The 72089-nt window shown below is 40.2% G+C and overlaps 2 protein-coding genes across 3 annotated transcripts; one reads left to right on the top strand and one right to left on the bottom strand.

Moving 5' to 3' along the window:
* The first annotated feature begins 2195 nt into the window (after positions 1-2195).
* MRPL42 (mitochondrial ribosomal protein L42) lies at positions 2196-30324 on the top strand. Of its 2 annotated transcripts, none has more exons than XM_043881238.1 (6): positions 2196-2333; positions 3768-3928; positions 8125-8188; positions 9707-9791; positions 16947-17110; positions 30149-30324. In XM_043881238.1, the coding sequence occupies exons 2-6, from the start codon at positions 3859-3861 to the stop codon at positions 30192-30194; spliced, it is 429 nt and encodes a 142-aa protein (XP_043737173.1). In that variant the 5' UTR covers positions 2196-2333; positions 3768-3858; the 3' UTR covers positions 30195-30324. The 2 variants fall into 2 exon arrangements, with proteins under 2 accessions (XP_043737173.1, XP_043737182.1); XM_043881247.1 differs by lacking the exon at positions 2196-2333 and adding an exon at positions 2400-2502.
* An 18928-nt stretch (positions 30325-49252) lies between these two features.
* LOC122680181 (60S ribosomal protein L5-like) lies at positions 49253-50280 on the bottom strand. The gene has a single exon (XM_043881272.1). It carries the CDS (start codon positions 50223-50225, stop codon positions 49332-49334), a length of 894 nt encoding a protein of 297 aa, XP_043737207.1. The 5' UTR covers positions 50226-50280; the 3' UTR covers positions 49253-49331.
* Positions 50281-72089: the final 21809 nt, after the last annotated feature.

Genomic DNA, 72089 nt, shown 5'->3' on the forward strand with positions numbered 1-72089 from the left:
TTAAGTTCAAATATATGTGTTCTCTTAGAAAGTTCTTTTTATATATTACCTGCCAAGAGTGAAATATTTCTTAAAAATATAAAATAGATCTACCTTTGTCACCAGCTTCACCCCTTTTGCTAACACTCTGTATTCTAGTCACATTGACCTTATTTTTGTTTCTTGAAAGGATCTTGTACTGCTCCCTACCTTATGGCCCTTAATCAAGGCCCTTACTCTCTTATATTCTTCATCTTCACGACTTCTACCCTTCCTTCACATTTCTGCTTACATTTATATCCACAGGGGAACCTTTTCTAACCCTAATAGACTAGTCAGACACCAATATGCTTATAACCAATAGTTACATGTTTCACGGCATTTTTTCCCTCTGAGGCACTCAAGACAATGATAATAAAATAAATTACTTATTCAATTATGCATATACTATCTGTGGTCCCCACTTGATGTGTAATCTCTAAAGACATAGACTGTTACTCAGGTGTTTGGTACATCTAAAAAGTGCTCAATAAATATTTGTAGAATGAATGAGTGCAGTAGAATAAATTTAATAAATTTAATAAATTTCGGAGTTGCATAACGGAGAAGGCAATGGCACCCCACTCCAGTACTCTTGCCTGGAAAATCCCATGGACAGAGGAGCCTGGTGGGTTGCAGTCCATGGGGTCACTAAGAGTCTGACATGACTGAGCGACTTCACTTTCACTTTTCACTTTCATGCATTGGAGAAGGAAATGGCAAGTCACTCCAGTGTTCTTGCCTGGAGAATCCCAGGGACAGCGGAGCCTGGTGGGCTGCCGTCTATGGGGTGGCACAGAGTTGGACACGACTGAAGTGACTTAGCAGCAGTAGCAGCAGGAGTTGCATAAAAGCACCTAATAATGAAAAAACTTTATACTATGAGAATCTTTGATCATTTAAATAAGTCCTGATGATCTCCAGGAGGCTTGCGGTTTGAAACTGACAATAATTAAGGTGTTTGTAGGAAAGATGTTCATGATACACAGTTAAGTGGAATAAAGGTATATTAGAAAAGATAGTCTATTGTGCATGTATGTGTTTATTGATATATGTATTAATATATTAACAGTAATAAAAGAAAACCTAAACATAAAAGTGTTTGTGTGAAAGAGAGGGAGGCTGAAGAAGAATCAGGCTGGCAGGTTCATATCTCAGCTCCATTACTGGCCACAGGACTTTAAAATAGTACACATAATGTGTCTAATAACTGTTAGCTACTATCATAGTACAGATATACAAAGAGACAAAAAGTGGCAGATTATACATCAAAATGTCAGCATGTTGGAAATTACGGTTTAAAAATTGCCGACACTGAACTCTACATTTATCAAACTCTTCCTGACACACTCTCTGAGGGCGCCTCTTGGTTTTCATACTGCTTGTCTGCTGCTGCTTCTGAGAGGCCCTTGCTGGCCCGCCTCCTCCACCGGACCGCTAAATGTTGGAATTTCCTGGCTAGGTTCGGGGTGCTTTTCTTTTCTTTTTCTACACTCACTCCTTATGTGCACAGGCCTATGGCTGGTTTCTTTTCTGGTCTCAGCTTTGTGAACCTTTCTTCGCCCCACTGAGCCTCCCTGTTGGTCAGTGGTTCCCACTCGGCTCACAGCCAACCAGACGTGGCCTGTGGCATCGTCTTTGATCCGTCTCTCTTCAGCTCTGCACAGTGAATGTTTGACGAGTCTATTGATAGCTCCTTCCAATCTGTCTCTCCCCGCTGTCTTCCCCTACAGCATAGTCCGGAAAGACATTATGGCGTGGCCTATTCTTCCCTCTAAGATACAAGACAAGGTTCAGGATTCTGCACATGTCTTCCTCCCATAATAAATAACCAGCACCGTTCTCAAAATACAATGCTGGGCTTTTAGGTTGAAGGGTTGCCCCGCTTCCCCATTTCAAACATCAAATCCAACGCCACTACTCCTTCAATGCTTCTCTGAAATGTCTCTTTCCGTAGGAAACCTAACTTATCCGAAGATGGATCTCAAGTTGCTCCGATTATTAGTATAAACTTAAAAAAAAAATACTGCTTGTTACTTTCTTAAGGATATGCGTGGGGAGCAGTGGATTTGTTTTTGGAGATAGTGCTAGTAAAGTTGCCGGCGAACTGCTGCAACTAATCCCGGGAGCAGGTTGAATGAATCCCTTCTCCGCAGCCCCCGCCGCCGCGAAACCCCTACCCCGGCACCTTCGGCTCCTTCCGGCGGAGACTACATTTCCCAGAGTGCCCCGCGGGCCAGGAAGGCGCGTGGGGTTGTGAGGCCTAGAGCCCGGACTGAGGCAAGATGGCGGGTTCGCGGTGAGCTGCAGTCCAGGTAACCGCTGCCCTCTCTTTTTCCCGTCTAGGAGTCCCTAGAAGCTCGGCGGGCCCAGAAGGCTTATTGGCAAGTGTTGAGGTCTCCTACTTCCTATCCTACCGCAGGATAAAGCCTCTGGGGTCACCAGACTCAACGCTTCCTGTGGGAGCTACGCTCCAGGTGAAAGGTGCTAGTTCTGTTAGCCTGTCCCTCAAACCTCCGTCCCTCTCAGGCTCCCTGCAACCCTGTATTTCTTCAGGGTTGAATTCCAGGCCAAGGGATATACCCTCTGAATTCTCTTTTTGAGATGAATAATCTGATCCCTGGGTTTCAGACAGAATGTCGTTTTAAATGTTCTGTTCCTCAGCTCGTAGTCAGAAGATACGGGTTTGCGTTTCATCCATACCACCTATTAAGCAGCGGTAAACCATTTGACTTCTCTGAGCCTAGGTTCTTAATTTTTCAATGGAGATGCCTACTTCTACACTTGTGAAAGAGCATATAATGTATAGGAAAATGGGTTATAAACTATAGAAAGGAACTCAGGGATGTCAGTGCTAATGTACTGACAGTGCAAGGAGTCAGCTGCGTAGTTTTAGCAACTAAGACTGATAAAATACGATTTTACCACTGTGCGGGGATGGGGGTGTGGGGAATAGTCATCGAATAGTCAGTTGAGAACGAGTGATGTATGTCATTTATTCACAGCAGCCTGGAGTTGTTTTCCCCCATTTTACCGTGGAAGGAACTGAGAGGATTGCTTAATGACTTGCCCAAACTTTCCCAGTTTGTTAATGATTGACTCTGAAGCTCTTGGAAGCAAGTTATTTAAATGTTGTACTTTAATTTCGTCATGAGTCAAAATAAAGATACTTCTCATGATTAATATGAGAGTAAAATGAATGGTAGTGAAAGCACCTTGAAAAGGTAGAAATCTCATACATATATAAGAGGGCAAAATTTTATTTGGGGCTTTGGGATAGGATGTTTATGTGTGTTTCTCGAAGTCAATATTTAATAAGCCATGGTTGGGTCTTCTTGTTTAATATTTCATTTAATCAGAAACAGAACACTATTTGAAGAGATGTATTAAGATCTTGTATATGGTACCTGGGAAGTTGTACACAGACACATTAGCTTTATGAAAGGAGAATGCTCTGTATAGCATGTGTGATAGACTGTTTCTAATAGTTACACATTGGCTGTGCACTCATTGAATGGAAATAACTATACCAGGTGTTGAGAAGTTTGCATTTAAGAGGAGTAGTAATGCACATAGTTCTGGGATTTCTGATGATGTTGCTCTTTGTCCTGTATTGCCTGGAAACAGTTGTTTAAAAAGTTTTGCGTTAGTGTCTATAGTTTTAGGTAGCGATCCTATTTTGTGGTGTTGAGTGTGTTGTGTCGCTTCAGTTTATCATAGGCAGCACTGATTCTTTATCTCTCATGCAGGGGTGAAGATTGTTATATCTAGAAGCCGATTTTAAAAAGCAGTTTCTCTTCAAATCATCTTTATACCACCTGATAAGTATTTTGATTCACCATGGCATTGGCAGCAGTAAAATGGGTAATATCAAGCAGAACTATCTTGAAACATTTATTTCCAATTCAAAGTAAGTTGGGTGTTTTTTTTTTTTAATGTTTAAGAGATGTTAAACTTTTTCAAATATTATAATATCATAATATGTGTCCACTGAAGAAAATGTACAGTGTTTAGTTATTGTATATGCTTGCTATTGTATAGGAGTCATATGTATGCCACATATTGCATGATGTGGAAAGATCCTTATATAGAAAGGGGTGTATGTCAGACAGTATCTATTTTATGATCTAATTTGTGCATTTGAAAGATGATTGACCCGTATATGTATATAGGCATTTATAAATGAAGAGTAAAAGATGTGGACCAAGTAAGTTATCTTTGTAGACCACAAGTGGGATTTAACTGAGGCCAAGTGAAGGACTAATAAGGAAAACCTTTTTCTGGTTTGAGTTACTTATGTTTTCACATACTGCTTTTTTAAAAAAAGTATTTACTTATTTATTTGGCTGTGCTGGGTCTTTGTTGCTCCTCAGGCTTTTTCTCTAGCTGCAGGGACTGGGTGCTACTCTTTGTCCAGTGCTGGGGCTTCTTACTGAGGCGGCTTTTCTTGTTTTGGAGCAGGGGCTCTAGGGCTCGGGTTTCAGTAGTTGAGACTGCTGGGCTCTAGAACACCGGCTCAGTAGTTGTGGCGCTAGGGTTTAGTTGCTCCCTGGCAGGTGGGATCTTCCCCGACTAGGGATTGAACTCATGTCTCCTGTATTGGCAGGCACATTCTTTATCACTGAGCCACCATGGAAGTCCTCACATACTACTTTTTCGGCAGTTCTTAAAATTAGCAAATAAGGGCCAGTTGTACAATTCCATCTTACAAGATGACTATTGTTAATATTTTGGTGTACTCTTTTTGTATTTTTTTCTATGTAACTTTTTAAAAAAATGTAATTACTTCCTTTTCCGAAGAAACATAGTGTAATATTTTCTTCAAAGCCTAGTAATACATGTTTGATAGTCAAAACATTGACCTATATAAATAAACAGGCAATTAAAATCTTATTTCCCGACCAAGTTTCTTTTCTCTTCCCCTTTCCCCTGTTTGTGAACTGCATCCTCCCATTTCTAAAGCAGACATGGTTAGAGCGCTACAATAGGTTTTCTTTTTCATGTTTAGCTAGTCAGCTAACTTTTTTACTCATCTCTGCCCAATCTTAATCTCTTTGTCCATGTTTCCTGTTGACTACCATTTGTAATTGAACATTTCTATTGAGTTAAGAGGAAAAGAGTTATTTGAAGACTAGTGGGTAAAAACTATATAAGTAAAAGTATAATTAAGTAAACACTAAAATCAGTGAAAACAAAACTGCAGTCAGCCCTTGATTACCTAGGAGCATTTTTTGTTCTTGTTGAGGACTTGGGGAGAGAGTGCTGCTGCAATTAGTCTCTCTTTTGCCCTGATAAGAACTCAGCCCCAAGGCTGATGGGAAATCAGGCCTAATCAATTTTTACCTAGTCCATGTCCTGAAACAACAGTTTGTCCTCACTCAGGTTAATCTGAAAACTAGTTAATCTGCCCCTGGAAAAGTTAAAAATGTCTATGTAGACTTCACCAGTTGGGCTATCCGAGAATATTACTCCATCATCACTCAGTCATCCTAATAATCACTGACTACCTAACCTCTTACATCCTTAAGCCCCCTATTCTACACAATTTGTATTATTACTAGTGAAGGTAAAATATTATTACTGTTGCTATTGATATTTTATACAAAAGGGAAGGATGTTGAAAGATTAGAGGCAAAGCAAACGGTTATTGGAAAATTCAATGAGCACAAATAAAAAGGTCTTCTTATACTCCAAAAGGAACATTTAAAACCTTCTGAAATACATAGTCAGTGTAGAAGTTTTACAACTTTTAAGCATCTTAAGTCTTTTGATGTTTACAACTTTGATTTTTACAATAATTTACTTATCATGTGGTGGTATTCTGTTTCTGAAGATGAAGGAACATGAGTTCTCTGGCCATCAGAAACTCAACCAAGTTGCATATCTGATAAATTAGAGCTAAGATCAAAACTGTGTCTTCTCAATATACTTTCTGCTAGACCATCTTTGTTGTAGTAATTTAAAATAATTCAGCATTTGAAAATGAATGGGACTCTCAGCTTTTACAGATCATATCATAATGCAATTAAACTGTGTGTGTGTGTATAAATATATACATAAAACAGGAAAAGTCCTTGAGTTGTGGAGAACTGACTCTCATGGGAAGTTCTTTTTGGCATATTGAGTTGCTTTGGATTGATTGATGTTAACTTTGGCGTCAGTCCTAATTATGCCTTTAGAACTTCTGATACTTAGCCGTATCTAGAATTTTTCTCTTGCTAAAATGTCAAATATGTTTTTTAAGTATTAATTATACAGAAATTACATTTCAGAGGCAGTTTAGCAATCTCTTCTTTTTTATTAAGCATGATAGGGGACACATTAATAAGCAGGATGTTCATTTAAGAATCTATTTAGACTCGTAGTTAAAATAGACAACTATGGAAACAATACCTGGAATAGAAGGTAGAATGTGTGTGTCATGAGGGTACAACAAATGTCTGTGTAAGTGCAGAGTAGAAATTTTGCAGTTTCTGTTGAACTGAAAGTCTTCTTGTCTTGAGTTTTCCTTCTTGCCTACCTAAAAATGGTAAATTCTCTCTGTCCTTCCTCTGCCATCCAACCCTGTTTCTTTCAGCAAGCATGTAGATCACTTAGCTGGTTTGTATTCAGAGAATACAAATGACTTTTAATACTAATCCATACATAGTTAAGAAAAGAAGATCCCCAACAGTGTCAAAGAAGAAAATAAAATATGTGTAAATGATTTTTACATTACCCTCTGATTTGTCTTAATGAATACACCTCTGTATTAGCACAGATAATGAAAATTGATAAATCTTTTGAAAGATGAAGTTATATTTTTAATTCTTTGTATTTTTGTTATCTTTACATCAATGGAATTGTGGGGTCAACATTTTGCTGAAGAATCTTTTACAGTCTAGTGAGTTTTGTTAAGGTACTTTTTAATGTATTGGAGTAAGGATTTATATTTAGAACTCTTAAGTATATACAATCCTTGGGAAAACGAGAGGTATACAAAGATGGAAAATACATCTTTGTTTAGACGTCTCTGATACATGTAAATAACTGGTGCATTGAAAAAAAGAAAAAAGACCACAAAGATGGTATATCAGTGTTGTATGGAGTGTTGGTTGTGGAGCATGCAAAATACACAGCTCTTCTGTGATGGGGGCTGTCGGGCAGGGAGAAGGGAAAAAGAATTTCATGGAAGAGTAGCATTTGGCTTTTGAAAGATGAGTGGTATTTGAACCAACTTGGGATGGCATTCCATACTGAGGAGCAAGAGACTAGTTGAGAGAAGTTGATCTTTCTCTACAGAAGATTTATTCAGAATTTTTTTTTAACCATACCGAACTATATTTTTCCTTTATATTTAAAAGAAGTATCATTTCTCTGAATGTAGAGAAACCTTTTACAAACCGTTAAAAAAAATATGGCTTTTGAATTTGCAGGTATTCTTAAAAAAGGAAATGTCAGCATTTTGATTAAGAAAAGTTGATTTTGAGGAGTTTATTTTGTATTTCATTACTTAAACACTCCCCTTTTATGGACTGTGCACTCCAGTTGCACTAAAGTTTCTATTTATTTGTTTGACTGTACTTCCTGGCTTGTAGGATACTTGATTCCCTGACTAGGGATCAAACCCAGACCCTGGCAGTGAATGCACCGAGTCCTAAACACTGGACTGCCAGTGAATTCCCAACACTAAAGTTTTATATTCTTTCCTTTGATCATTGGCACTTTTTATTACCTCTCAAAGGAACATTGTACTCATCCACTAATAACTCCCAAGTTACTGCTTCATCCTTCAGAACACCTTAAAGGTCGTCTCCACTGGAAAAGTGTTCCTGAACCTGTACTCCTGTTTTGTAACTTGCCAGTGTGCCCCTTCTCCTCCCAGTTCTTCTGTGCTGACAGGGCTCATCTTTGTACTGGAGTTGTTTGCTTATGTGTCCCTCTCTCACCGGATTTGAACCCTTTTTGAGGACAGGATCTCAACTTGCTGAATCCTTAGCTCAAGTACAGCCCTGTTCATGGTGAACATAGTAAATATTGGTTGAATGAGTAAAACTAACTTTACATTTGTGTGAGAACATATGCTCAAATGAACTAAATCCATTTTACTGTTTGGGGTTTTTGCAGACGGAGCCTTATATTGTGTTGGTCACAAATCTACGTATTCTTCTCTTCCAGATGACTATAATTGGTATGTATTGAAATCCAATTGAAAAAAAAAAGAGTCTCTTAGCTCTATCTGAAAAGATTGTTTTATTTCTTGTTTTGGAATTTTCTGCTTTCTTTTCTGATTATTCTTTCTTTAATTTTGTTTTTAAAAAATATTTCAGTGTTCTTATTTACCTAGTGTCTGGACTTATAAATGTTTTAAATAAAAATCATTTATCATTGTGTTTCAGTGAATACTTCATTTGTTCTAAGACAGATGTGCTAATAGAAATGCTGTCTTTTCTTCCTGAATCATTCTTTAGTTTTTTTGAGAAGTTAATTACTTTTATGATTTTCTCTTAGGGTTCATATCTATTAGCTTAAACAACTATTTATCTTATCTTTTGTTGATATTGAATAATCCTAAATTATAAATATTTAATTCAACCACAAACTATTTGGTACTTAGTTCTAGTCAGTATGCTGAGAACTAGGAATAGCCTATGAGTGGAACGTTGTCCTTTATAGCAGAGTCTTATGTGCAGAAGCTACAATGTTTTTTTTTTAAGTTACTTAAAAAAATTTTTTTTTATTTAATTATTTACTTTTGGCTATGCTGGGTCTTTGTTGACTTGCCTGGGCATTCTCTGCTTGCAGTGAGCGGGCCTGCTCTTGACGGCTGCGTGCTGGCTCCTGCTCTTGGTGGCTTCTCTTGTGGAGCCCGGGCTCCAGGCATGGGGGGCCTTGATAGTTGGAGCTACGGGGCTCTAGAGCTGTGGGCTTCAGTAGTTTTGGCACAACGGGCTTAGTTGCTTCGTGGTATGTGGGATCTTTCTGGACCAAGGATCAAACCCCTGTCACCTGTATTGGCAGGCAGATTTTTTTTCATCACTGAAGAAGCAGGAAAGCCCCACAAAGTTGTTTTATTGTGAATTTTAGTAAAAATATATTTTCTTACCTCTTGATACCAGTTTTAATTGTAAACTTAGTGAGTATTAGGATAGTGATGAAATAAGACTAGATAATAGGTGGCACTTTGTGAACCTGAAGAGATTGAATCTTACATGTTTTGCATTATGCCAAGGGTGCTTGGAGAAATGCTGAATTAGAAAAAGTGTTCAGCTACAGTCTTTATGATTAGAAATTCAGGTGATCCTTTACCTGGAAGATTATGTATTTTGCTGATCTTCAGCTTTAATAATTCAAGTAATCTTACAGCTTTTTGAAGGTAGCTTTTAGATAAGGGAGGAAGTTCTATTAATAGTGATGAGTGAACATGAAGATCTCTTCCAAAGATTTGGAGAACTAACAAAACAAGTAATTTGAAGGATAATCTAGATAAAATCATGGGTAATGGGTTTGTTGTGGTAGTTAAATTGACATGTTTTGTGGGATGATCTGAGTTGTTTCCTATGATATGGGTACTTCCTTTGCCAGTCCAGTGACACGGCATTTATTCTTCAGGGATTGGTGATTAACAGATTTGAGCTCTAATACTCATTTTGTATAAATCTGTAGTATAAATCTGTCTCTAAAACATTTGTTCTTCTTTTTTTTTAAGCAAAGTAGAGCTTGCTCTGACATCTGATGCCAGGACAATAGTATGCTATCACCCTTCTGTGGACATTCCATATGAACACACAAAAGTATGTATAAGCGAATCTCTTATGATTTTTAATTTGCTCTTGAAAATACACTTCTTTACAGTGTCCAAAGAGAAAGGAATTGTTTGATTTTCTTTATTTGGTGTTGATCGTCTTTTGGCTTTTTTATTTTACTGTTTTGATTTTTCTCTTCTTTTCCTCTTTCTGTAAAGACTTTTTTCAATACACAAAGTGAACCATTTAAACACAATTATGGCATCAATTTTCTTGCCTAAAATTTGGCAGATTTCTGACTAGGGATCAAACACACTTAGTATAAATTTTAGGAACACACTGTCCCATGCTACTGTATATTGCAGTCTAATAAATTATGAAAAGTTTGTATTTTAGAGTGCTGTTTCATAACTTTTATATTGTGTTGGTTCTGATCATCCTTTTAATGTTTGGTGAATTTCTTCCTTTTTTTGGTTGGTTTTTTTCTAATGGGCCAACATGGGCATAATTTTAAGTGGCCTAGTTTAATTAATGTTTTCCATATTTCTTCAAAAGAGAAGCACTAGATAAAGGAGGCTTTGTTTTTACTTTAATACAATTTATTTAACTTGACCCAAGTCTTTATTTATTATTTTATGTATGAATTGCTTTCTCCTTTTTCTTTAAGCCTTCTTCTGCTATATTCGGTGATGTTTGATTTGCTTTTTGAGGAAAAAATACTTAGGTAATTCATCACATGATGCATCTAGTGGTAGCTGTTTTTAAAAATCATCATTAAGGCCAGAGTACTGATTTGACAGAACAAATTAATGTTAGTTTGCTATTTTATATTCTCTTTTTAATTTCATCATTTTGTCTGCCTACTTTGTATTCTAGCTAGATATCATAGGCAGTAATTTTGTACCTTTTCTGTTTCATTTCTTTGAACAGTTTATAGAAAACAGGTGTAAGTCACTGACTTTTGACCTGTAACTTCTAGCTCATACTGTATTGTGTCTTCTCCCATTTTTATTTCGTATTATTTTTCTGGTTATGTGCTTTATTCCTGTGATAGCAGTTATACTGAAAAGTCCGAGATCATGTGGTCTTTTCTCACTATCCAGACTCTCATCTCCATATAGCTCTTCGCATCCCTGAATCTGACACTTTTCCTATCCTTCCCAACTCTTAAAACTTCTACATTCTGTTAAAACTTACTATCATTTTAAAGTCTCTCAGAACCCTAGCTTCTAGAACGTTGCCTTTGCCTTCCGACTCTTAACAGAAACTTGGCTGTACCCTGGCCCCAGTGCTTCCTTGGCACCCTTAAGTAGTTATGCTTTCTCTCCTAAACCCTTTTACTACTGAGCCTAAAGATAGAATAGATGTCCCTGTGGCTCTTCACTGTCATGTCCAGATCATCTTTCCTCCTCCCTAACAGTTTTTAGCTTTGTAGTTTGGATCATTAAACCATGCTATCTACTATTTTTTTTGCTGTCATCCTGCAGTTCACTTCTCATCCTCCCTCCCCCATCCCTCCACTCTTCTTTGAAGATTTTAAATGTACTTTCCCACTCCCCAACTGTATCCTAATTCTTTGTTACTTCAGTGTCCATGTAGGTGATCTGTCTACTACCCCAGCCTCTGACTTCTTGATCTTTTATCTCTACAGCAGTCCCCACTCCCATGGTTGTTCCCTGATACCGCGCTGTGCTTAGTCACTCAGGGGTGTCCGACTCTTTGCGACCCCATGGACTGTAGCCTGCCGGGTCCTCTGTCCGTGGGGATTCTCCAGGCAAGAATACTAGAGTGGGTTGGCTGTTCTCCTCTCCAAGGGGTCTTCCCAGCCCAGGGATCGGACCCAGGTCTCCCATATTGCAGGTGGATTCTTTATCGTCTAAGCCTCCAGGGAAACCCATGGTAGTTTTCTAGAGAGGTTTTAATCACAAATAATTCTTCCTCCCTATCTAGATGTTTCAGAATTCCATTAGTGTGCTTCCAACTCCTGCTAGTTTCCCAGCTCCAAGAGTTATTCATTCCCTCATTAAGACCGCCATCAATTGATGGAGCCGTGTTTTCGCAGTCCTGCACATATCTCATACAATCTCCTTACCTAGGATGGATTCCGTGCTCGTTGTCATCATCACTTCTTTGCATACATACCCGTCTCTCTCTTTCTATTTTTGTTGCCCTTCCTTTGCTGTATCAGCTGTACCCTCTCCAGTGTCCTCAGTATCCCTCTGTCTGGTCTAGGAGATCACTCCTGTGAGTTCACACGTAATCCCTCCACACAGTGGCTTCTCCGCTCTTCTTTAAGGTAGATACTTAGGAAGCTCCTGCCTCAGGGCCCATGTAGTTACTGCTTTCTTTGCCTGAATGCTTTCCCTCCAGAAATCCTGTAGTTTATTCCCTCTCCTTGAGGTCTCTCCTTATTTGTTCTCTAGAGAGACCTTCCTTGGTCACTGCATTTAAAGTAGAACCCCTGCCCCTGGAGTCCCTGCTGTCCCTCTTTGCTTTGCTTTTCTCAATAGCGTTTATCATTTCTGGCACAATGGATGTTTTCCTGCTATTCTGTGTGTCTCCCTTCATTAAAACGTAAGCTCCATGAGGACAGGGCCTTGACTATTTTGTTCCTTGCTGTATCATCAGCACCTGGAAAACCTTTGTACTTGATTGGTGCACAATAAATATTTGTTGATTAACTAAATAAATTGGGTCTTCTCCATGATGTTCTGTTTTAAAGCTAAGAGATACGAATTTGTAGAAGCTTGGAAATTTTTTGTTTCTCAAGTAATTACAGATTGGATTTTATTTACAGTAGGAATCAGTCTTGAAAATACGTTGTTAAAATATGTTCTTTTTGAATCTAGATTTACAAATTTCACAAAGATAGTATATAGCATTAAATAACTATTTAAACATGACTTAACATTTAGATTTGATTTTCTTTTCTCAAGGAAGTAGCTGCAACTCTGTTCTCTGCTGCGCTTAGTTGCTCAGTCGTGTCCAACTCTTTGTGACCCCAAGGACTAACTGTAGCCCTCCAGGCTCCTCTGTCCATGGGGATTCTCTAGGCAAGAATACTGAAGTGGGTTGCCATGCCCTTTCTCCAGGGGCTCTTCCCAACCCAGGAATCAAACTGGTGTCTCCTGCATTGCATGCAGATTCTTTACCATCTGAGCTACCAGGGAAGCCCAGCTGCAACTCTAGTGGGCCCTTTAATTCTCTAGGCCCTGGAAAGCATATTTCATACAAAGATCCTGGTCATATGTAGAAGTACCTACTGACACTGACTTTAAGAAAATTAAAATGATTTATATCCTTGGTTTTCTGGTAATTTGTATTTGCATCTAGATGTCAATTATATTCCAAATATCCAGGTAAAAAGATCCTGCTTTCTGTTTCGGCCAGGTATAAGTTTTATTAAAACTAAAAATGTTTTTCTAGAATTTAGGATTTCTAGTTTAGGAAAATAAAGATTTTAAACCAGGGACAAAAAAATAATGATTTGGAAAAATAAAGTAAAAATTTAAGTATTAGGCAATTCTTTTTAGTGGTTGATTTAGTGGAAAATTTCAAAAGTCAAATTTTAAAAATTCTTAAGAAAAGCAAGGAAAATTCAAGGTGACAGTTCTAAATGTTTTTTAAAGTTGACATACAGTTTTAGTTTTTCCTTTTTAGTGAAATATTCATGTACCCTTTCTTTGAAATTTGATCAGGAGGTCAAGTGCATCCTAAAAGTCAGTTCTGAGTCTGTAGAGGCTTTTGGTTTAGGCTTCGAGGAAGCCATTAATTCTAATGTCTTTTTTCTGTGTGCCTGGGAAAGAAAGTGTTTTTAATTATACAAAGCAGAGAGAATTTGAGATGTATTAGAATTGAGCCTGTTTGGGAGTAGGAAGAGAGTCAATGAACATTTATTAACTTGAAAATAGCTGATATTATTTAAAACATTTGATCTTTAGTAACAAGTATAGTAACCTAAGGGGCTTCTCAGATGGCTCAGTGGTAAAGAATCCACCTGCTAAGCAGGAGACTCAGCTTTATCCCTATGTTGGGAAGATCTCTCTGAAGAAGGAAATGGTAATTCACTCCAGTATTGCGGGGAATCCCATGGACTGAGGAGCCTGGCGGGTTACAGTCCATTGGGTCACAAGTCAGGAATGACTTAGTGACTAAAAACAATAATAACACAATAACCTAAAGGAGAGAAAACTATAGGCTCTAATCTAGTGTTTGCTGGTATCCTTCAGAGCCTGATAGCAACTTGCAAAGACATATATTTCACTCTATGTATTAAAGAGATGACCTTATAAAATTACTTTAAATGTTTAAGGAACACTTTTTAAAAAAAATAAATAATACCACTTTTTTCCTGTTTGAGGCCTTAAAAGAAATATTAGTGGCTTGTTCAGTCACTCAGTCAGTCGTGTCTGACTCTTTGCAACCTTGTGAACTGCAGCATGCCAGGCTTCCCTGTTCTTCACTATCTCCTGGAGTTTGCTTAGTTTCATGTCCATTGAGTCAGTAATGCAGTCTAACCATCTCACCCTCTGCTGCCCCCTTCTCCTTTTGCCTTCAATCTTTCCCAGCATCAGGGTCTTTTCCAGTGAGTCGGTTCTTCAAGTCAGGTGGCCAAAGTATTGGAGCTTCAGCTTCAGCATCAGTCCTTCCGATGAACATTCAGGGTTGATTTCCTTTAGAATTGATTGGTTTGATTTCCTTGCAGTCCAGGAGACTCTCAGGAGTCTTCTCCAGTACCACAGTTTGAAAGCATCAATTCTTCAGCTCTTAGACTTCTTTATGGTCTCAACTCTCACATCAAACCTATATTAAGTAGGTAATTACTGCTCAGATTTTACAGAAAGGAAATTAAGAGCTTCAATAATTTTTCCAAGGTCACAGAGTTAGTAGTTATTGACCAAAACCCAAATTCTTAACCTCTTCATTATACTTTCTCCTTATTCCCTCCCACACTAAGGAAGTGGTTCCTTATTTCTACTTATGTCAAATTGTTGTACTTAGTGCTCAGTGGTTAAGTTATGTCTGACATTATGCAACCCCATGAACTGTGGCCTGCCAGGCTCCTCTGTCCATGGGATTTCCCAGGCAGGAATACTAGAGTGGGTTGTCATTTCCTTCTCCAGAGGATTTTCTTGACTTAGGGATCAAACCTGCATCTCCTGCATTTCAGATTCTTTACCACTGAGCCACGAAAATTGAAACTGTGAAAGCTTTTTATAATCTTAATTCCTCAGGGTCCCTTTTTTAAGATTACCTATTGTGTGTTTTTACCTACTTTGCTTTACTTGTAATGTTTTTCATTCCTTCTAGAACTCATTCTGCACTCTATGACAAGGCTCTAACTTGGCTCCTGTTCTATTTTTCACTAATGTCTTTGTTATTTTGCATTTCTGTAGTACTTAGTCAGTTCCACCACCATCATGTACTTACAGTTTGCCTATTAAAAGGCTTTAGTTTTTCGTGTATGTAAGCTAAATAAATATGAATATATGCTCTAACATTTAATACAGTGGTCGAGTGTAGTAGTTGTCATTAATAGTGTATGAATGTAAGAAGCTGTCTGTGTTTGAATTGTTTCATTTGTAAATTCAAGTTTTCATTGTGTTGTAATACATATATAAGTTATTTGTAAAGCTTATATATGTTTTCAGTTCATTCGCTTAGTCGTGTCTGATTCTTTGTGACCCCATGGACCACAGCACGCCAGACTTCCCTGTCCATCACCAACTTCTGAGCTTGCTCAAACTCAGGTCCATTGAGTCAGAGATGATCCAACCATCTCATCCTCTGTCATCCCCTTCTCCCGTCTTCAATCTTTCCCAACATCAAGGTCTTTTCAAATGAGTCAGTTCTTCGCATCAGGTGGCCAAAGTATTGGAGTTTCAGCTTCAGCATCAGTCCTTCCAATGAATATTCAGAACTGATTTCCTTTAAGATGGACTGCTTGGATCTCCTTTCAGTCCAAGGGACTCTCAAGAGTCTTCTCCAACACCACAGTTCAAAAGCATCAATTCTTCAGCGCTCAGCTTTCTTTATAGTCCAACTCTCACATCCATACCTGACTGCTGGAAAAACCATAGCTTTGACTAGATGGACCTTTGTCAGCAAAGCAATGCCTCTGCTTTTCAATATACTGACTAGGTTGGTCATGGCTTTTCTTCCAAGGAGCAAGCGTCTTTTATATATGTTACATATAAATATATTTATGTCTTATATATGTTATATATATATATATAACATACATATATTTTATTTTGTATATGTTATATTTTTTAATAAAACTAATGTTACAATCTTGTGTTAACATGTCATATCACTTAATATTTAAAATATAGGTAAGCTGACTTTCCAAGGCACTCATTTTTAAGAGCTTTAGTCAGCCACTGTTGCTGATGGACATATGCTATCTTACTAGTGTTGGGAAGAAATGAGATTTTTTTTTTTTAGTAATTATCGTCTTTGGGGGAAAAAACTACTCAAATTATCATAAAGCATCATTTAATGCCAGTGCAGTCACCTAAAATGAAAATATTGAAAATTTTTCCTGTTTCTTTTGGATATAAGAAATGTCATTTTCAATTAAAGGTTTTCCATTGTATCTCACTTTAATGTTAGAGACTGTGGGCACTGTAATTTTTGGTTTTTTTTGTTTTTTTGCCTGAGCCATGTGATATGTGGGATCTCAGCTCCCTGACCAGGGATCAAACTCGAGTCCCTTGCAGTGGAAACATCGAGTTTTAACCACTGGACCATCAGGGAAGTCCTGACTATAAACTTTTAAGTTAAAAAGTGGGCACAATTTATAGTTTTGAGAAATAGAGACTAAAGTAATAAGTACTTTATTATTGGGAGAAGATAAATTTAAATAATAACTTTATTATTGGAAAGGAAACCCAGAACTTCATATGAGAAGAAAAATATTTCTGGGGACTTCCCTGATGGTCCAGTGGTTAGGGCTCTGTGCTTCCACTGCAGAGGGCACAGCTTCAATCCCGAGTTGAGGAGCTAAGATCCTACATGCCATGCCTGGTGCAGCCAAAAATAAATTCTGATTTGCTAACGGATAGTGCAACTCAGTGAAACCATTTTGGTGACTTATCTACCCACCTTGAAGTACTGTGGTGGTAGTTATTTTACCGTCAACTCAATCAGATGCTGGCTAACATTCCTACATGTTGATGTTCACTGCTGTTTATTTTGTAGCCTATCCCTCGGCCAGATCCAGTGCATAACAATGAAGAAACACATGATCTAGTACTGAAAAGCAGATTAGAAGAAAAAAGTGAACACTTAGAGCAAGGACCCATGATAGAACAACTCAGTAAAATGTTCTTTACTACTAAGCACCGTTGGTATCCTCGTGGACAGTAAGTGTTTTCTTTTCTTCTTCATCTCTCACTGAACACTAAAGAAATAACACAACTTTCTTTCTGTTAACAGCCTTCTGAGGTTGTACTTTGCCTGAAGGAGTTAACACCCAGTATGTTCACCTACTGAATTGTGCTTTTAAATCTACATAAAGTGTAGCTGAAATAAAAGTGTACTTCTTCTCTTCCTTTATTTTAGTGGGAGAGTTTAATCAAAGCTTTCAGGGAATCATGCAGGGGTTCTTAAAATTTTTTCTGTTTTGTGATATAGTCATTTAAAGTATTGTTTTTATTTGTTGTCCTTAGAATATTTCTAACTAGATATCTGTACAAAGTTTTAAATTCATTATAACAAAGCACAGCTCTTCTTTTCCACTCAGAAAAGCCTTTCTCTCCCTTAATAATGTTTCTATAATAAAATGATATTTCTGCATTAGTTTCCAAGGGAAAAAAATCTGTGTTGTTTTTTTTTTTTTGCCACAGTAGTATCTTTTTTATTTTAAGGTAAAACAATATTTGTTTTTAATTTATTGAAGCATAGTTGGCCTACAAGGTTATATTAGTTTGAGGCGTACCTCAAAGTAGTGATTCAGTATTTTTATAGGTTTTACCCCATTTAAAGTTAATACAAAATAATAGCTATATTTTCCTGTGCTCTGCAATATATCTTTGTTGCTTCTTTATTTTATACATGGTAATTTGTGTTTCTTAATTTCACACCCCTACCTTGCGTCTCTCCCTTCTCCCCATTGGTTATCACTAGTTTCTTCTCTATGTGAGTCAGTTTCTGTTTTGTTATATATGTGTGCATGCTAAGTCGCTTGTCGTGTCCAACTCTTTGCAACCCCATGGACTGTAGCCTGCCAGGCTCCTCTGTCCTCCAGGGGATTCTCCAGGCAAGAATACTGGAGTGGGTTGCCATGCCCTCCTCCAGGGGATCTTCCTGACCCAGGGATCAAACCTGCATCTCTTATGTCTCCTGCATTGGCAGCTGGGTTCTTTACCACTAGCACCATCCGGGAAGCCCATTTTGTTATATACATTTGTTTTATTTTTTAGATTCCACATATAGGTGATAACATGGTATATTTGTCTTTTCTCTGTCTGACTTATTTAACTAAACGTAATACTGGAAATTTCCTGGTGGTCCAGTGGTTAGGACTCCGTGATTTCACTGCCGAGGACATGGATTCAGTCCCTGATTGGGAACTGAGATCCCACAAGCTGCTGTGTGTAGCAAAGAAATATATTACATCTTCTCTATCCATTTATCTCTTGGATACCATCAGTTCAGTTCAGTCGCTCAGTCGTGTCTGACTCTTTGCGACTCCATGAATCGCAGCACGCCAGGCCTCCCTGTCCATCACCAACTCCCGGAGTTTACTCAAACTCAGGCCCATCGAGTCAGTGATGCCATCCAGCCATCTCATCCTCTGTCATCCTCTTCTCCTCCTGCCCCCAGCCCCTCCCAGCATCAGGGTCTTTTCCAGTAACTCAACTCTTCGCATGAGGTGGCCAAAGTACTGGAGTTTCAGCTTCAGCATCAGTCCTTCCAATGAACACCCAGGACTGATCTCCTTTAGGATGGACTGGTTGGATCTCCTTGCAGTCCAAGGGACTCTCAAGAGTCTTCTCCAAAGTGTCTTTCAATTCCTTCACCTATTTTATGTCCCCTTTCTTGTTTTTTCTTTCTTATCCAGTACCCACTTAGTTTATACATGCAGTCTATATTTTTCCCTTTTTGTAACTTACATTATAGGAAAACAGGTTAGCAAGCCTTTTGTATAGCCCCATATCTCAGTCACTGCTGTATTCTAAGATTTCTTTCTATGATTCGTACCATTGCTCATGTTTATCTTTTATTTCTTCCCCATCATCGAGATATTTTAGTTCAAGCCCCACCTTAAAATTTTTTTATAATGGCTTTCAGTACTTGTTTCCTGCATGTTTCATATTGCTGCAGTTTTCTTGGGATCTTTTGTTCATAACCAAATTGCTGAAGTTACAAAAGTTCTGTGTTGTATTTGTAATTTGAAGAGGAAAGACTGAAGGCAAGAAGACCATTAGGGAGTCTTAAAACCAAACGTGTAATCTTCAGACTTTTCTGTGTAGTATCCCACCTATGTGTAATCTTATTACTGCTAATTAGCTTTAACTGCTAATTAATTTAATCTCCTGGTGTATCTTCTCCCTTCAGGATTACTAGGCACTTTCAGTTCTAAGAAGACTTTAATTAGATGCAGTTGATTATCCCAGGATCTCTCCTAATAAAGAGTTCAACAGAAAAACCCCAGATGCTAGCTTGTGTGTACAAAGAAAAGTTTTACCTGTAGGCATGGTTGTCGTGATGCATCATCTTTCACAATTTTAATGTGTGATTACTGCTACTTAACAAAGATTTATGTATATATATATAGAGAGAGAAATAGTTTGGATTAATGGGAGCCATTTTCAAGTGTTGCTTTCTAGATGTTAGAGAACATTTCTTTAATATCAGGCGGGATATACAAGGATATTTTACTAAATATTTCACAGTTTTAAAGTTATAACAGTTAAAAGAATGGGACCCATTATGAATTTACTACTTGGGGCTATATAACATCTTTTTAAATAAGTTATTGAAAGGTATAAAATACTTGTTTTTAAAATATTTTAAAGCAATTCAGAAGTATTAAAACGATAAAATAAAAATCTTTTTTATACCTACTAATGCTATATTCCCCTTAGATGAACACTGTTAAACTCTCCCTATATGAATAACCCTACCTCATATTATACTCAGTTCTGTGCTTTTTGAACTCAAATAAAGTAGAACCTTTTCTGAGAGTATAACTGTGTTAAAGAGGCTGGACTGACTTAAATCATCTTGTCTCTGCTACTTACTAGCTAGTTATTCAGTCTTGTTATCTATTGAAGAAAATAGAAATAATAATGCCTAATTTGCTTGGTGGTTTTGAGATGAAATATAATCAAACACCTGGCATACAGTATATGTACAGTAGTAGTGTGATAATGATAATTAATTAATATTGTCTGTCTCCTACTCACAGTTTTTCTTTTATTCCTTTTGAAGCATCTTTCTCTTTTTTTGACTATGCCACGCAGCTTGTAGGATCTCAGTGCCCTGACTAGGGACTGAATCCAGGCGAGGGCAGTGAAAGCACCAAATCTGACGACTAGACCACCAGAGAACTCCCTGAAGCATCTTTTCTTAAATAGGCTCTTTTGAGGTGTAGTTTACATACTTCAAGTTTACCAGTTTTAAGTTTACAACTTCATGATTTTTGACAAATGTTTTAAGTGAAATAGTCACCAGTTTAAGTATGTAAATGTATACATTGTAACAAATGTATGCTGCTAGTGGTAAAGAACCTACCTGCCTGTAGATGGTAAGAGACAAGAGTTGGGTTTCTGGGTGGGGAAGATCCCCTGGAGAAGCGAATGGCAATCCACTCTAGCATTCTCGCCTGGAGAATCCCTTGGACAGAGCAGCCTGATGGACTACAATCCACAGGGTTGTATAGGGTCGCAAAGGGTCGTACTTAAAACAGTCAAGATGATGCTGATCAGACCACCAGTGACCAATTTCAAGATAACTGTCAGAGCTGACTGTACTGTTATCTGCATGAAGCCCCCTCCCTCTGTCTATAAAAGCTCTTGCCCACCAACTCTCAGTCGGGGAGTCAGCCTTTGGACCGACAGCAGTACCTACTCTCCCTGGGAGCCAGTCTCCAAAATAAAGCAAACTTTCCTTTCCACCAACATTGCCTCCTTACTAGATTTTGAGATGCAAGTAGCTGGACACCCATTTTGGATAACAATTATACAACTGTCTTGTGTAGTTATTACATGTTGTACATGCTAAGTATAATATTTGGCATATCATTATTATTGTTATTCTATTGTTATTATTACAACTGTTGTTATTTAGTATTGTTGGACTGTTTTCCTTTGTTTCCACATTTTCTCACTTCTCTGATTAAACTTATTTGTTGGCTAAAGTTTTTCCACAGACAAAAAGCAAGCTGAGGATATGTGAGGAGGGCGGTCAAGGGCCATAAGGTCCTGCTTTGTTTCATAACCACTACCACAATCATAATATAGACTGTTTTCATAACTCCAGGAAGTTCTCCCATGCCTTTTTGCAGTCTGATCCCTCCCTATAATCCTCACCCTTGGCAGTTACTTGTCTGCTTTTTAATACTTTCCAGGATTTCATGTAAATGGGATTATATAGTACATAACCTTTCGTTTCTGACTTATTTCACTAAGTACAGTGCTTTTTGTATATTTTGTATATTATTTTGTATACCAATAATTTGTTCTTTTTTATTTCTGAGTAGTATTTCCTTGTATGGATAGACCACAGTTTGTTTATCTGTTAACCAGTTGGACATTTTGGGTTCTTTCCAGTTTTTTGGCCATTTTATTTTTAAAATGTATTTTTGGCCGTGCTGGGTCTTCAACACTGCCCGGGCTTGTCTCTAGCTGTGGCAAGTGGAGGTGACTCTCTGGTTGTGGTGCACAGGCTTCTCATTGCGTCAGTTCCTCTTGTTGCAGAGCACTGGCTCTGGAGCACGCGGGCTTCAGTGGTTGTGGCACGTGGGCTCAGTAGTTGCAGCTGCCGGACTCCAGAGCACAGGCTCAGTCACTGTGAGCATGGACTTAGTTGCTCCGTGGTATGTGGGATCTCCCTGGATCAGGGATCAAACCTGTGGCCCCTGCATTAGCAGGAGGATTCCTATCCACTGCATCACGAGGGGAGTCCTGTTTATGTTTAAACTTTAAAAGTTTTTATTGGGGTGTAGTTGACTTACAGTGCCCATTTCCGGTGTACAGCAGGGTGACGTGTGTGTGTGTGTGTGTGTGTGTGTGTGTACACAGGGTGACGTGTTGTGTGTGTGTGTGTGTGTGTGTGTGTGTGTCTCCTTTCTCTGTCAGGTCCTTCCCCTGTGCGGGTCATTACAAAATGCTGAGCAGGGCTTCCTGTGCTCTACAAGAGGTCCTTGTTAGTTATCTATTTTATATATAGAAGTGTGTATGTGTGTACAGCAGGGTGACGTTGTGTGTGTGTGTGTGTGTACACAGGGTGACGTTGTGTGTGTGTGTGTGTGTGTGTGTGTGTCTCTCCTTTCTCTGTCAGGTCCTTCCCCTGTGCGGGTCATTACAAAATGCTGAGCAGGGCTTCCTGTGCTCTACAAGAGGTCCTTGTTAGTTATCTATTTTATATATAGAAGTGTGTATGTGTCAGACTCGGCCTTCTCATTTATCATTTCCCTCCACCTTTCTCCTTTGGTAACCCAGAGTTTGTTCTCAAGATCTGTGAGTCTGTTTTGTAAATTAGTTCATTTGTATCATTTTGTTGTTCTTAGATTCCACATGTAAGTGATACCATGTGATACTTATCTTTCTCTGTCTGACTGACTTCACTTAGCATGGTAATCTCTTGGTCCATTCATGTTGCTGCAAATGGCATTATTTCATTCTTTTTTATTGCTGAGTAAAATCCCATTGTATTATATATATGTACCACATCTTTATCTGTTCCTCTGTTGATGGACATTTAGGTTGCTTCTGTGTCCTGGCTGTTATAACTATACTGCAGTGAACATTGGGACGCATGCATCTTGTTGAATTATGGTTTTCCCTGAATATATACTCAGGAGTAGGATTGCTAGATCATATGGTAGTTTTGTTTTTAGTTTTTAAAGGAACGTTCATACTGTTCTCCATAATGGTTGTACCAATTTACCTTCCCACCAACAGTGTAGGAGAGTTTCCTTTTCTTCATACCCTCTCCAGCATTTATTGTTTGCAGACTTTTTGGTAGTGGCCATTCTGACTGGTGTGACGTGGTGCCTCATTGTAGTTTTTTGTTTGTTTTTAATTTATTAATTTTTTAATACTTTGACTACACTGGGTCTTTGTTGTGGCATGTGGGCTTTTTGTTGTGGTTTGAAGACTTTCTTTAATTGAATTGCATAGGCTTCTCTTATTGTGGAGCACAGGCTTAGGTGCTCCTCTCCCCGACCAGGGATCAAACCCGTGTCCCTTGCATTCGAAGGTGGATTCTTAGCCATTGGACCATTGGGTAAGTCCCCCTTGTAGTTTTGATTTGCATTTCTCTAATAATTAGTGATGTTGAGCTTCTTTTCGTTTGCTTTTTGGCTGTCTGTCTGTCTTTGGAGAAATGTCTGTTTAGATTTTCTGCCCACCTTTTTTTTTCTTCCTTTTTTGGCTGCACCATGAGGCATGCCAGATCTTAGTTCCCCAACCAGGAATGGAACCTTACCCCTTGTATTGGGAGCATGGAGTTTTAACCCAGTGGACCACCAGAGAAGTCCCTGCCCATTTACTGATTGGGTTGTTTATTCTTTTGATACTGAGCAGCATAAACTGTCTGGATATTTTGGAGATGAATCCTTTGTTAGTTGCATTGTTTTCAAATATTTTCTCCCATTCTGTGGTTTGTCTATTCATTTTGTTTATAGTTCTGTTTGCTGTGCAAAATTTTTTATAAAGTTTGAAGGTTTTTTTTTTTGTTTGTTTTGTCTATGCCAAGTGCGGCATATACAATCTTAATTCCCCGATCAGGGATTGAACTGGTGAATCAGAAGCATGAACTTAACCATGGGATCACCAGAGAAGTCCCCAAAAGTGGGCTTTTTAAATGAAATATAGTTGTATTTTGTTTTTTTATCCAGTCTGACTTCTGATTTTAGTATCAAGCCATCCTAAGTGCTTTTTCTTTTGATTTTCAGTACTTGCACTCTTCTTCTGCCATTTGCTCTTAGTCTGCTTTTTTCATGAAATTTGATTATAGTCACTTTGAATAGCTACCACCTCTAAATTATTTTAACTATAATTTATTAGATACCCATTAACGTTATATTTGTGGGTAATTTTTTGGTTTTCTCTTTTGCTGTCGTTCTGTCTTCATCAGGAATGCAACTTCTGTTTTGTAGTTTCCTGGAAGACCTCTAATACAGTATCTTTAATACAATGTGTATGTACTAAGTCACTGTCTTATGGGATATTATCTTACCTAATTATCTTTCCAGTTTCTTGAAGGTGTTGTTTTTCTTTGAAGCTGTACTTTATGGTGGTCTTTGGGTTGGTCCATTGGTAAATTTCCCTGTGATTCTTGCAAGTTTTATTTTCAGAGTTGAGCTGTTAAGTCATGAGGATTTATTTAATTTCCATTTTATCTAGGTAGGTCACCTGTGCATTAAGATGTTCTTTATTATCAGATTCTGAATCAAGGTCAGCAAAGGCTTTATGATCCTGGGTTGTTGCCTACCTCATTCAATCCTGAACCTACCTGCCTTTAATTATTGACCTCACCCACAGTGGGGTGGACTGGAAGCATAGGTAGTATGCTGTACAGAATTGATGCTGAAATAGTCCAATAGGTAATAAACACTGGAGGTTAGGTTATCTCACATATGGAAATCCACTGTTAGAATTGTTACCACTAAATTTATGAACTGGATATTACTGTTTCCTAATCCCGATGATCTTATTTACTTTAACATGGCAGTTCAAGGAGTCATCTTAGATTTGGGCTTTATACTGAGACTGGGTATAGAACTGTTTGAATTTTCAGGGTGAGAATGAGTGATGAGGAAATTCAGGGCCCTGGGTTTGGGATTAAATTGAACTTTTGGTTCCCTCCCTTCTACCTTTTGCCTATTTTTATATGCAGTTGTGCAAAGATTGATTTTTTTAAAATATAGCATATGTAACCATGAGGCTTCTGCTACTTCCTATTTACTAATATTATAGGTGATGAAAACCAATTACGCTGGCTAAATCACTACATTACCTGATGTAATGGGACTTTGAATATATTCTGTGAAAGGTACTCCTTCTATAAATCAATTTCTTTGTACTCCCTATAGTAGTTTGCATTAGATAGCTCCTCTGTATACAGGTGTTGAGGACCTGATTGTGAGTCACTTTGCTCTTCTCTACAGCCCCTGAGGTGTCTCCTGTTGGCCTTTAATGTCACCAGTACTCAGGAAGCAGGACATATCAGTGCCCTAAGTTGCCAGCATCTATGTCCAAGCTCTTCTTCCTGTCTTCAGTCTTCCTCAGTTGGCGAGAAAAAAATAAAAGTGGAGCATTCCTTCCATTATGGTTCTTTGCAGAACACATCATTTTAGCAATATTGCAGCATTCCTAGTGGTTCTATTTGAGTTTTCTGTTATTTTTCTCGTTAATTCAACCTTAATAAGTTTGCTAAAACTCTTTTTACATTTTTTACACATCCAGAGTTCATATACTATTAATATCTTGGTTTCTCTTGCTGATTCCTTTTCATTTCCCTTATGTCTAAATTTTGGAGTTCCCCAAGGATCGAGCAGTCCTTGGTTCTCTCATCTTTTCTGTCCATTCCCTAAGACAGTGATCGCATCCAATCTTATGGGTTTAAATACCGTCTACATTGGCTCCCAAATTTCTCTCTTCCTGTCCCTTGACCTCCAGACCTGTATTTCCAGGTACCTACTTGACATGTCTAATGGACATCCTTAACTTAATGTGTCTCTCACAAACCAGCTTCTCCTACAGTTTTCCCTGTCTCAGTTAATGCCAGTTCCATTCTTCTAGCTGTTTGGGCCAGAAATCTTGGTGCCATTCTTAACTTTTCTATTTGTCACCCCCAGCATCTGGTCTGTCAGCAGATCCTGTTGCCTCTGTCTCCAAAATGTATCAATTTGACCATTTATCACCATTCCCTCTGCCATCATCCCGTCTGTGCCACCATCGTTTGCCTGGTTCATAGAAGAAGCTTTCTAACTGGTCTCCCTACTTGAGCCTTTGCTTTCCTGCAGTTTGTTCTGAGCACACAGCCAGAATTATGTTAGTTATAATTTTTCTGTTGAAAAACCTCCAACAGCTTTCCATCTCACTCAGAGAAAACTATAGGCCTTACCTATTATCTACAGGAATTTACGTGATCTGATCCTCTATTACCTTTCTATTCTCATTTCCAATTGTTCTCTTCCATCTTCAGGCTGTTCCAACCTCATGACCTCTTTGCTATTCCTTCAACATGCGCTTCCTTCCACCTCAGACCCATTATTGTTGTTGTTCAGTCACTCAGTTGTGTCTGACTCTTTGCAACCCCATGGACTATAGCACATCAGGCTTCCCTGTCCTTCACCATCTCTCCGAGCTTGCTCAAACTCATGTCCATTGAGCTGGTGATGCCTTCCAGCCATCTCGTTCTCTGTCATCCCCTTCTCCTCCTGCCCTCTGTCTTTTCCAGCATCAAGTCTTTTCCAATGAGCTGGCCTTTCACATCAGGTGGCCAAAGTACTGGAGCTTGAGTTTTAGCTTCACCGTCAGTCCTTCCAATTCAGGGTTGATTTCCTTTAAGATTGATTTGTTTGATCTCCTTGCAGTCCAAGGGACTCTCAAGAGTCTTCCCAGCACCACAGTTCGAAAGCATCAGTTCTTCAGTCCTCAGCCTTCTTTTTAGTTCAACTCTCACATCCATGTGTGATTACTGGGAAAACCGTAGCTTTGGCTATACAGACCTTTGTTGATAAAGTAATGTCTCTGCTCTTTAATACGCCATCTAGGTTTGTCATAGCTTTTCTTCCAAGGAGCAAGCATCTTTTAATTTCATGGTTGCAGTCACTGTCCACAGTGATTTCGGAGTCCAAGAAAATAGTCAGTGTTTCCATTGTTTTCCCATCTATTTGCCCTGAAGTGATGCGACCAAAGGCCATGATCTTTGTGTTTTGAGTGTTGAGTTTTAAGCCGTCTTTTTCACTCTTCTTTCGTGCTCATCAGGAGGCTCTTTAGTTCTTCACTTTCTGCCATAAGGGTGGTGTCATCTGCATATCTAAGGTTATTGCAATCTTGATTCCAGGTTGTGATTCATCCATCCTGGCATTTTGCATGATGTACTCTGCATATAAGTTAAATAAGCAGGGTGACAATATACAGCCTTGATGTACTCCTTTCCCAGTTTTGAACCAGTTCATTGTTCCCTGTCTGGTTCTAACCCTTGCTTCTTGACCTGCATATAGGTTTCACAGGAGGCAGATAAGGTGGTCTGGACCATCTCTTCAAGAATTTTCCACAGTTTTTTGTGATCCACACAGTCAAAAGCTTTAGCGTAGTCAATGAAGCAGGAGTAGTTTTTCTGGAATTCTCTTGCTTTTACTATGATCCAGTGGATGTTGACAGTTTGACCTTTGGTTCCTCTGCCTTTTCTAAATCTACCTTGTAAATCTGAAAGTTCTCAGTTCACATACTGTTGAAGACTAGCTTGAAGGATTTTGAGCATTACCTTGCTAGCATGTGAAATGAGTGCAATTGTATGGTAGTTTGAACATTCTTAGGCATTGCCCTTCTTTGGGATTTGAAAAACTGACCTTTTCCAGTCCTGTGGCCACTGCTGAGTTTTCCAAATTTGTTAGCATATTGAATGCAAAACTTTAACAGCATCATCTTTTAGGATTTGGAATAGCTCAGCTGGAATTCGATCACCTCTTCTTTGGAGTTTTTATCACTGAAGCCTTCCTTGGCCAACTTGTTTATCTTATTTTTCCGTCTAATACACTGGAATGTAAGCTTCATGAGGGTGGGGATTTTGTCATGTTTTGTGTACCACAGAAACTTTAACACCTAAAGATGACGCCTGCTATGTAGTAGATGCTCCACATATTTAAAAATGAATGAATAAGATTCATTCGTTGAATGATTCTGATTTTCATAATATCTCTTAAAAAAGAAAATAGGTAACATAATTCCACCAAATGTACAGTTATGTTGAAAAAAGGGATGGAAGGATTGAAAGAAGTCTGGATTGAAAGTAAGAAGGATATGGAACATGATTCTATATTTCTGAAATATAAAGCAATATTCTATAAATATTTGAGTAGCAATACCTCTTTAAAGAGCGACTTGAATATTTTCCCATGGAGGCAACAAAAATTAACTCACAACATCGGTAGGAAACATTGAACATCCAGCTGTATTGTGAATCAGGGGGTGAAGTTCTATCCTGGACTCTAAGAGCTGTGGACAAATCTTTCAGATATCACTGAGTCATTGTATAATTTAAGAGGGGTAACAATATGTTTTGCCTTGCCAGGAACTGTCTCAGTTTAACTGTTTTGTTAATTATTAATAGAACAGGTTTTTATTCTTTAAATGATCCCAGTTTGGATAAGTCATAAGGGCATCTTAAAATTCAGGTGTTTGCTTCCAAGTGTTGACATTCATGCATGATAAAAAGTCTGTAAATGCTATTTGACATTTATTGATCATATTTTAGAATTTGACTTTGTTAGGTTCAGGGCTATCAAGATCTCCAAGTGTTTTTGGGCCTTAAGCATCTTGAGTAGTGAAAGTGTTTGAGCATTGTAAGCTGAATCACATTTGTGTAGGACAGTGCTTAGATTTTTAGAACCACAGACTTCATTGAGAATCCAATGAAACCTATTAATCCACTTCCCCGGAAAATAAATACATGTTCAAAATTTTAATAAATAATTTCAGGAAGTTTGTAACTTCCCAAACCTCTATTCTGTGTCTCTTAGCCTTTACAGAACATCTTTCAGGAATACAGTTGTGCTAGTAAAACCTTGATTATATGGCACATAACTGGAGCCCTTAAGAAAATGATAATCTTTCAATGCCAATATAAATACATGTAGACGTGTTTAGGTAAGTGATAATGTGCTATATGTTACCCTGCAACTTAGTATCCCATGTTAGGACATATAGATGTGCTTCATTTATTTAACTTAATTTCTATATTTTGCAGTTTATCAAAAAGCAGTATATAGGGAAGTTGCCTGTATGAAACCTTTAAGATAAGCAAAAAATACTTGAGATCATCTTAATCACAACTGAAGGACATAAGATACATGCCTTGTCACTTATGGTATAGATATCTTTACAGTGAATTTCCACACTAGCAAAAAAGTTAAAAATTAGCTCAGATCAATTTGCCACAGTCTCGCCTTAAGGGAGTTTTTGAAGAGAACTCATCACTGAGAGCTCATGTACTCTGCGCAGAAATTTTCTTGACTCAATAAATAGAATTCTTTATTGAAAAAAGAATTGAAAAGAGAAATTGAAAAAAGAAAATAGAGTTCTCCATGGTGAAAACACTTCAGTCACTGGTAACAGTGCATTTTATTTCTCTCTTTCTATACATAAGTTTTAATAGTTTTGCCTATTTTTACATGGTTTTAATCATACTGTATATATAAATTTGAATCCTGTATCATCCCTTCCCCCTTTAATATTTAATATTATATATTTAATATTTTCATATTAAGATTTGCTTTAGGATAGATTTCCAGAGAGGAATTATTAGACCAAAAGTTATGATTAATAAAAAAAATTTTGATAGTGCCACACTGGTTTTCAAATGTTATACTGATGCATACTTTAAGCAGTTGGGTGTGATATTGCTTAGTTCACCATACCTCTAGTTGCATTGTGCATTATAATTTAAAAATTATTTGTGATTGCAAAAACAAGGGAAAAGATTGCTCACTTTAAATTTGTATTCTTCCATTTTTTGTGATACTGCACATTTTCCATATACATACTACTAATTATATTCTATTGTTTATTTTATTTTTTTTCTATTGTTTATTAAAACATGATTTTGAAGCTTAAGAGTCTTCCATTTAGAGCTGATCATCCCCTTTTAAATAAAACTTCAATAGAGTGTATTCTTCATATTCACAATATGGTGTTCCTTTGCTCCAAAGACAATCATTAGATTTAAGTTAAGGAACAGTCATCTAGATTACCATATTGAAACTACCTCAAGATGTGAAAAAAGACTTTCCAAATGCTTAATTAATAGAAAATTTTCACAGCAGGGAAATGTGGCTTATTATTAAGAAATATCTATTTGAGGTATATGTATGTATTATGTTTAATTGATTCTTTTTTTTTGAGTGCCAATAAACACCAAGCTAATACAAATTTGATATTTCTATCAGGAACAGCTAACTTTTATTAAAATAATCTTATCTTAAATGTTTTCTTCCTTTCAAGGTATCATAGACGTCGTAGGAAACTGAATCCTCCAAAAGACAGATGATATTGATGTTTTTAGGAATCAAAGAGGAGTGTTACCCTGGATCTCATTTGCCTTTTGAGAAGATACAATTGGGTGTATTCACTAATATGTTATATAGTAAAATAATAATAAAACATCTTTTCATATATTAGAATGTGTATTTCTTTATATATAGTAAGTAATTCTGAATTTGACAATCTGAATTTTAAAAAGCCTACTTTATAGTATTTTCCTGTTGAGTTATTTAAGTCTCGTATTTATTTTTATGTGCCTAGTATGCTTAAGTACTTTTATCAACCAAATACTGTTAGTAGTATAAATATGATTAATAAAAATATGCATGGTTCTTCTGAAGATTTTTAAATTGCTTTTGCAAAGAAACTCATGCTGTTCGCACAGAAAAAATGTTATGTTTCCTTTCTTGTGGCTCTAGGGAATAATTAGTTACATTTTAATCAGTTTCTCCTATCTGCTGGGTCCTTTGTTTACAATATTATTAAATTCTCAAAATAGTCCTCTGAAGAAACAGCATCTTCCCCATTTTACAGATAAGACTAAGTGACTTGAACTCTGCCTACCTAGCAAGTGGCAGAGCCAGGATCCACCCTGTCAGGCTCCAGAGCTTTTTAACAATGCATCACTATGACAAGAGGTGTTTTCTTTCAGCCAAGAATTTTTACTTTCCTAGAAAGAATATATTATTCATTTTGACATTTTTTTCTGGCTGTCTTAAAAATTCTGCTTGCTTTAGAACACATGCAACTCTGATTAAAACATGAATATTACTAAACTTAACTGGTGTTATAAGAATCAGTTCTGTTCAGTCACCCAGTTGTGTCCGACTCTTTGGAACCCCATGGACTGCAGCACGCAGGCTTCCCTGTCTGTCACCAACTCCTGGAGCTTTCTCAAACTCATGTCCATTGAGTCGGTGATGCCATCCAACCATCTCATCCACTGTCGTCCCCTTCTCCTCCTGCCTTCAATCTTTCCCAGCATCAGGATCTTTTCCAGTGAGTCAATTCTTTGCATCACATGGTTGAAGTATTGGAGCTTCAGCTTCAGTTTCAGTCCTTCCAATGAATATTCAGGACTGATTTCCTTTAGGATTCACTGGTTGGATCTCCTTGCAGTTCAAGGGACTCTGAAGAGTCTTCTCCAACACCACAGTTCAAAAGCATCAATTCTTCGGTGCTCAGCTTTCTTGATAGTTCAACTCTCATATCCATACATGACCACTGGAAAAACCATAGCTTTGATTAGGTGGACCTTTGTTGGCAAAGTAATGTCTCTGCTTTTTAATATGCCATCTAGGTTGGTCATAGTTTTTCTTCCAAGGAGTAAGTGTCTGTCAGTTTCATGGCTGCAGTCACCATCTGCAGTGATTTTGGAGCCCAAAAAAATAAAAGTCTATCACTGTTTCCATTGTTTGCCCATCTACTTGCCATGAAGTGATGGGACTGGATGCCATGATCTTAGTTTTTTGAATGTTCAGTTTTAAACCAACTTTTTCACTCTCCTCTTTCATTTTCATTAGGAGGCTCTTTAGTTCTTCGCTTTCTGTCATAAGGGTGGTGTCATTTGCGTGTCTGAGGTCATTGATATTTCTCCCAGCTATCTTGATTCCAGCTTGTGCTTCATCCAGCCTGGCATTTCACAAGATGTACTCTGCATATAAGCTAAATAAGCAGGGTGACAATACACAGCCTTGATGTTCTCCTTTCCTGATTGGAACCAGTTTGTTGTTCCATGTCCAGTTTTACCTGTTGATTGTTGACCTGTATACAGATTTCTCAGGAGGTTAGGTAAGGTGGTCTGGTATTCCCCTCTCTTGAAGAATTTTCCACAGTTTGTTGTGATCCACAAAAAGGCTTTGGCATAGTCAATAAAGCAGAAGTAGATGTTTTTCTGAAACTCTCTTGCTTTTTTATGATCCCATGGATGTTGGCAATTTGATTTCTCTGCGATTTGGTCTCTGGTTCCTCTTATAAGGATATTAATAGTCTATTCTGTTGATTATCACTACCAGCTTATATATGATCAGCATTGCTGCCTCTGTGCTTTCTCCTTAGGAAGTGAGGAGTCTTTTAGATGGAAAGTTACTTTATTCAAACTTGTGCAGTATTTGTGATATTTTTAAATTGGATATGAAAAATGATTTCACATTCTATTGCTTAATCTAGTTCTTTTCATAAAGGAAGGTGAAGGTTCAAGTGTTCAGTAAAATGTAGGAATAATAGGAAAGTATAAAGGAAATAAAACAAGATGTTACTCATTTGGGGGGAAAAGCAAAGGAAAGACAAATCAATAGAATTTAATAATCTGAAATATTAACCACTTACATTTGGTGATATATCTTCAAAAATAGTTTGTTTCCGGTTGGTTTATATCCAAAATTTTACAAAGATTGAGATATGCCATATTATGAAAGTAGTAAGATTATAAAAACTAAAGTAAATGACAAATTTTCTTCTAAATGCTGGGATCTACTAAGTAGAGATCGTTCAGTTGTGAGATGTCCAAAGCGCACATATACATGTGAGTGCTTTGGAGAATTAGTTTTATTTGTACTGGAAATATCATACATTGTAGTTAACACTGTAGTTCCTGGAATTCTGGATTTCACGAGTTGCTGAATAAGTACATATTTCATCACCACCTTCACCTCCACTCAGCCTCTCCCATTTTCCACCTCAGAGGTGTAACCTATTGTCCACCATCACTAACATTTCATGGAAGATTAGTTTGTTTTTTCAGAAATTTAAAAAAATATATAAGGTATGATGATTCTTTAAATGGAATAAATTTAGCTTCATGAAAATACTACTACCCAGTCCTCATTCTCATATTTCCTTCCATTGGTGAGGTGGATTGTTGTTGGGGCTTCCCTGGTGGCTCAGATGGTAAAGAGTCCACCTGCAAGGCAGGAGACCTGGGTTCGATCCCTGGGTGGGGATGATCCCCTGGAGAAGGGAATGGATTGTTAACATACTTCAAGTTGATAAAAAGCATTGTCCGTGAAACCACCAGAGGGCACTCTCATATAGGGTTCAGTTTGAGCACTCCTCACCCAAAGGGCAGTGACTTAATGTATTTAATTTAGCAGATACTAAATGTATCTAATTAGCAGATACTAATGTACTTAATTTAGCAGATACTATTTGGGTATTCTGTAGGTAAGAATGATAAGTAGAATAAGTGACGGCAGTGAAATTAAGTAAAGCCATTATTCATTCTGTTGATCTAGTCATTTATTGTACCCCTACTACTATGAAGAGGCATTGTACTTTTTGCCAGGCCAATAACAAAAAGTGGACCCTTCTTAAGGAGCGTAGTGTCTGCTTAACTAGTATCTACTAAGCTACTTAGTTTTTCTAATGATGTTGCTTTTTAACCATGAATATAATGTATCATTTTTTAAAATTAGAGACTAAATAAAGAGAAAATAAAATTATAATTGTCCCATCTAAAGATAACACTAACATTTTTGCTACCTTTCTTCCCTGGGTTATTTTGCTGCATAAATGTATTTCCAAAAATAATTCTATTTATTTTGCTTTTTCACTTAGTATCATGCTTTTTTTTTTTTTTTCTGTATCAGTACTCTCATTTAATGGATGCATATTATTTTATAAACTGGAATGTAATAATTTAAGTAACTCCATACCATTAGACATGGGCTTCCCCCATGGCACTAATGGTAAAGAACCTGCCTGCCAGCGCAGGAGATGTAAGAGATGCAGGATCGCTCCCTGGGTTGGGAAAATCCCCTGGAGGAAAGCATGGCAACCCATTCCAGTATTCTTGCCTGGAGAATCCCATGGACAGGAGCCTGGGTGGCTACAGTCCATAGAATTGCACAGAGTCAACACTACTGAAGTGACTTAGCGTGCACGCATACCATTAGACATAATCATTATTTCCATTTGTTCCTTATTATAAACTGCTGTTACTGCATCCTGGTGAATAGCTGTTTTTAAAAGGACTATTTCTTATTTTTAAAAAATTTTTTATTGTAATGTGGTTGATTTGCAGTGTGTCAGTTTCAACTGTACAGCAAAGTGAGTCTGTTATAATCTGTTTTCTTTTTCAGATTCTTTTCTTATATTGATTATTACAGAATATTGAGTCGAGTTCCCTGTGTTATACAGTAGGTCTTTGTTACCTATTTTATGTATAGTAGTATGTATGTTAATCCCATTCTCCTGATTTATCACTTCCCCCCACATTTCTCCTTTGATAACCATAAGTCTGATTTCAAGATCTATGAGGGAATTCCCTGGTGGTCCAGTGGTTAAGAATTCACCTTCCAGTGCTGAGGTTGTGTTAGATTCCTTGTTCGGGGAGCTAAGATTCCACAGGCCGCATGGCCAGAAAACCGAAACATAAAACAGAAGCAATATTGTAACAAATTCAATATTGACTTTAAAAATGGTCCACATCAAAAGAAAAAAAAAAAATCTGGGAGTTTGTTTCTGTTTTATAAGTAAGTTCATTTGTATCATTTTTAAAAATAAGATTCCACATATAAGTGACACCATATGATATTTGTCTGACTTCACTTAGTATGATAATCTCTAGGTCCATCCATGTGGCTGCTGATGGTATGTATTATTTCATTCTTTTTTATGACTGACTAAAATTCCACTGTATGTACCACATTTTTAGCCATTCCTCTGTCGATGAACATTTAGATTGCTTCCATGTCCTGGTTATTGTAAATAGTGTGTAGTGGTGTCTTGTTTTAATTTGTATTTCTCTGATGACATAGAATGTGGAGCATGTTTTTATCTGCTTCTTTGCCATCTGTATGTGTTTGGTGAAGTGTCTGTTAAAGTCTTTGACCCATTTTTTTTTTTTTTGATAGCTTTATTGAGTTAGAATTCGTATGCCATACAATTCACCCATTTAAAGTATATAATTAGATAGTTTTTAGTATATTCATAGAGTTGGGTAGCCATCACTACAGTCAATGTTAAAATGTTTTGGGCCCATTTTTAATTGGGTTATTTGTTTTCTTACTGTTGAATTTTAGGAGTTCTTTGCATATTTTAGATAATAGTCCTTTATCAGATGTGTCTTTTGAAAATATTTTCTCCCAGTTTATGGCTTTTCTTTTCAGTCTCTTGACAGTGTCTTTTCAAAAAGCAGACATTTTTCATTGAAGTGAAGGCTAGCTTATCAATTCTCTTATGAATCGTGTCTTTGGTGTTGTATCTAAAAAAGTCATCACCAGACCCAAGATCACCTAGATTTTCTCCTGTGTTATCTTCTAAATGTTTTATAGTTTTGCTTATTGTGTATAGATCTGTAATCCATTTTGAACTAATTTTTGTGAAAGGTGAAAAGTTTTATGTTTAGTTTTTTTTTTGCATGTGGATGTCTAGTTGTTCTAGTACTATTTGTTAAAAAGACATTCTATGCTCACTTTTGTTGCTTTTACTCCTCTGTCCGAGATCAGTTGACTGCTGTATGGGTCTATTTTTGGACTCTGTTTCACTGACCTGTTTGTTCACTCACCAATACTACATTCTCTTGATGATTGTAGCTTTATAATAAGCATTAAAATCAGATGGTCATCAGTCCTCTGACTTCTTCAATACTGATGGATTACATTAATTGATTTCTGAGTGTTGAAGCAGTCTTACACACCTGGGACAAATCCCTTTTGGTCATGGTGCGTAATTCTTTTTAGACTTTTTTGGATTTGATTTGGTAATATTTTGTTGAGGATTTTTGCAGAAGATTTTAACCAAAGGATTTTGTAAATGGGATTTGGGTTGGAAGTATCTATGAAACTCCAGAAATTGTGTAGAATTTTGAGAATTTTTGTATCTGTGTGTTTCCCCCTCCCCCCACTGCCCCCGGGCATAAGTTCTGTGGTTTTTCAGCAATTAAAGGCTCTGTCACATTGTGCCCTAGTTCTTACATGCCTACAGCTAAGCACATAATAACATTAGTACTGGAATGATATTGATATGCAACATAGAGTAGTTTCCACATATTCTCAGATGCAACCTTAATTAGATTCAAGCTTTTTTAAGAAAAGAAGAAAACAAGACATCATGTGCCTTCGTTTTGGATGGGAGAATTCCATCAAGGAATATTTTTTCAGTTTCAGATGTGTATTCAGAAATGAGTCAACTTGGGTATCAGTGTATAAACACAAGAAGTTAGCAAACCATTCTTTTGCTGAAGGCATGGATAAGTATTTCCACTGCTTATAGGCAAAAGGAATGATTTCTTAGATTTTTTTCCACCAAAGTTCAAAATTATTTGCTAATATTTTTACCAAAAAATTATTCCAGTGGTAAAGAAATACTTTGCTAATTACAGCTCAGCTGTTAGCCCCCTACTATTTTCTAATGTACTGTTTAACCTTTTGAAAGTAAGACTTCAATGCACAGGCAAGAAGTACTCAGAGTATGTAATGTGTTTTCTAATTCTACCAAAGGCATCCACTTAGATTTAGTAACATCACTAAAATCACCTCACATTTATTTAGTATCTTCCTGCAGGAAGCCCAATTTCAGCAGGTTTTATTAAGCACCTACAGAGTTTGAACCACTGTGGACTCAGAGATGAGATCTCATTCCTGACTGACCTTCCTTTCTTTCCCCTCTAGTCAGAATTCACCTCTTCCTCCTCCATAACCCAGTTCAGTTCAGTCGCTCAGTCATGTCTGACTCTGCGACCCCATGGACTGCAGCATGCCAGCCCTCCCTGTCCACCACCAACACCCGGAGTTTACTCAAACTCATGTCCACTGAGTCGGTGATGCCATCCAATCATATCATCCTCTGCTGTCCCCTTCTCCTCCTGCCCTTAATCTTTCCCAGCATCAAGGTCTTTTCCAATGAGTCAGTTCTTTGCATCAGGTGGTCAAAGTATGGGAGTTTCAGTTTCAGCATCAGTCCTTCCAATGAATATTCAGGACTGATTTCCTTTAGGATGGACTGGTTGGACCTCCTTGCTGTTCATAACCCCAAGCACATGTAATTACTACTATACTATCAGTTTAGTTTGTCTTGAGTTAGAGCAAAGTTTGTAGTCACTAGCACAGTGTGATCATTTGAATGCTTCCTTGACCTTTTCCATCAAATCCATCTGGATATAATTACCATCAGTACACTCATAGGAGATAGAATAATAGATCTGAAAGAAACCTAAAAGATGATTTTTGGGCACAGACTTTACATATATGGGTTCAGATTTACCAAGACTAATTGGCTTGCCCAAAATTACATATCATGGCAGAATGTTATGCCATGGCATTGGTTATGCCAACCAATGTCTTCTTTAACTATTACGGATATTTTATTATTTTATTTTTATTTTTGGCCATGCCACATGGCATGCAGGATCTTAGCTCCCTGACTAGGAATTGAACCTGTGCCCCTTGCAGTGGAAGCACAGATTCTTAACCACTGAACCCCCAGGGAAGTCCCAGGGATATTTTAATATGTATACAGGTATATACGTACTCGTGAAATTTGCCTCCAGTTGCAGATGTGCCCAGCGATATACTAGTAGAGATTTAACAACTGGATTCCATGGTGTAAATACGCTTATCATGGCTGATTTAATCTACCAATGGTTTAGCAGCTGGCTCACAACATTTCTGAAAGTTTAATAATTGAATTTTAAAGGTTGGTGTGAACCAGCCCTAGCATTCCACTGGCTATGCCCCTGAAATCATACGTTTACTATTAAAGCATTAGATTATTTCTTCACTCATTCTAGTTGTCCATTCAGAGACACTTTACGTTGTTTTCTGGTTAATATTTTCAGGGAGAAATAAATTATTCTTTACATGTCAGCTTCAACCTAGACTTCTAGTTTAAGGACTTAATGACTTTTGAAAAGTTATTTTCATTTACTTATTTTTGGCCGTGCTGTGTCTTTGTTGCCGTGCACAGGCTTTCTCTAGTTGTGGCGGGTGTGGGCCACTCTTCGTTGGGATGCGTGGGCTTCTCATTGCAGTGGCTTATTCTGTTGCTGAGCGTGGGCTGTCTTGGCGAGTGGACTTCAGTGGTTGCCGCTTGCGGGCTCTAGAGCACGGGCTCAGTAGTTGTGGCACACAGGCTGAGTTGCCCCCATGACATGTGGCCTCTTCCCGACCAGGGATTGAACCCCTGTCCCTGTGTTGGCAGGCAGATTCTTAACCCTTGGACCACCAGGGGAGTCCAAGAATTTAATAACTTTTTGATAAATGTCTAAATGACTTGGTCTGTCTTTTAAGAGAACTTCAGATGAGTCCTTGAGTATCTGTTATTTATTGGCTAAGTTACAAACTGCCACAAAACTCATTGGCTTTAAACAACCATCCTTTATTTTAGTTAATGTTCTTTGGGGTATTCTTCTGGTGTAGGCTGGGCTTATCCATCCAAGGTCATTAATTGGGTTGATGAGGCTGGCTGGTCTTGGATGGCATCATCCGTGTGTCACAGTGATTGAATGCCTATCAGCTAGGGCAATAAGAGGACCTGTGTTTCTCATTATCCAGCAAGCCAGGCCTGGCTTGGTCACATGGCTTCATGGTCTCACGGGTACAAGATTGGAAGCTGCAAAGTCTCTTAGGGCCAAGCCTTTGAACGGGCTTGACATCGCTTCCACAAGGCCATCCCCGGTCCCAGGAGTGGGGAAAGGGACTCTCTACCTTTTGAAAGAAGCAGCAGATACAGTGGCCATTCTGTCACAGTAGGAATCACTAATCTTAACTGATTTACACTTGGGTTTAGATTGTCATGTGTCTGTAGGACAGAGCTGAATGCTCAGCGTATGGTTGACTGTCAGTAAAAAGTTTTCAAAAATTTACCATTCATTTATTTTTGGCTGTGCTGGACCTTCGCTGCTGTGCGGGCTTTTCTCTGGTTGTGGCGAGTGGAGGCCCCTTTCTAGTTTTGGTGCAGGCTTCTCGCTGCAGTGGCTTCTGTTGCAGAGCACAGCTCGAGAGAGCCCGAGCTTCAGTTGTCGCAGCCACCGCTCACCAGTAGTTGTGGCTCCCAGGCGCTAGAGCACAGGCTCAAGAGTTGTGCACGGGTTTAGTTGAATCTTCCTGGTTCAGGGATCGAACTTGTGTCTCCTGCATTGACAGCTGGGCTCATCACCACTGAGCCACCAGGGAAGCCCCGCAGTAAGAAATTAACTGAAGTTTTTTTTCCTGATGTGCAAAAAAAAATTCTTAACTCTTGCTTACAAACCAGCTTTACTTGAATGATCCCTCACTGATACGCTCATTAACTGATAATTTCATTATCAATTAGAACATTTATTTTAATACTGTCTCTTTTCCACACACACTGGAGGTGGGAAAGAGTTAAACAGTAAGATTGTATGGTCTGCTTAACAACTGGAAGCTGAAATAAGACATTAGGTAATCAATTGATAAATTGTGTACTTTCATTCAAGTTCAGGAAAAGAAGTACTCACTGGGGATTAGATTTGTGGGGAAGACTGCTTCTTGGAGAACCACTTTTTAAATCCACCTTATTGAGTTATAGTTTACATACAATAAAATGCACATATTTAACATACAGTATTTGTCTTCATTTGCCTGACTTATTTCACTAAGTATAATACCCTCCATGTCCATCCATGTTGTTGCAAAAGGCAAAATTTTGTTCTTTTTTTTATGACTGAGTAGTATTTCATTGTGTGTGTGTATATATATATATATGCACCACATATTTTTTTCCATTCATCTGTTCTGCACACTTGAGTTGCTTCCATACCTTGGTTGTTGTAAATAATGCTACTGTGATCATTGGGTGCATGTATCTTTTCCACTGAGTGCTTTTGTTTCTTTGGGTGCATACCCAGGAGTGGAATTGCTGGATCATATGATAGTTCTAATTTTTAGATTTTTGAGGAATCTCCATGGTGTTTCCCATAGTGGCTGCACCAATTTACCTTCCCATCAATAGTGCGTAAGAGTTCTCTTTCTTTCCTCTATGATCTTACTAACATTTGTTATTTGTGGTCGTTTTGTGTGTGTGTATGTGTGTGTGTGTGTGTGTGTGTATGGTCTTTTTGATGATAGCCATTCTGACAGGTGTGAGGTGGTATCTCACTGTGGTTTTGATTTGCCTTTCTCTGGTAATGAGCAGTGTTGAGCATCTTTGCATCTGCCTCTTTGCATACAGTCATCTGTATGTCTTCTTTGGAAAAATGTCTGTTGAGGTCTTCCGCCCATTTTTAAAATGGAATTTTCTATTTTGTATGAGCAGTTTATATATTTTGGGTATCAATCCCTTACTGATCATATCATTTGCAACTATTTTCTTTTTGTCTTTTCATTTTGATTTCCTTGGTTTTGCAAAAGCTTTTAAGTTTAATTAAGTCACATACACGTATTTCTGTTTCTATTTATTTATTGCCTTAGGAGACAGATCCAAAAAAGATTGCTATGGTTTATGTCAAAGAGTGTTCTGTTGATGTTTTCTTCTAGGAGTTTTATGATTTCTGGTTTTATGTTTAGATCTTTAGTCTATTTTGAGTTTGTTTCTATATGGTATAAGAAAACGTTCTAGTTTAATTCTTTTCCCTGTAGCTGTCCATTTTCCCCAGCACCACTCATTGAGGAGGTTCTTTTCCCCACTGTACATTCTCACCTCATTTGTTACAGATTAACTGGCCGTAAATGTGCGAGTTTATTTCTGAGCTCTGTCTGGCTCATGTGTCTAGCTCTGTGCATCTTTTGATGCCTGCGGCTTTGTTGTATAGTCTGAGGTCAGGGGACGTGATCCCCCCAGCTCTGTTCTTTCTCAGGATTGCTTTGGCGAGATCAAGAACATTTCCATCATCCCTTTTGCTGTCTCTCCTCCCCAGCTCCCAGCCTTAGACAATCAAAGATAAGTCCAAACGATTCTCTTTTTAGCTTCATTGCTGACAAACATAACTATCTGTAAACAACAGAAAGATTACAATGTTAGTGAATGTGGTTTGAATTTTTGAGTAGGAATACAATTAGAATCATAGCTTCAATGATAAGAAAACATTCTGAAGTAATTACTTAAATTAAGGAGCTTGACCCAGAATTTAAGTCAACATACCACTTCCTTTCAGAAAGTCTTAGTATAAGAAGTTCATCAGCTAAATTAAACAGTGTGTTTAGTGACTTAGGAAATATTATAAATTATATAAAGACTAATGAAATAAATTTCAAATTATTCTTTTTATTGTGTGATAATTAGAAAACATTATAAACAACTATGATTACATGCTGAGATATGGTTATCTATGGGGGAATTCTGTTGAGTATATTTGAATATTTAGCTTCACTTCAAGAAACCAGCTTGGTTCCAAATTTTTAGATATAAATTGGCCATCTAGAGTTGTTAACTTGTTTGATATCTTCAAAATTGGTCTACTCAAAGCAGGAATGCAAGATGTTTTCAGTGGAAGATAAAGTCAAAGGGCAAAAACAAAAGGTAGAGGCCAGGAAGAACAGGGTTTCTACAGATTGTGATTACATGTTCCATAATTTAACAATTGTCAGTGGAAGTGGTGATTATCTTGATGCTGCACATCTGCAAACAGTTTTCATCAAACTATTATTAATTTGATAGAATGTTTTGAATTTTATCTTCCATTAAAAGAAAGTCCAGTCAATTAATAGATCTGGAATCCATTTATTTCATCAAAAGATGATTTAAATTTAATTATAGACTTATAGGATATATTGTTCTAATTGGCAACTAATGAAGAATTAAAAATAAACTTTGAAGTTTCAGGATCACTCCCTTCATTTTGTCCAAAAGTTAAAAACGAACAGTTCATGCTGAAATTATCTTAAAACTTTTTTCCATTTCTACCATCACCCCTTTGTCAGCTCAGTTCCTTCTTAGGAATGATATTAAAATATCTCATAGAAGTAGTTTAGACGTACATCATTTCCTGAAAGTAGCATTGTCACCAGTCCAACCTGGATTAAATATTTTAACAAGAAAGAAACAAGCTCATTTGTCACATGGTATTTTGAAATATTAAAACTTTAAAATAGTAATATGCAGGGTGTTTATTCAAAGTATACTTATATTGGGCTCATCTAGAAAATTGCTAATTCACTCATAGTTTTCTTCAGTTAGAATTGAAGAACAACAAAATGTTAAGAGTTATAGAAATTTGGTTCCCATGAGGCTCTAGTGGTAAAGAACCCACCTGTCAATGCAGGAGACATGAGATGTGGTTTCAATCCCTGGGTCAGGAAGATCCCCTGGAGGAGGGCATGGCAACCCACCCCTGTATTCTTGCCTGGAGAATCCCATGGACAGAGGAGCCTGGCAGGCTATAGTCTAGGGGGTTCACAAGAGTCGGATACAACTGAGCGACTAACACTTTAACTTTCTTTTTCTTTTTTCCATTTATTTTTATTAGTTGGAGGCTAATTACTTTACAATATTGTAGTGGTTTTTGCCATACATTGACATGAATCAGCCATGGATTTACATGTATTCCCCATCCCCATCCCCCCTCCCACCTCCCTCTCCACCCGATCCCTCTGGGTCTTCCCAGTGCACCAGGCCCGAGCACTTGTCTCATGCATCCAGCCTGGGCTGGTGATCTGTTTCACCCTAGGTAATATACATGTTACGATGCTGTTCTCTCAAAACATCCCACCCTCGCCTTCTCCCAGAGTCCAAAAGTCTGTTCAGCACATCTGTGTCTCTTTTTCTGTTTTGCATATAGGGTTATCGTTGCCATCTTTCTAAATTCCATATATATGCGTTAGTATACTGTATTGGTCTTTATCTTCCTGGCTTACTTCACTCTGTATAATCGGCTCCAGTTTCATCCATCTCATTAGAACTGATTCAAATGAATTCTTTTTAATGGCTGAGTAATATTCCATGGTGTATATGTACCACAGCTTCCTTATCCATTCATCTGCTGATGGGCATCTAGGTTGCTTCCATGTCCTGGCTATTATAAACAGTGCTGCGATGAACACTGGGGTGCACGTGTCTCTTTCAGATCTGGTTTCCTCAGTGTGTATGCCCAGGAGTGGGATTGCTGGGTCATATGGCAGTTCTATTTCCAGTTTTTTAAGAAATCTCCACACTGTTCTCCATAGCGAATTTTCATAGAAATTTTCTATATTAATCCTGAATGTGCATGTTCAGGTTTGTTCTAATTCTATTTACTAAAATTAAATTTTATGTTCATTGAATTAGGCAATAAAAATTAAGTTTGTACTTTTCATTTTTTTCTTTTCATCCTACTAAGTTTTATTATAATTTATAAAAGTATTAGATCATAATTGATTTAAAAAAACTATACCTTTATCACAGATGGTTTAACAACTTCCGTTTTACAGACTTCTTTCCAGACAGTTATTCAGTTTTGGCTTAAACCCTTCTAGTAACCTGGAGTTCCAAGAAGCTAACTCCATTATCGGACAGTTCTCATTATTAGAAAGTATTTCCTTATACTGAGTGGAAATCAATCTTCCTATGATTTGTAATCCTCAGGATTGATCCTGCCCCAGAACTGTACAAAATATATTTAGTCCCTATTACATATGACAGCTCTTCAGATATTTGAAAACGCTTGTCAAATTCCTATTTTTCTTTAAGCTGCACTTTTTCTCTTTATCTGTATGACATGGTTTCCAGAAGCTCCCGGTCTTAGTTGCCCTCTTCTGGACATACTTTTTTAAATGATGTCTCTCTTAAAATGTGTTGCCCAGAATGGAACTGAACTTCATTTTCTTGTTCTGGACAATATACTTCCGTTAATGGTGTCAATAATGCATTGGTTTTTAGTGGTTATGTCACTGTATTGATTTGTATTGAGTCATAACTTCTTAAGAGGTAGTCAGTATGTGAAAAATGGTCTCCAAATTCAGCTGATTCTTGTATAAAAATAAATTCTTCCACCCTTCTTAATTCCTCTTAGGGAGAAAAGAAAAAAGAAGTTTTATTTCATTGCTAACCTCCGTGATTTTTAATTTTACCATTTAGGTGTTAGCAGTATGGCTGATAACATAACCAACGAAGATTTTAAGCAGGGATGATATTTTTAGAAACCTCATTCTGGCTAACTGGGGGGAGGGTAGCGGATGGACCAGAACAGGAGCAAGACGAAATCTGGGGTGACTGATGTAGTAATTTAGATGACAAATGATAATAGCCGGGATTAAAGAAGCAGAAAAGAAGATGGAGAGAAGGGGACAGATCTAGTGATATGTAGGAAGTAAAATTAATAGGACTTGGTAAGTAATTTACATGTGAATGACAGTAATGAGTGAGAAAGAAGGGAAAAAAGCAGCTGTTGACTTCCTGACGCTGACCTGGCATTCAGAGTCAGGCCATGTTATTTTCTGTTGGCGTAAGAATCTCACAGAACACCAGCATCAGACAAGATTATTCAGTGACCATAACAACATGAGACAAAACAACTCTACTTGATAATTTTGTGGAAGCACAGACAAAAACAGGGTCACTATGCCATTCACAAAGTATCAAACACTCTGCCCCTGTCTCTGAAATGAACAATAGCTACTTCTTTACCAATTATAGTGTTATATAGTTCCTCTGGTGTCCTTCCTGCACATAAGATGTATTGAGTTCCCAATAGTAAAATGCTGCTTCTTTCCAATGGCGGCCAGTCTAGAGCAGACCTCTGTTTCTTCAGTCCTCTCTCAAATCACTCAACCAAATCCCAAATTCCTTAATAGTTTTCTTCAAACACTCTCCTTCTGAGTCCCAGGGCTCCCTAGGCTGTATATCTTCCCTCACTGCAAAGAGTAATTAACTCAGCTTGTCCAGCTAGAGATGTGTTCCTGTTGGTCTCTGCCTGAAAGACACTGACATTAAGAATAACCCTAGCATGTACATAATGCTGTGTTTAAAATGAATAACCAACAAGTCTCTACTGTAATGGAGCTCTGCTCAGTGTTATGTGGCAGGCTGGATGGAACGGGGGCTTGGGAGAGAGTGGCTACACATGTATGTGTGGCTGAGTCCCTTCTCTGTTCCCCTGAAACATCACAGCAGTGTTAACTGGCCGTGTTGTGTGCTAGTTGCTCAGTCGTGGCCAACTCTGCGATCCCATGGACTGTGGCTCGCGAGGCTCCTCTGTTCATGGCATTCTCCAGCAAGAATATTGGACTGGGTAGCCATTCCCTTCTCCAGGGGATCTTCCCGACCCAGGGATTGAACCCCGGTCTCCTGCATTGCAAGTGGATTCTTTACCATCTGAGCCATCAGGGAAGCCCATTAATTGGCTGTATACCCCAAAACAAAAAGTTTTTTCAAAAATGAATAACCACAGAATTTCTTGCTTCGAGAGTCAGATGTTGGTAGTACCAGAAACAGAATAAAGAATATTAGATGACATGATGAAAAATGTCTTTTTTAGCAGGTTATCTTTGAGATATCAGAGAATTAAACTAAGTGGAGATATCCAGGAGATATCCAGGATGGATTCTGGAGCTTTAACAAAGTCTCTGTGCTAAATCTATCTCTTCTCTCTACCCACATATAAACACACTTAAAAGTATGTATTTGGGAGCCATTGTTTATATAACAACTGGAGTTACGGGATTAGCTGAGATCACCCAGGGAGGGAATAGAATGAGAAGACAGCTGAGGACAGAACCCCAAGGGACACCTGTCTGATGACTGGGCAGAAAATGAGATACCAGAAAATACTCTTAGAGGGAGCTAGCATTGAGAAGATGACCAGAAGTTAGAGGAGGTTTCAAGAGGGAGGATGAGATTAGTAGTTTTATATAGGGCTAGGAATTCAAGTAAGATAAGGAGCCCTACAAACTGACATTCCCCATTATTTTTGAGCACCTCTTTATTTGCTGGCACAATAAGCTATTTCAGGCTCATCTTCTACTTCCCTCATCTAGATTTGGAATCAGTCGTTTCTGACGACTCCTGTTTCCTTCGAGTGGAAAATGATACTGATACTTAGAAACCAAGATTTTGTGTCCTACTCCTTTTAAAAGCGTGTCTGAGAAGGGCTATTAGTGTCATGTAGGGGAATAGAAGGACAAAGAGGGGGAAATTTGGCTTAGGTAAAGGTGAGCAAAGCAGAGGTCTAATTATTAGAACTGAAGCTTAAGGTCAAAAGCAGGTGAAAGATGAAAAGAACTCTGAGCTCTCCCTAAAGTTAGGATTCATTTTAGGAAATCTGGGCAGAGGTCTGACTCTCACCAGGCATTGCATGATCTCAGCAGGGCAGGAAGGTGATCTGTGAAGGGTGGGCAGTGAACAAAGCTGGACAACTGCCTGTGAAATGTTTGGGTTATCTGCCTGTGCCAAGCATTTTAGCTTGGTGTGTGGGCTTTAGCATTGCAGTTGTAACCCTCTACTTGTTAAAGTGATATTATGTTTATTGGCATTAATATTCTTTATTATTAATAAAAGAATTGGATGTTTGATGTGAACATCTCTGGTTTTGTTGACCTAGCATTCCGATCCTCTTTTTTCTGGAAAATGCCTTTTTTTTCTATACAAGCGTCTTTAGGGAATCCCAACTCCTGGCCTGAGCAAATTGGACTGGAGATGATTAACCATATCAAGTAGGGCTGATCAAAATATAATGCTTTGGTCCTGAGTAAGCAGATAACCTACACCAGACCAATGAGAGTCCTTCTTTAGGATTTGAAAAATTGACAGCGGACAAAGAAGCTTACTCCCTTGCTAAGACAAATTGAGAAGTTACTTCCCTGATGACTCGGTTGGTAAAGAATCCACCTGCAATGCAAGAGACCCTGGTTTGGTTCCTGGGTTGGGGAGATCCCCTGGAGAAGGGATAGGCTACCCACTCCAGTATTCTTGGTTTCCCTTGTGGTGCAAATGGTAAAAAAATGAGAAAACCTTCTATTTGTTTTTGGCATAATTCCTGGAGAGAAAGCCAGAGTAAGAGAAACAGAGATAAGGGATTAAAGGAAAAGACTCTGGGGCGGTGTTTGAATCCCTGATTCCTTGTCTGCAAGGCCCAGGTGTGTCCTTGTCATCTCAGAACTAGCTGAGCCCTCCTACACAGATTCTTTTTTGCCTAAGCTAGTCTGACTTGGGTTTCAGTCACTTTCTACCCAAAGAGAGAGACCTCACTCATATAGCGACTTCAAGTAACTGATTTTGATTAATATTGTCAAAAGCTAACTTCATTTATATTCCCCAAAGTTAACTTTGGGGACTTTCCTGGTGGTCCAGTGGTTAAGAATCTGCCCTGCAATGCAGGAGACACGGGTTTGATCCCTGGTTGGGGAACTAAGATCCTGCCTACCGTGGCGTAACTAGGCCTGAGCACCACAACTAGAGAACCATGTGCCACAACCAGGACCCGATGTATCCAAATAAATAAATGAATAAATATTTTTTAAAAAGTTAACTTCATTTTGATAAATATCTCAAACATCCCACAGAAACTGGTAAGAAATAAAATGACCATAAATTGCTGTTGTACTTTTCCTAATAAAAGAAGTAGTTGTTCAAAAAATTTTTTTTCTATCCATGCAGAGTCCTAAAGGTCTCTTTCTTGCTAGCAACCTTAGTTTAAATTGTATTTCCACTTCCACCTCCCCATCACACTGTTGCACTGAATGTATATTATCTTGTCACTATAAAATTTTTTTTGAAAGCAACAATAAATAAATCACTTTTGTAAGAGAAAGTACATATACACGCTTATCTTTCTTTCCCTTAGTTACAAACAACTTCCCAAGTGCCTACTCAAGCTTACACTTCTCTGATGAAGAGTTATTTTAACAGGTTTTACTGTCTGTTTACTCTTTTAGTTTTTCTAGTTCTTAAGGCTAAGTGAAGCCCCAAACTTTATGTTCACTCAGACATTTGCTGAGTTTAGAAACAGCTACCCAAGCTGGTTAATAGCTGTACTCTTTAAAAAGAATCTAATCACCCAGAGCCATCAATGGCAGTGCTAACCAATGCATTCCATAATTTTTCTTTACCTACCTCTCTTTGCAGAATCAGTCTCCAATTTTCTTCCGGGTAATTTACTCTTTTCCCACTCTCAGTCTATGATGTCTCAATGGCATTTTGATGCCTACATCAAGTGGCGTCATGACCCAGGCCCAAGACAGACTGCACCTGTGCTCCTGAGTGGGTACCTGACCTAAACCAGTGCAATTCAAGGACGTTTCAAGTCCTTGACTTTTAAAAATGCTACCAGAAGATATATGTTTTTTCTTTCCACTGGGTATGAACTTAAGAGGCTGTGAGGTTGGCATTCCTCCAGTTATTTTATGAGCAGGTGGGGGTTGTCTATCTGAGAACACAGCTGACCCAAAAGATAGATAAGAGAGCTGAGACCCAAAAGCTGACAGATGGAGAAAGAAAAACCAGGTCCTAGTTACTTGAACCAAAACTTACCTTTTGCTTAAGCCCATTTGAATGAGTCTTTCTATTACCAAGAGTTAACTGATACAGCAATGACCATGTAAAAGTCACTTGAATAAGAGTAAAAATTGGATAAATACATACAAATCTGAAATTTCAAAGAGCAAACGCTGAAAACTCAGTATCTATTGACCATGACAGCCCTTCCTATAGGTTTGCCAAAATTGTCTAGAAAAGAGAGTGAAGCATAAGAAACCAGGTTCTGAGTATTCTGAAAAATCCAAACAATTGCTTGGAATATCTCAGAGTCTGAGACATTTAATCTAGTCCCTCAACAGTGCATTACAATGAGAACAGCTGTTCTGAGTTATGACTATGAGACACCAGAAAGTCACAGGTATCGGAGAGAAAAATTCATAGGGTCATAGAATTTTAGGTTACTACTGTTGAGTAATGAAGGGAAATGAACTCATGCCATTTCCAACAATATAGAGGTGAGCCTTGAACAACATGGGTTTGACACGTGGGTTCACTTATACGTGGATTTTCTTTTCCAATGGTAAATACTTCATTACTACACCATCCCTGGTTAGTTGAATCCAGGGATGCAGAACTGTTGATATGAGGAACTGCATATACAGAGGACCAGGGTATACATAGGGCCAACTAGTAGTCATGTATGGATGTGAGAGTTGGACTATAAGGAAAGCTGAGCGCCGAAGAATTGATGCTTTTGAACTGTGGTATTGGAGAAGACTCTTTTTTTTTTTTTTTTGCTTGTTCAATAAGTTTATTATTGTCTTATCTGAAAAATCTTGATAGAAAATTGTGGTTTGGTTTAACTCTCGGCAGCTCGTTCCTGAGCTCTAAGGAAGCTTGCCTTCTTCTGAGCTACCTGATCTTTCTTCTGGGCAAGTGACATTTTGGGATGGTTCCACCTCTTCTTTTTAACTTCTTTCTTAGGCTTCTTCTCATACACTGGATTCTCTCGTATCGCAGCATGAGCTTTCTTATACATCTCCTCCATCATGTCTGGAGTCACGTTGTTCTTTATGTACTGAGAGAACTGCTTCTTGTAAGCGTCCTCGTCTTCTTCAAGCAGGTAGCGCATGTAGTCTGCGACGTTCTGACCCATGATGTGCTTTCGGTGTACCTCAGCACTGAATTCTTTCCTTTCTGAATCATAACCAGGGAACCGTTTGGTACTGTGAGGGATAGACAAGCCTCCATCGACAGCTCCCTTTAGGGCCCCAAAAACTTTATTCCCGGTAGTAGTTCTGGCAAGTCCTGCATCCAAGTAACAGGTGAAGGCACCAGGTTGACCATCAATACTTTCCACATTGTATTCATCTCCAGTCACTTCAACTTGGCCTTCATAAATTTTGTCCATACCAAACCTATTAAGAAGCCTGCGGGCCAGCAGCAGGCCAGTACAATATGCTGCAGCATAATTTGTCAGGCCAACCTTCACACCATATTTTGGGAGTTCATGAGCATAAGCTGCACAAACTATCATATCTCCTTCTATACGGGCATAAGCAATCTGACAAATGATATCTCTGTTCGTTACACGAACAATCATTCTGTATTTAGGTGTGTTGTACTTATTTTTATCTTGGATAACCAATCGTTTCCGAGCATAGTAGTCAGTTTTGCCCTCTCGCCTTCTTCTGAATTTCACTTGGTATCTCTTGAAGTAGGCCTTGTTCTTGACAACTTTCACAAACCCCATCCTGTGGAACAGAACCCCGATTCCGCGGCTTGTCACAGAGCTGCAGAACCAGCACTGGAGAAGACTCTTGAGAGTCCCTTGGCCTGCAAGGAGACCTAACCAGTCCATCCTAAAGGAGATCAGTCCTGAATATTCACTGGAAGAAGTGATGCTGAAGCTGAAACTCCAATATTTTGGCCACCTGATGCGAAGAGCTGACTCATTGGAAAAGGCCCTGATGCTGGGAAAGATTGAGAGCAGGAGGAGAAGGGGACAACAGAAGATGAGATGGTTGGATGGCATCACTGACACAATGGACATGGGTTTGGGTAGGCTGTGGGGGTTGGTGATGGACATGGAGGCCTGGTATGCTGCAGTTCATGGTGTCGCAAAGAGTCGGACACGACTGAGTGACTGAACTGAACTGAACTGAGGGCCAACTAGTTATCTTACGCAGATTTTAAACTATGTAAAGGGTCAAGGTTGGTACCCCTAACCCCTGTGTTGTTCAAAGGTCAACTGTAGATCTTTAAATACCCGAAAATTTAAGTATCTGAAAACAATCGTTTTCTAATCCCATCTACTGACAAAGGCTCTATGATACAAGGAGATTTTACCGGGGCTGGGCCTTCTTAGGTCTTGGGGAATGCAGGAGCTTAACAAACACCCCCTACCTCTTTTCTCCATCCTATAATTCATATGTGGGGTAAATTGTCTATTTTGTAAAGTAAACTTTAAAGGAATGACATATTTTGATTTAAATTATTTGGGAAGAAGCATGTGAAGTAGAGAAGGAGAGAAATTTGTAGTTAACAGATTTTCATTTGGGTCTTATCCCTGTCCATACCTGTGTCAGCTGTTAGCTGCAAGCCTCATAAGGGCGCAGGCCAGAGCTGTCTTAATTCACTAATGAACACACAATGTCAAGCGTGTTTAATAGGTATTCAATACCTTTTTTTTTTGTTGTTGTTGTTAAATAAATTAATACATGGATTTTTGCATGGGTCCCTTTATTTTTCTTATGTCAGTTAGGCTAACTAGAAAACAAGCACCAAAACATCAGTGCTTGGGTAGAGGAAAGGTTTATTTCTCCTTCCTGTCATAGTTCACTTGGATCAGTGAATGGGGGAAAATACCTCTGCTCCACAGAGTCATTCAGAGACCCAGGATCCTTCCAATGAATGGCTTCACCATCCCCTGGGGCTGTGAACTCCTTCCCTGGATCCTGTACATCTGGACAGCCAGCAAAGAAGTGAGAATGTGAAGGAAGGATTGTATGGTCAGTTACCCTACCCCTCCAGCTGCAAGAGAGGTGGTAACAGGGATGTAGTGATGTACCCTAGAAGAAGAGGAGAAACTTGTGCATTGACAGGAATTCACTTTTTCTGCTCTACTCTCTGAGCCCCAACTTATGAAAAGAAGAATGAATAATTTGCCATCACTTTCTGGGGATTTAAGGAGGTAATTGATGTGGAAGTACCTGGTAAGTATTAATCAAATGTTATGAATATTCCTGGGTAGTTTAGTCCCTTTACTCCCGCATTCCATGAGTGAAATGTTTAGGCTGATGTGCACTCTAAGAATCCTTTCCAGCTGTAAAATGCTTAGCTTCTGTGGTTCTTCTAAACCTTCAGCAAGCAAGGGCCTTTCTGACTTTGAGGTGGTGCCTGCAAAAAGACATTTCAGTTCAGTTCAGTTCAGTTGCTCAATCGTGTCCGACTCCTTGCGACCCCATGAACTGCAGCACGCCAGGCTTCCCTGTCCATCACCAACTCCTGGAGTCCACCCAAACCCATGTCCATTGAGTCGGTGATACCATCCAACCATCTCATCCTCTGTCATCCCCTTCTCCTCCTGCCCTCAATCTTTCCCAGCATCAGGGTCTTTTCCAATGAGTCAGCTCTCCACATTAGGTAGCCAAAGTATTGGAGTTTCAGCTTCAACATCAGTCCTTCCAACGAACACCCAGGACTGATCTTAGGATGGACTGGTTGGATCTCCTTGAGGTCCAAGGGACTCTCAAGAGTCTTCTCCAATACTACAGTTCAAAAACATCAATTCTTTGGCGCTCAGCTTTCTTTATAGTCCAACTCTCACATCCATACATGACCACTGGAAAAACCATAGCCTTGACTAGATGGACCTTTGTTGACAAAGTGATGTCTCTGTTTTTTAATATGCTGTCTAGGTTGATCATTAACTTTCCTTCCAAGGAGCAAGCGTCTGTTAATTTCATGGCTGCAATCACCATCTGCAGTGATTTTGGAGCCCAGAAAAATAAAGCCAACCACTGTTTCCCCATCTATTTGCCATGAAGTGATGGGACCAGATGCCATGATCTTAGTTTTCTGAATGTTGAGCCTTAAGCCAACTTTTTCACTCTCCTCTTTCACTTTCATCAAGAAGCCCTTTAGTTCTTTTTCACTTTCTGCCATAAGGGTGGTATCATCTGCATATCTGAAGTTCTTGATATTTCTCCCAGCAATCTTGATTCCAGCTTGTGCTTCTTCCAGCCCAGTGTTTCTCATGATGTACTCTGCACATAAATTAAATAAGCAGGGTGACAATATACAGCCTTGATGTACTTCTTTTCCTATTTGGAACTAGTCTGTTGTTCTATGTCCAGTTCTGTTGCTTCCTGACCTGCATACAGGTTTCTCAAGAGGCAGGTCAGGTGGTTTGGTATACCCATCTCTTTCAGAGTTTTCCACAGTTTATTGTGATCCACACAGTCAAAGGCTTTGGCATAGTCAGTAAAGCAGAAATAGATGTTTTTCTGGAGCTCTCTTGCTTTTTTGATGATCCAGCGGATGTTGGCAATTTGATCTCTGGTTCCTCTGCCTTTTCTAAAACCAGCTTGAACATCTGGAAGTTCATGGTTCACATATTGCTGAAGCAAAGTTTAGGACAAATGAAAAAAATGAAGTGTAGGACATTATCATCACCTCAGAAAGTTCTCTTGCTCCTCTTTTCCAGTGATTCCCTCCCCTGCCCAGCCCCCACACCCAGAGGTGACCACTTTCTGATTTTTATCACCATAGATTAGTTTTGCCCATTTTTGGATTCATGCAAATATAAATACACAGTATGGATGGAATGTGCCTGACTCTTTTCACTCAAAGTAATCTGGATAGCATTCTATGTTGTGTGTTCATTCCGTTCAGTTGACTATGAATATGCTGTAATTTATTTATTTATTCTTTTGTTGATGGACATTTGGATTGTTTCCAGCTTTAGGCTATTTTAAGGCAACTATGAGTATTCATGTGAAGTCTTTTGAGTTTCCATTTCTCTTAGGTAAATATCTAAGAGTAGAATCTTCAAGTAATAGGGGCTTAGCAATCTAAAGACTCCTTAATGGTACTGATGAACCTGCTTGCAGGGCAGGAATAGAGATGCAGACATAGTGAATGGACTTTGGACACAGTGAGGAAGGAGAGCGTGGGGTGAACTGAGAGAGTAGCCCTGACGTACACGCACGACCGTGTAAACAGACGACCAGCCGGAAGCAGCTGTATTGCCCGGGAGCTCGGCTCTTGCTCTGTGATGACCTCGAGGGCTGGGACCCGCCGGGGGACAGTCAGAGGGAAACTCAAGAGGGAGCAGATATATGTATGCTTACAGCTGATTCACATTGTTATCCAGCCGAAACCAACACAACATTGTAAAGCAATTATCCTCCAATTAAAAAATAAATTTAAAAAATAATAAAGACCCATTCAGGATGAAAACCAGAACCCTGTATGGCCTCGATCACATCTCTGGAGCCATCCTGCAAACTGCCCCTTCCTTTCACCCTCTGACTGCAGACCCCTGCCTGATACACACCTTCTTCCCTCTTTTCCAGCTTGCCTTTCGGATCTAAATTCCAGCAACAACTGCTTGCCTTCCCCCTTTAAGGTGAATCCCCTGCCACAAACAGGCATTCACAGCTCTATGTTCTTGATGCCCCGCCCACACCAAGACTGGTCTTATTTCCATGGGCATAGGTACAGCTGCTCTCCAACAACTGGAAGTTTAGGGGTGCTGACCCCCTGCACGGCGGAAAAGCCATGTGTCACTTTCCATCCACCCTCCCTATCTGCAGTTCTGCATCAGCAGATTCAACCAACCCTGATGGTGGTATACTGTAGTGTTTGAAGGAAACAAACAAACAAAAAATCTGCATCCACCGTGGGCCTGCGCAGGTCAAAGTGGACCGTGTTGTTCAAGGATCAACACTATTTGGTTGGTGTTTGCTTCTCGTTCAGCAGCAAGATCCGTGAGAGCAGGCTATTTGTCTGTTTCACTCGCACAGTGCCTGGTCTAGATTCTGGCACATACTAAGCATTCAATAAGTCACTGCTGGATGAATGAAAGACGGTGCTGCCCCTCACCTACCACAGGTTCTATCATCACCTTTGGTAAAGCCCCCTTTGGTCATCCAGAGATGAAACTCTTTGCTCTTGTCACGGATTTTCTCCTAGCCTGGACTCAGCTGGAGGGAAAAAGACCAGGCAATCAGTTCGTTCAGGCTGCCTGGCTCCCAGGAAAGAGAAAATCTTGACTTTCAATCTCAGTAGTCTTTGTCTTAAGCAGAACATTATATAAACAAAATTCCCACTAAAGGGCTTCTGATCCAAATAAGACAATGAAGCAACACATTAGCAAATATTCCATCTTGAATAAGATCAAAGAGGACTTGCTCTGGTTTTCTTTGTCTTCCCTAGTGTTTCTTCTTGAGGACAAAGTACTGGGGGTTTCTCAAGACAGCACTGGGTTTCTTGGAAAGCAGGCATTCTTCTTAGTAAAGAGTCAGGGAACGAAGTTGTTCCAGAAGAAAAATTAGAGATTAAAATGCTATGCAATGAAATTTGCTTGTATATTGAAAAGCGCCTTGGTAAGGCACTTTTACAGGTTGACTCGCCAGAGCAGAGGTGCTGACTAGGTGGGAAGGCTCCTTTCGTCCTGTGTGAGCAAGGCTAATTAGAGAGATGCTCAGCTTTACATCCTTTCTCCTCCTCAAACCCCTCAGTAGGTCGAGGAATGAAGATGATTACTAGAGTCTTACATACCTTTGTGTGACTCCATATTTCTCTTGGAAGGGATGATTTCCCTCTGGGTTGATTTCTTGTTTGCCCAAAGTGATAGTCATGAGCAGAGGAGTGTGGATACTCTTTCTTTTCTAAGTGTTACACCTTTGCATAAGGAATGCAAAAATGTGACCCTAGAGGATGAATTTAGTACAGAAAGTTCAAGAAAAGAACTGGAATTTTATCACCACCAGGAAATGAAATTATTTTAGGAATCAGCAAACTTCTATAGAAGGAATGGAATATGCCCTCCTGTCTTTAAATAGGGATGGGTGATTCTTCCTTTGAGGAAGATTTGAGGAAGCCAAAGGTGGTAGTATGCATCAGCAAGTTTACTAGAATGTTTATTAAGAAAGTTTAGATTGTTTATACCTTTTGATCTAGTAATTCCATTGCTAGATATCTGTCCTGAAGAGTTACTCTTTAGATATAGACAAGAGTCTATTGCAAGGAATGTCACTGCTACACTATTTACAACAGGGAGAAATTGGAAGTGGCTTGAATGTTTAACAAAAAAGAGAATGGCTAAATAAATTCTGGGGTCTGCTTATCATAAATATTGTGATTTTAAATATTTGCAAAGTCTAGTTAATAAGAGAGAAAAAATTATCCTAGTGAAAGAAGAACACGACCTGAGATGTAGGTACTCTGTAAATATTTGTTCGATTAATACATGGATAGATTACTTTTACAACGAGAAAAAAATGATTTGAAAGTCTGCCAGAGAAATGGAGGTCAACATAAAGAAAAAAAAAATAGGGTTAACACTTTCGGAAAGGCATTTTGCAGAGGTAAAGAAAATGAAAGCAATTCTCCCTCCCCAGCCCCTACCTGCCAAGAAACCAACAAAAACTTGACCTTGAATGTAGGCCAGAGGAAAGATGTCTCCCAGGACATTTTAAATGGAAACAGAGTCCATTTGCAATGACTGGAGGTGGGGGATGCTTTCCTCTAAAAGGAGAATTTGTTAACTTAATAGTCCTTGAGCACTGTTTTTGATGTATGTGCTGAAAATTTTGCTGAGTTGTTGACTTGAGAGACTTTTCTAATTTAAGAGTTTTGTTCCCTCACTGTTTTGTTAGGTGGAGAGTTGGAAATATTTCTGCCTCATCAAACAGCCTCAGTTCCAGAGGGACACCCGGACAGAACACCTGCTTTGTAAGCCCGTTTCCTCCTCTTGCCCTCTAAAGTTGAGACTGGCAGCTGTGGGCATTCTTGGAAGTGTTTGCCTCGAACATTTGGGCTCATTTTTAAGAACTGGCTCATTGCCAATCTGCACTTCAGCTTCTGGTATTTAAATAGGAGATGCAACTGCGCCAGATGCAGAAGAGAGAGAGTATGTGTGTGCTGAGGGAGCAGAGGAGAGAGGCACAGAAAGGAAACTGACAGAGGCGCAGGTTGGAAATTATACTCTGAGTCAAGGGCTACACGTCGGTGGAATTAGGGGTCCACCTACAACAGAAAAGCTTCAAAATGAAGATCAGGACAGAACCGTGAAGGTCCAAAATCACCCCTAAGGATACATGGGTTCTGAAGCAAATTTTACTGGGCTTCACTGGGTGGGAAGACCCAGCTTTGGGAGGTGGAGGAAGGTTTTGGAATTTTGGAAACCCTCTTTAAGAATACAATTGTAGGATACAAATACTATAACAAGAAGACACAACAGTGTTTATAAACACTAAACCCCACTATGTGTATCCGCAAGCCAACTTTCCTTTAGCCAGATCCCCAAACATCCAAGGCCTTGCCAAAGCTCCCTGACCCGTGGTAGACTGTGATGGGAGGAATGTCAGAGAACAAAGATAGAGGTCTTACTTGACTGTGGCTAAAATGTCTTAACATCACAAATTTAATGAAAACACATTGTGAGCACATTGTTGGACTTTTCTTGGGCCCTTTACAGGGCAGGGACTGAAACTCAAGCCTCATTAACTTTGAGATGAATCCACCTCTGACCATGTCCCACCCTGAGCATTTTTCTGCAGATTACATCAGACTGAAGTTAGAGGCAGCCGATGGTGAGTGGGATGCAGAAATTATAGAAAAGTGAGGGACTCATCATGTACATTTTAAAAAATATTTTTATTTGGCTAAGTCGGGTCTTGGTTGCTGGAATCTTTTCGTTGCGGTGCACGGCCTCTCTTGTGGCACAGGGGCTCCAGATGGTGCGGGTTTAGTTGCCCTGCAGCGTGTGCTATCTTAGTTCTCTGATCAGGGATCAAACCCAAGTGCCCTGCATTGCAAGATAGGTTCTTAACCACTAGACCACCAGAGGAGTGCCCCCCCCACATACATTCTTATAATGCTTGTGAGATGATGAAGGACACGTTAGATTTTCTGGAAGATTCAGTAAAGGAATCTTAGAGTGAAAGATCCAGCTTCCCGCTGTAAATATTAGCACAAGTTGGGAAACAAGACTGCTTCAACCAGGTGGAGAAGGGAAAATGATTTAGGCAGAGGAGTTTCTAGGGATGAGAGAGCTGGCAGGTAGTCCTTGTCCAGGGACCTGACTTTGGCTTGACTTGGCAATCATTGCTAGCTTTCCACTTCCCTTCAGGCTGGCAAATGGGAAACTTGCAGCAAGTTTCTCAGGGGAGAGAGCTACACACACGGGGAAAAAAAAAAAAAACCAAGGTTGACTCTTGGACCTAAGGTTGTCTAATCAACTTTAAGTTCTGGAGCATGTCAGGGGATTAGGAGTGAGTGGTTGGCAGAGGGATGATGGAGAACACTTTCAACTCCAGGAATCCCCAAGTTTCCACCAGCAGCAATGGTCAGAGTGGGTGCAGGGACTGGATGGGTGATTGTAGCGGGTGTGGCAGAGAACCCTTGAACGAGATATAAAGTCAAACCATCTAGGTGAATTAAAAATACGAATTTACCAAACAACACATTTTATGAGAACACACAGAAACAAAAGAATGCAAATTAAATACCTTAGAAGCATGGTCTATGGGAGATGGTTACGAGTAAGATTGAGGTTGAAAGGGAACAGATTACTGACTTACCCAGTTCTTAACAAACAAGAGAGGAGCCATGAAAACAATCAAACAAACGAAGCACTCCAACAGCAATGGGAAAGCATCAGTTTGTGTGTGTGCGTGTGTGTGTGTGTGTGTGTGTGTGTGTGTGTGTGTGTGTGTGAAATGGGAAGATTTCCAGCAATAACTCTGGGTGGGATCTGCATGCAACAGTTTCAGCTTCTCAGTGGTCCCAAGGTTGTGGAGCTTTGGGAAACAAGGGCTGCTCATGTGTGAGAATAGAAGGGATGTTTCTTTTTTTTTTTTTTCTTTTTTTTTTTTTGTTATTATTATTTTTTTTTTCCAGTGGGTTTTGTCATACATTGATATGAATCAGCCATAGATTTACATGTATTCCCAATCCCGATCCCCCCTCCCACCTCCCTCTCCACCCGATTCCTCTGGCTCTTCCCAGTGCACCAGGCCGGAGCACTTGTCTCATGCATCCCACCTGGGCTGGTGATCTGTTTCACCATAGATAGTATACATGCTGTTCTTTTGAAATATCCCACCCTCACATTCTCCCACAAAGTTCAAAAGTCTGTTCTGTATTTCTGTGTCTCTTTTTCTGTTTTGCATATAGGGTTATCGTTATCACCTTTCTAAATTCCATATATATGTGTTAGTATGCTGTAATGTTCTTTATCTTTCTGGCTTACTTCACTCTGTATAATGGGCTCCAGCTTCATCCATCTCATTAGGACTGGTTCAAATGAATTCTTTTTAATGGCTGAGTAATATTCCATGGTGTATATGTACCACAGCTTCCTTATCCATTCATCTGCTGATGGGCATCTAGGTTGCTTCCATGTCCTGGCTATTATAAACAGTGCTGCGATGAACATTGGGGTGCACGTGTCTCTTTCAGATCTGGTTTCCTCAGTGTGTATGCCCAGAAGTGGGATTGCTGGGTCATATGGCAGTTCTATTTCCAGTTTTTTAAGAAATCTCCACACTGTTTTCCATAGCGGCTGTACTAGTTTGCATTCCCACCAACAGTGTAAGAGGGTTAGAAGGGATGTTTCTTAAAAAACAACTGCTTCATAGTTTTTTTGGGGGGGAAATGATACATGATTTTGTTTTTTAAAAAGTGCAAACCAAATCAATTATTGAATTAATTTAATCCATGTAAAATACTTTAAAGAATGCCTGACACATAGTATGCCCCTAATAAATGTTACCAAAATAACCTGAAATTCCACTACTCAGAGATTACTATTGTTAAGATTCTGGTAAATGTCCTTTCCAGGAAATATAGCAATTTACGTCTTTATTGTATACAAATGAGACCAAACTCTACATGATGTTATGAAACAAAATGGAACTCAGTATCTATATACACATATCCCATCAGTTTTGCTTTCTCTGGAGAAGTCTAATACCGTTTGTTAGGTTGCCCAACTCAGATGTCATTGATTGTCTGTATTTCTTTTCTATTTATCTTTCCTTTCTTTCTTTCCTTCTCTCTCTTTCTCCCCTTCTCTCTCTTTCTTTCTCTTCCTTTCATCCTAAAAATTATCTCCAGCTCTGTGGTCTGGGTCTTTTTTAACCCTTATGCTTATGTCTGACATGAGGCAATGACCTAGGGCTCCCCCAAAGTGAGGGGATCTAACCTATAATCCCTGGGTTTCTTGGAAGTGAGGAGCCTTTCTGACTAGGGACTTGTAGATTATAGAAACAATTAGGTATCAAATAAAGCCAAGTAATTGAGAATGCTGCTTAGTTATGGGAACTTACTTTAAAAACCAGTTCCTCCTTCATTTATCAGTTAGCAGCTGAATGTAGGATTTCCTGTTCTTCCCCACCCCGCACCCCTTGTAGTGGTTGATGTCATCATTGCCACCTAAAAGAACAATTTTTCTGCAGTGATGGAGGTTCTGTGATGTCATTGGGATTACAAAAGCTGGCAAGGAAATCTGCTATCAGCTCTTATCACCGGAAATTACAAAGGAAATTAATTGTAAGCTTTCTAAGAAAGGACTGTTCAGTGAAACTTTTTTCCCTTAATTTATTATACAGAGAAAGTCTTTCTTCTGTCTACAGAGAGAATGCCCTCCAACTTCAAGAGACTAAATAAACAGGGTTGGTATAAGAGATAGAGCTCTTGATTGGCTAAGTATCTGTGCCGAAGTGGTAGCTATCTTCAGACTGCATAGTTTGGTGACTGTACTGTTTTTCAAGCAGTCAGATCTGGGCTGAGGAAGCTTTGAAATTTCCTACCTTCTGTATCTTAGGTCAGATTGCCTAAGCAGGATCCCCTGCCTCCCTTCCGCAATCCCAGCCCTTCAGATGGAAGCAGGATGTATTTGTTTCCATGTGGCTGCTGTAACAAATTACCACAAACTGGGTAGCTTAAACAACAGAAATTAATTTTCTTACAATTCGAGAGTTCAGATGTTCAAAATCAAGGTGTCAGGAGTGTCAGTTTGGAAATCACATCTCAACGACACCAAGTAGGGAGGGGCCATGGCTGCACCTCCGGGCAATACTGTTACCAGAAGGAAGAGAAAACAGCCCATCCAGGCAGCCTCCAACACTAGACCAAGAGAACAGGCAGAGAGGCAGGGAGTGCAGCTCAGACAGGGTGAGTTGTGGCCTGGCTGGGGAGGCACCTGAGTGGTGATGCCCGTCTATTAAATTTGACAGCAGGTGCATCATGTTTAACCTCAGTGAGAATGTTTTCTATGGCATGTGAGGCTGGAAAACTATCGAAAGAAGGATATTCAAGAATGAATGGGAGTCGAGGAAAGCTGAGATGGAGGTGGTCAGAAGCCAAAGAAAACGAGGGTCTTTAGCATTGCAGAGAGTTTTGCTGGTGCAGCCTTTCAGGGCCTAAAGCAATGTCCTGGAGCAGAGGCTGTCAAAGATTGGTACCCAAACCAGCAGCATCGGGCATCCAGAAACTTACTAGGGAAGCAAGGGACCTACCCAAGACTTAACTGAACCAAAAAATCACAAGCTAGAGCCCTGAAATCTGTGTTTAACAAGCTCCCAAATGATTCTAATGTAGGCTAAAATCTGAGAACTAGGCCCTATGGGGCTGGAGAAGCAAGCTTTGATAGAGCTGGTGGTGCCATCTGTATCATGGAGGCATCTGTGTGTGTTGTGAACATGTTGAGTCCAGCTGGGCTTGCTGGAAGCAGAGTCTAGTCTGGGGATGGGGTGAGGTATTAAGCCTAAGGGTATGAATTTCTGTGAAGCAAGCAAATGAGGAAAAGCACTGATTCCTTCCCAAGACAGGGTCCCTGCTGCTTGAGTATGAAATACACCTGTTTTGATCTTTCAAGCGGATCAGCAATTTGACATCTTTCCACTCCTCTGAGCAACACAGTAGTGAGCGGATCTCTTGAAGGACGAGCCTGGTATTGGTTCAAGCTGTCACAGAGTGGCATTTCTCACACTATTTGCAGAGCCCCTGGGAAATGTTAACCAGAAACTCGGTCTGCTCTTTGACTTTAGGTTTTATGGTTGAAAACCTTTCTAAAATGGATCTTTTTGTCACTTGGGAGACTAGGATTATAGCCAAAGTAGCAAAGTTGGGAAAAATTTATTATCTTTACAAAGCCAAGTGGCTTTAAGATGGGCTGTCTAATTGTGGCGCTCTAACTCACTTGTGTTCTGGTTTACTTTCTTGGCAAGAAAATATCGAGATGAAGGGAGTTCCTGCTGGGTGCTGGGGCTTGCCTGTGACCTTCAACATCCATGATCTATTATGAGTGTCTGCATCAGATTTCCCTTTAATGACTGTAATGAAAGTCATCTGTCCAGCAGCGGATAGCCAGAATATGGTACAGTGTAAAACCGAGGAGAGCAGGCTGGTTAGTTCTCGGTCTTCTCTCTAACACTTAGAATTATAACTGTGCCCATTAAACATATTGAAAGAAGAAAAGAGCATGGGAATTGCAACAGAATTTTGGATCATTTTGGAACCTACAGGTCTCAGGGCTGCTAATCTGAGCATTAATTCTCACCACTGCTGCTGCTGCTGCTAAGTCGCTTCAGTCGTGTCCGACTCTGTGCGACCCCATAGACGGCAGCCCACCAGGCTCCTCTGTCCCTGGGATTCTCCAGGCAAGAACACTGGAGTGGGTTGCCATTTCCTCCTGCAATACATGAAAGTGAAAAGTGAAAGTGAAGTCGCTCAGTCGTTTCCAACTCTTTGTGACCCCATGGACTGCAGGCTCCTCTGTCCATGGGATTTTCCAGGCAAGAGTACTGGAGTGGGGTGCCACTGCCTTCTCTGAATTCTCACCACATGGAACCATAAATACAGCACGTGTAGGTAGGAGCGGCTACCTAATTTGTGGGAGCCAGTGCACCTTGAAAAACTAGGGCCCCTTGGTCAAACATTATTAAGAACTTCAAGATAAAGCAGAGCATTACACCAAATGTGGGGTCTTTCTGGGTGTGAGGTCCTATACTCCTGTACAAACCCCATGAAATCAGATCTATAGGTAGGAGGCAGGGTGAAATCTTACTGGTAACATATATATACATATATGTGTGTGTGTGTGTGTGTGTGTAATTTTTTTTTTGCAGAAATTCTTGAAATGACCTATAAAATTTTATATAGTTATTTTCTCCTTTTCTATGAAAGAGACGGACAATATCAAGATGGAGGATGTCTATGAGAGGATTGCTCAGTCTCTCAGTGGTGTGTGACTCTGCAGCCCCACAGACTGTAGCCCACCAGTCTCCTCTGCGCATGGAATTTTCCAGTCAAGAATACTAGAGTGGGTTACCATTTCCTACGCCAGGGGATCTTCCACATTCAGGGCTTGAACCAGTCTCTCTTGCATCTCCTGTATTGGCAGGTGTATTTCTTATCACTAATGCCACCTGGGAAGCCCCTATGATAAGATTAAGTAAGTGTTAGTCGCTCAGTTGTGCCCGACTGTTTGCGACCCCATGGACTGCAGCCCACCAGGCTCCTCTGTCCATGAGATTTTCCAGGCAAGGATACTGGAGTGGGTTGCCATTTCCTTCTCCAGGGGATCTTCCCAACCCAGGGATTGAACCTGGGTCCCCTGCACTGCAGGGAGAGTCTCCACCAGCTGAGCTCCAATGATAAGATTGGATTACCGCAATTCTCTTCCATCTTGAAACACACCCAGTCTTTGTCATGTTGCTCGACAGTGGCCCCTGCTGGAGAAACCAGAGAACATTTCCTTACCTACTGATGTGGGGACTTGGCATGTGACTCTTCTGGGGCAATGGGATGTTAGTGGTCATGACCTGAGCAGAGACCTTAAATGTGTTCCTGTAGTTTGGCTTGGTGTCCTTCATCATAAGAACGGTCCCTGGTCGCTGCTGGTCCAGAAATAATGAGAGAAATGTGGAGTAGACCTGATCCCCTTCTGTAAAGCAAAGCAGAGCTGCCCCTGCTGCCCCACAGACCAATGAAGAAGAAGAAATGCTTTTGGTAAGCCACTGAGACGTTGGAGTGTTTTGTTGCACAGCATTCAGATAGCAAAAACCTGACTAACAATGTGTCTTTCAGGTGAACCCTAGCAAACAGATATTTTACTGCATTAAAAAAAAAAATCTTTGGGGATGCTGAGAATGGCAAAGGAGAGGCTAGAGAAAGCAAATCAATGTTGAACATTGAAGTACCATCCTGATGCTCAGCTCAAGTCAGTGAATAATAAACAAGGGACCACACAGTGCTAGGCTGGGTGTCACTGAGGAGCTCTGACTCAGTCGTCTTTGTTTTTTAGGGAGTATTTGCATACTTGCACTGCGGCTTCCTGAATCAGCAGCAGGAGGAAGAGGCTTCATTTTTAGGAATGCTAGTCTGGTGTTCTGGAGAAGGAAATGGCAACCCACTCCAGTACTCTTGCATAGAGAATTCCGTGGACAGAGGAGCCCGGTGAGCTGCTGCCCATGGGGTCGCACAGAGCCGGACACAACTGAAGCAACTTAGCATGCATGCATGCATTGGAGAAGGAAATGGCAACCCACTCCAGTGTTCTTGCCTAGAGAATCCCAGGGATGGTGGAGCCTGGTGGGCTGCCATCTATGGGGTCGCACAGAGTTGGACACGACTGAAGCGACTTAGCAGCAGCAGCAGTCTGGTGTTTTGCAAAGGTGGACACAGCTGCTACCCACTCATGGACTTCAGCAGCTGGGCCGAACCTCTGGATGTGTAACAGCCCAAACAGGAAGGGCCCCAGCCAGTCAGGGAGAGTCCCCACCCCGGCCCCTCTTCAGAGCAGGTGAGCAGTGATCAGCTCATCCAAAGTGGGATGTGGGGGTGGGAGCTTTTTACCAAGAAATCCTGTAAAAGTCCCAAGCCTACGCTTTGAACCAGGGTTGTTGGGTTGGATAAGCCCAGAAACACATGAAGCAAGGGTGAAAAGCAGAGTTTCACTGTGGCAGATAGGACAATGCTCTCAACACTACTCCAAAGAGGTCAATATCCTAATCGGAGGAGACTGTGAATAGGTTACATGGCAGAGAGAAATTAAGGTTGCCACGCGGTTAATGGTAAACTAGGGAGAGTATCCAGGTAAACCCAATATAATCACCAGCGTCCTCAAAAGTGGAAGACGAGGCAGGAGAGGGACAACCAGAGAGATAGTAGCTTGAGAAAGACTTGGCCTGCTGCTGCTGGCTTTCAAGATGGAAGGAGCCTATGCACACAGAACAGGGACAGTCTCTAGAAAATGGAAAAGGCAGAGAAATGGAGTCTCCCTGAGGCCCTCAAGGAGGAATGCAGCCTATTGCTACCTTGACTTTAGCTCAGAGGGACCTATTTTTTATTTCCGACCTCCAGAAGTAAGATAATTACATTGGTATTATTTCAAGCCACTACATTTATGGTAATTTGTTGCAGCAATGATAGAAAACTGATACATTCCCCACCAAGAAACTTCTAGAGCTGCAGTCCCCAACCTTTTTGGCCCCAGGAATTGGTTTTGTGGAAGATAATTTTTCCATGGACAGGGAGGGGGTGGGGGGCTGGCTTCGGGATGATTCAAGCACATTACATTTATTGTGCATTTCATTGCTGTTACTATTACGATTACATCAGCTCCACCTCGGGTCTTTGGGCATTAGATTGCAGAGGCTGGAAGCTCCTGTTCTAGAGCACCCTTACTAAAAAGGAGGCGGAAATACTGGGCAAGCAAACAAATCAACCAGAACAGATGTGAGCTCTAGACTGGGATCTCTTGTTCTATGACTCCCTGGATCTTTTTCCCAGGGGAGACAGAATGTATTTTACGAAGTTTTGTTGAGAGTAGTGTGCATGTGTCCCAAAAGCCAAAGTTCATACCTCCTGCCGGCAAGAGCAGAAGAGCCTGTGCGTGTCTCTCTGAAGGCGTTTAACGCAGACGACAAACCTGGTTCCTTCACCTGTCTGCTGAGTAACCCCAGGCAAGTTAACCTCTACGTGCCTCAGCAAAAGAGGATGATAAATACGCACCTGATGGAGTTTTTAATGAGATTTAATAATGTTAATACATAAAATTAATGATCGTGACTGGCATGTAGTGAAGGCTCGATAAATGTTAATGGTTGCTGTTAAGACTAATACTACTAGGCCGTGTGTATATGATCAGTACCCTTGGATCTGGAGCCAGATTCCCTAGGGTCAGAGCCAGTTCCATCACTGACAACACCTATGCTTGGGCAGGTTATTTAACATCTGTGACGTCTAGTTTTTTCTTGTGTAAAATGGGTTTTTTCATGTGTTTACTTGCTCAGTTGTGTCTGACTCTTTGTGACCTCATGGACTGTAGACCACCAGGCTCCTCTGCTCATGGAATTTTCCAGTCAAGGATACTGGAGTGGGTTGCAGTTTCCTATTCCAGAGTATCTTCCTGACCCAAGGCTTGAATCCACGTCTCTTACATTGGCAGGCAGGTTCTTTTACCACTGCATCACCTGGGAAGCCCCATAGTTGTGATGGGGGGTAATCAATTAATACATGTAAAGTCCAGGAACAATGTCTGATAATCCAATAAAGGTCATGTGTCATCATTATCATCACTGCTACTGGACCACCATCATGGTAGATGATTAGCAACTAAAAAACCTGCACCATGAACTCAATAGCATCTCATCCAGACCTTTTAGGTTAGGAAGCACCTTGGTTCCCAGACAGTAGGAGTCACAGGGAGCAACACCATCTTTCTTCTTATCAGGAAATCAAATCTTAGTAACACTGGGTAGGATACATGTGAAAGGGAAGTGGAAAAAAAAACAGTCATCAGAAGCACTGTAAGGAAAGACTCCTCAAAAAGGGATAGGGAGAGCCTACCTGCTTCTCTTTTTTCTCTACTCTGCAATCATACAGGGTTGTACCCGCCTGCTGCTTTCAATTCAATGGTTTTACACTTTGTAACATAGTAAGAACATTAGGTTAAGGAAACCTGCCATTTTCCTATTCAGAACAGTCCTCTCCGCAATACCAAGAATTCCCACTTTGGTAGATAATGACAAGAAATACAACAGTCCGTTAGTAAACAGGCAAATCATTTCATGGCAATAGCTTATTTAATCAAAACATTCTGGTTTTTCCCTCATCTGAACCCACACAAGGAATGAACCAATCCAATTGGAAAAAATATTTGTTTTATCTTTGCCACATTTATTTACTCTTAGGGACTGTTTAACTTCATCGGGCAGAGAAGCTGGAAAGAGCAAAAATACTCAAAACACTAAACAGCCTTCTCTATCTCTGGCACCAGATGGGAATGACCTGGATGCATTTCCACAGGGACCTGTTTTTGAGCCATTTCTTGAAATCCTTTGCCCTCCTCTTCACTGGGGAGAATTAAACTGTTCTTGTGCCAAGTTTGGGTGGGGCTAGGGAACTGGAGGAAATAAGTCAGTCATTTAACAATCCTGCCCATCCATGCAAATAATTTCAAAATATGAAATACTTATTTCCAAAAAATTTACCCACAACTTATTATGCAAAATATTAGATAGGTGTTATAGGGAGGCAAAGATAAATTAGATATGGATCAAATCTCAAGGAACTCAGTCAAATAAGTCATGTAAAAGACACACAGATACCTGTGGGGAGTAGAAAGCTATGGGTGTGTTTTAGGTTGGATTTCTGGAAGTAGCTAGAGCAGGGATTGTGTGCTTTAATGAGAGAGGGATGTGGGGTGAAAACTTTGAGGCTGTGAGCAGAGACCAGAGCTGGAGAGAAGCTAGGGAAAGTGATGAGCATCTTGAGTCTGATCCATGAGGCGCTCTGAAGGACGACTAATGCCTACGGTATAATAAAAACACGTATACCTGGTCTTTGTCCCTGATTTTGGAGCGCAGAGCTCCTAAAACCTTAAGAAGTTATCTTTTGTATGCTAATAAGATGATCCTGTGGAGACACCAGATAGTTTCAGGATGGGAGCTGGTCACCAGAAAAACCAACTATATGATTAGAGAGTTAGAAGTATCAGTCCCACTTCCCAAACTCTGGGGAGGGCAGAGAGGCTGGAGAGTGACGTCAGCTCCCCAGCGGCCAGTGAGTTAATCACTCATGCCTACAGAATGAAATCTTCATAAAACTCAAGAGTTGCTTTTTGTTCTTTATTGAAGTACAGTTGATTCACAGTGTTATTTTCTGCCGTACAGTGAAGTGATTCAGTTATGTATTCTTTTCCTTTATGGTTTATCAGAGAATATTGATTACAGCTCCCTGTACTATACAGTAGGACTTTTTTGTTTGCTCATTCCATATAAAATGGTTGGGGTTGCTAACCCCAACCTCCTACTCCATCTCTGCCTGAGCCACCTCCTCCTTGGCAACCCCAAGTCTGTTCTCCATGTCTGGGAATCTGCTTCTATTTCATAGATAAGTTCATTTGTGTCACATTTTAGATTCCAAATACAAGTGACACTAAATGATATTTGTCTTTCTCTTCCTGACTTACTTCACTTAGTATAATAATCTCTAGGTCCATCCATGTTGTTGCAAATGGCATTTTATTCTTTTTTATGGCTGAGTAGTATTCCACTGTAGGTATCACACCTTCTTTATCCATTCCTCTGTTGATGGACATTTAGGTTGCTTCCATGCCTTGGCTGTTGTGAATCGTGCTGCAGTGAACCCTGGAGTGCGTGTATCTTTCTGAATTACAGTTTTATCTGGACATATGCCCAGGAGTGGGATTGCTGGATCATACAGTATTTCTAGTTTCTGAGTTGGTGAATGCATCCATGTGCTGGGATGTGGCTCAGCCCCACTCCATAGTGTAGAATCTCCTGTGCTTGGGACACTTCTGGCACTTGCCCTATGTACTTCTTCATCCAGCTGTTTGTTTGTATCCTTTATAGTAAATCGCAATGTAAGTAGAGCACTTTCTAGAGTTCTCGGAGTCATTCCAGTGAATTATCAAACTTAAGGGGGCATTGTAAGAATGCCTGAATTTGTAATCAGCTGGGCAGAAGCGTCAGTCACCTGGGGAAGCCACTTGTGACTGGCAGCTGAGTCAGGGGCTGTCTTGTGGGACTGAGCCCTTTAAATTGTGGGAGCCAATGCAAACTGACTCCGAGTAAATAGCGTTAGAATTTGAGTTGGTGTATACCCAACGAGAGCCGACTCGTTGGAAAAGACTCTGATGCTGGGAAAGACTGAGGGCAGGAGGAGAAGGGGGCGGCAGAGGATGAGGTGGTTGGACGGCGTCACTCACTCAATGGACATGAGTTTGAGCAAACTTCAGGAGACCGTGAAGAACCGAGAAGCCTGGTGTGCTGCAGTCCAGAGGACTGCAAAGAGCTGGACACAACTGAGCCACGGCGCAACAACAATACCCAGTGGGTGTTGGAGAGTCGGTTGGTGTCAGGAAAAACCACAGCGTTTGTGTAAGAGGTGGTGTCAGAAAATAACGCATAGGGCCGCCAACAAGAGGGACTGTGTACCCTGTGTCAGCCAGCCAGTGCCTGTGGGCTGCCCCTGGGGATAGAAGAAGCTCCCAAACATTTCTGGCCCAGCTGGCTCCCGTGAGTCAAGGGCAGGCTCTCCAGAGAAGGGCGCGGCTGTCAGCCTGTAGGTGACAGGCTGCAGATGACACGGAAGCTGCGGGACCTCCACCTGCCTGGGAAAGACAGTGTAGGCAGGGCACAGCAGCACTGATTTCAAGGCAGCCTTCAGAGGGGGACAGGGGAGGGTGGGGGGAAGTTCCGGTGGGATACGACCTGAGCCGTTGAAATCAGGAGGAGGCTGAGCGGTCAGTCACACGGTAGATCTTCCATCTGATTCCTTAAAATCAGGTAAACCAGATTGCTTAGAACAGTCATCAAGGCAGCTCCTGCCTGAAGATTCTGATAAGACGATTACATCAAGTAGGATTCTCTGAAAAACCAGGGCTGATGCAGGGGCAAGTCATTTGCTGAGGGTCACCCAGCAAAGGAGTGGGATCTGCACCCAACCTGTGACTCCCACACAGCCCCTTGCCCCACACCATGCTCACTGCCTCCTCCTTTAGCTTCGGTAGGACTCGGGGGTTCTTGAACTTCAGAGTGCGTCAGAATCACCTGGGGTGCTTCTTTGCCCTAACTGCTGGGCCTGGCCTTGAGAGTTTTGATTCAGGTGATCTGGACATAGCAGAGAGATGGTCAGTGGCAAAATTCGCTGGGTCCAGTGCAAAAGGAGAATGCAGGGCTCTGTCCTGGGGGGAGGTCCCTCTCCCCTTCCCACGGGCCCAAGGCCCGATCCCCACTTACTAGACACCCTCACCCTTCCCCAGGGAAATGCAATCTCCACACCATGACTCGCTCAGTACCTAGGTCAGGGTCAGCAAGGGGTGCCTGAAAGTCGCTGTGGTGCTGCCCACCTGGGGTAGGGACAGTCACCACCTTGCCCTGGCCTGAGCAGCCAGGGGTGCAAGGGGTGTGTGTCTGGCCCCTCCTTCCTTGTGTTTGTGCCTGGGGTCCCCTCCAGGGGCAGCAGACTATGGTGAACACAAGCCTCGCTTTATCACTGCCATCGGGGGAGAGGGAGACGGGGAGCCTGGGGTCAGATGGCCTAGAACCCAGGCAGAGAAGTACCGGGTAACTCCAAGTTCCCCAGCCTGCTGCATTGTCCAAGTAGACTTCACTCAGGAAACACTCAAAGACAAAAGTCAACTTCAACTGCCCAGTTCCTCTGAACCCACAGCTGCTGTGTGCCTACACTGGTTGCATGCCCATGAGTCTTGCTCTGGCCAGGGGATATTTACATTTCTAGCAAGTTCCTAAGTGTTTCTGAGAACTGTGTAATCATTCTTTTTTTTCTTTTTTAAGCGAGGCAAAACATTGCTGCCCTCTATGCCTCTCCTTCTCTCCTCTGTAAAATGGTGGCACTTCTGCCCCACAGGATTGAGGGAGGGGGCAGGGGGAGCGATTCACGTAGAGCTGAGAACACAGACTGTGCTCTAGAATAGTGTTAGCCGAGACAGCAGTGATAGTAACCGTGGCTAGCTCTACTTCTCTGCAGCTCTGGTGTCTAATGCTTTTATGGGTTGTTTCCTCTCTGCTGTCTGTCACCTCAGTTTTGAGAAGGAACTAGAAAAGTATATAGGGGAGGGGTTGGGATGAGGGAGGAGGGATACCTCCTCCAAAGCCAGGAGGACTTGATATATAAGGATGCTGCCGTTTGCCTTCACCAGTGTCAACCTTGGATCCTCTGAAATTGGCACGGGAGGGAGAAGCTGAGTGTGAGGAGGGGTGGGTGGACCGCTGCACCCCACGTTCCCTTGGGGAATGAGCTTCTGCTCTGTAAGAGGACACAGGAGGCTCTTAGGGAGGAGACTGCTCCAGCTGGGATTCAGAAGAGGACAAGCTGCAGTCACTCCCATCCCTCCTGTCCCTTCGGATGTGAGTGGAGAGGGGCTACTTTCCCTTCAACTTCAGACCAGGTTAACACGTCCAGAAGCACAAGACCGCTGCAAGGCTGGCTCATTTCCATGAGGCTTTATTAAGGTTGGGGTTATGAAGCCCTGCTTTCTCTCCAAAGCTTGCCCATCCCGTCCCACATGGAAAGAACACACTGTTCTCAATCTCTAGCTCAGGGAGACTAAGGCCCAGAAAAGAATGAGCCTGAGTTCCTCTGCAGTGAGTCTCAACCTTGGAATCTCCTTTGTTGTTTAGTCACTAAGTCGTGTCTGACGTTTTGAGACCTCGTGGACTGGAATCTCCCTAGGAGCTTAAAAAAAAAACACCAGTGCCTGGGGCTCACCCCCCAGGGTTCTGATTTAATTCATCTGGGAGACAATATAATTGCTGGTGTTTAAAAAGCTCTGGACCAGGCAGCAAGGTTGAGAACCACTCTGTACAGTTCACGCAGTTCTGGGTGACCTTTCCCCCGCATCAGGGGCACCTGCGTTATTCATAATGTTGTGACCTCACCTGAGTGGTTTTCCAGGAAGTCCTCAAGACACACAACGTGGACGCATGACAGAGCCACAGGAGGCCAGGTGAGGATAGGGTGTGGAGTCATTTTATAGGAAAGTGGGAGGGCCACTGGGTCACAAGCCAGTGCAGGGTGAGATAAAGGTATCAACAAGAGGGATTCTAGGGTTATGTCTAGAGTATGTTGCCTGGCAATAAAATGAATGATATAGAAAATCTTGGGACTTCCCTGGCAGTCCAGTGGTTAAGACTCCACGCTTCCAATGCAGGAGGCATAGATTTGATCCCTGGCTGAGGAACTAAGATCCTACATGCCACAGGGCATGGTTAAAATATAAAAAGGAAAAAGACCCCCAAACCTTCCTCCTGTTGTTCTGACTGGCAGGAAGCCCTTCCCCATGGCCTTAAAGCAGCTGCGAGGAGAGTGTTTTTACCACCAACACCTCTGC

This window comes from Cervus elaphus, chromosome 3 (assembly GCF_910594005.1).
Source record: "Cervus elaphus chromosome 3, mCerEla1.1, whole genome shotgun sequence".
In the NCBI taxonomy this organism is placed as follows: Eukaryota; Metazoa; Chordata; class Mammalia; order Artiodactyla; family Cervidae; genus Cervus; species Cervus elaphus.

Excerpts from the sequence above, each read along its gene's own strand:
- MRPL42 (XM_043881238.1), top strand. The coding sequence starts at position 3,859 with ATGGCATTGGCAGCAGTAAAATGGGTAATATCAAGCAGAACTATCTTG. Across the intron at positions 8,189-9,706 it reads CTTCCAGATGACTATAATTG|CAAAGTAGAGCTTGCTCTGA; the intron begins GTATGTATTGAA and ends TTTTTTTTTAAG. Across the intron at positions 9,792-16,946 it reads TTCCATATGAACACACAAAA|CCTATCCCTCGGCCAGATCC; the intron begins GTATGTATAAGC and ends TTTATTTTGTAG.
- LOC122680181 (XM_043881272.1), bottom strand. The coding sequence starts at position 50,225 with ATGGGGTTTGTGAAAGTTGTCAAGAACAAGGCCTACTTCAAGAGATAC.